Source organism: Astatotilapia calliptera, chromosome 2 (genome assembly GCF_964374335.1).
Source record: "Astatotilapia calliptera chromosome 2, fAstCal68.1, whole genome shotgun sequence".
Classification (NCBI taxonomy): domain Eukaryota; kingdom Metazoa; phylum Chordata; class Actinopteri; order Cichliformes; family Cichlidae; genus Astatotilapia; species Astatotilapia calliptera.
In genome coordinates this window covers 5,913,507-5,985,595 of record NC_137423.1, presented here as the reverse complement: position 1 = coordinate 5,985,595, position 72,089 = coordinate 5,913,507, and the positions used below count along the sequence as shown (strand labels likewise).

Genomic DNA, 72,089 nt, shown 5'->3' with positions numbered 1-72,089 from the left:
GCAAATAAGATATGAAAGCCAGCGCTGCATCTAATTCTTACAGATCATACAATGGCTTTTGCATTTCTAAACTCCGTTTTGTATGACATGAAGCAGCAAGAACAGGTTTTGCCCTCGAATTATAATGTTGTATTTTGTCAATGAGTGATGACAATTTGGGCTGAACAGCTTTGCTCCATTTGGCTGCATAATGTCACTGCCACAATGATAAGACCATAATGGGAAAAAAAACACATTAAAATGCACAACATAAAGACAAAGATAATGTTTTGTATTCAAAAAATAAATTGATATTTTAAGAAAGTGTGTATTTTCTTGCTTTGGTGTGTTCTGTAAGATCAGTACACAGCAAGTACTTGGTAAGAAAAACAACACAGCCACAAGTAGTTCTCTGGCAACTTCATGGTGACAACAATACTCAAGTTATTGTACTGTGCTGGCAAAAAGGGAAAAAAACCCCCCCTTTTTTTTTTCTTGTGTAGATTAAATATGATATAGTGACTTGATTATGACAGATTAGCAGTGCAGGTACGTTGATTTATTGACTTTCAAAGAGCTTAAGTAGCCAGTTTCACATTTTTCTGGCTGCAAACTTGTGGTTTTGATCTTTTTTGTGCCAAATTTTGTTTGTTTTTCATGGTACAATATTTGCAGGATACAGAAAAGTATGACCAATTGAGTAATTTTTTATCAATAAGAATATCAAGAACAGTTTGTGGAATGTTTAAACTTACCTGTTACACCCCGGCCTAGGCAACCGGCGTGCAACGTATGAAAATAAAAATAAGAAAAAAAACACACGAGAAACAAACTAAAGCTCTCCACCAAAATCCCAAAACGAAGGTGTCTCAAACGAAAATATTAACAAACCCATTCACAGCTATTTACTAGTGATGGGACGTTCTGTATCGAGGCTTCGGAGCGTGTGTCGAGTAATGGAGGGGGCGTTTCCGCGAAGCGCGTATCGAGGCTTGCTTCATTTATGGGAGGAGCTGAAAATGATGACGTCCGAAGCCTCGCTGCCCGGCTGTACCACGTGACTGGTTCATGAAGTGGTTCGAACTTTGCCGCGAGATATGACAGCGATATAAACCCCTCAGACTTCATTCAAAATGTGGGTGTTTGATGGAGAGTTGCGGTTAGAGAGAGTTTGGAGACCGTTTGGAGGTTTATGAGAGTGAGGAGAGAAAGTCAGGAGAGAATGGAGCCAGCTAAGAAGAGGAGGATGTCCTCCCCTGTGTGGGAACATTTTGATTTTATTCCTCCCAACAAGGTATGTAAATTTCTACAGAAGATGTATTTTCATGATACTGATGGTGCAATACAATTTATGTTGAGCTGTCTTGACTTTTGTACAAGGTGAAGTGTTTGCTATGTGCCAGGGAGCTGGGATATAACAACAACATCCATGCTTAGGCACTACAGAGCTTTGCATGAGAATAAGAGGAACACCGATTGTGGAGCAAGACCAGGTGAGCCATCAAATGTCATGATAATATAGCATGCAGTAATGTTACTAAATGATATAACAATATTATACAACTGTTATAAGTTACGTGTGTGATATTTATATTTGTGCTTTGTCTTTATTGTCTTTCCTCAGGAGAACAATCTCAAATAGATGAAGACCTGGTCAGCATGGTGATTGAGGACTCCCAGCCATTTAGCATTGTGGAGGACAAAGGATTCAAAAGATTTGTTAAATCATTAAATCCTAGCTATGTTCTCCCCACTAAAGGTTATAAAAGCAGTGAAAATTTAGTTTTTACAGAATAAAATGTGAACAGGCAGGACTGAGGCTCAAAGCCTCAGTGTGTAGCTGTCCATACCTCAACGTTACAAAAGCACAACTACTGTCCACACCCCAACCACACCTCACCTCACAGTAAATGATCATTTCCATTTCAAGCATTTCCAAATAATCATTTCTCATACTGCCACTATAAATATACACAGTATACTGCCATCACTACAATATACATGTTTTACACACTCCTTTTTAGTGATGGGATTTCCGGCTCTTTTTAGAGAGCCGGCTCTTTCGGCTCGGCTCACTAAAAAGAGCCGGCTCTTTCGGCTCCGAACCGGCTCTTCAGGTTGTTTTGTTGCTTTAATTAATTTATTATTCACAATAATATAAAATTATGCACAAAAGGAATTACTAACGTAAAAAAGTGGTTTTATTTATATATGTTTATATATAAATATATGCGGTGGCCCCTAGAGACAAAATCCTCTATGCTGTTGCATGCTGGGGGAGCAGGCTGAGGGTCGCAGATGCCAACAGACTTAATAAACTAATCCGTAAGGCCAGCAATGTTGTGGGGATGGAGCTGGACACCCTCAAGGTGGTGTCGGAGAGGCGGATGCTGTCCAAGATAAAGACAATGTTGGATAACACCTCCCACCCTCTCCATGACATGTTGGTCAGTCACAGGAGCACGTTCAGTGAGAGACTGAGATTACCGAAAAGCACCACTGAACGACACAGGAAATCTTTCCTGCCTGTGGCCATCTCCCTGTACAACGCATCCACTTAACACACTGTTTACTGCTACAACTACACATGTTTCTTTTCCGACTATTTATTTATGAGTGACTTATGTATGTATGTATATATATGTATATATTGTACTATTCTTAGTGTATTGTCTGTCTTGTCTTAATGTTGGTTTAAAATGGAGCACTGTAACAAAAAATAATTTCCCCCAGGGATCAATAAAGTATTCTGATTCTGATTGATTCTGAAAACACGTACAAACTCCAAAACACATTTCTAGCATGAACTGAACTTCCAAAGCAGAGCTACTAGATCACTTAAATTACACAATTGAAAGCATGTGTGTATTGTTTGTGTATTTATACACAGGCACTCAAATATATTCAAATAATTTAAAAAAAAGTTCATCTACCTGTTACTATCACACACCAAATCCGGTCGTTGGGTACTTGCTGGATTGTGTAGCCACAAGATAACAAAAGCTAAACACTGCGCCCAGCATCCTGGAGCACTTCTGTTGTCTTTTGTAAGTGTTTTGAGTTTTTACGTGCTTCGGAGTTTGTACGTGTTTTTACGTGTTTTGGAGTTTTTACGTGTTTTGGAGTTTGTACATGCTTCAGAGTTCGTACGTGATTTGAAGTTTGTATGTGCTTTGTCTCTAGGGACCACTGTAAATATACTTTTATTTATTCACGCCACATAAAATGTAATAAATAAATCATATAATACAAAAATCAACTATTCACATTTCAACTTTTAACTATTTAAATTTTCAGCTGTTTCCTTTTACAAATTTAAAGTGAAAACAACACAAAACACTGCAAAACACAATTAAATATAAATTATAATATGAAAACAAAAAGAACATGCACATTCTGTCATATGGGCCCGCATGAATCCGCACTTTCTGAATCCTTTATCATCTGCAACCGAAAATAGTTGTGGATGATTACTATACCTTTCTAATGTGACGTTGTTGTCCCTGGCTCTCTTTCTCTCTCTCTGGCTCTGTTCCTGTGCTACTGAGTGTAACTACCGCCCCTCCCCCCTCTGCCCAGCGTAAAGCACAAGGCTCGCGTGCAGAGTGAAGCGGAAAAAAGTGCGAGACAGAGGCTGAGAGAAAAAAAAAAAAAACCCACGAGCCGTCACGGCTCGCGATAAGGAGCCGGCTCTCGTCGTTCACGTCAAAGAGTCGGCTCTAAGAGCCATTTCGTTCGCGAACGACCCATCACTACTCCTTTTGTTGTTGACATTTACAGGCTGTGTGCAAAATGCCACACTCTTCAAATTCATGCCAGCTATTATTTTTACGTCCAGTAGGTGTCCTGCTAGAGCAAATGAAGCTTCATGAAGCTTCGCGTTGGGGTGAACCAATTGGATGAAAAGCTTCAGTGCTTCATGGGGCTTCATCTGCCCATCACTATTATTTACATCAAAACACCAAACTATTTACAACACGGGGGAGATCGCGACCATGACCAACTGACACACAGGGCTTAAATACATAGAAGGAGCAATCAGGGAATGGACCACAGGAGGGAAACACAGCTGGGGCAAATTAGACCTGACGAGACAAGGAAACGTAAACTGAAAACACTAAGATAACACAGACTTTCAAAGTAAAACAGGAAACACATAACAGTCACACCAAAACAAAACACTGACAACACCGAAACGTAACATTTCCCCCCACCCAAAAATCAAACATGTAACCCCAAGTGAAATGTTTGATCAAAAGCGGATGAAGGCTGGTGGAGGCTGGAGCGGTCCCACGGACCCTCCAGCAGACGACGAAGGCTGGAGCGGTCCCCCGGACCCTCCAGCAGAGGCGGATGAAGGCTGGAGCGGTCCCTCGGACCCTCCAGCGAACCCTCCAGCGACCCTCCAGCGAAGGCAAAATGCATTTTGATTTTAATAAAGTATTATTTACCTTGTGTGAGTACAAGAAAACAATTATTAGAATACAATGTGTTAAATTTGCTTAGATAAGAGGTAGGGCTGCTCGATTATGGCGAAAATGATAATCACGATTATGTAATTGAGATCTCGATTATTTCACGATATTTATTTAACAATAACAATGTATTGAATAATTGCTTTAAAGATTGTCAAAAATAATATAAAATGGTGTGCAAATACTGATAACTGTGCAAATGTTTGCAATATAAAAAATAAATAAAAAATGTAAACATTAATGTTTAGTGAACTTCAAACTACTGCATAATATTTATGCATACAAATAACCAAACATCAAGGCAAGCTGTGTAGCCACAAAATGCACAATTGCATCAAACTGACATTGAGGTATGTCAACTAAAGTTGCTGCCTGAACAAAAATAAAATTAAACACTGAAAGTAGTACCTTTTATAAGAAATAAATAAAAACTAGTAGGCCCGAGTCCCATACAATCTCAAAATGGCTCAACAAAACATGGTTCCTGCAACCTTTCAAAGGTTTTTAGCCAAAAACACCAGCCTATTGACATGATCAGGCTTCAGGGATGCTCGCAGGCAGTTGACAACATTTCCACCAGTGCTGAAGGCCCTTTCTGATGAGGCACTTGTGGCTGGGATGCAAAGATATTTCTTTGCCAGGATGGAGAGTCGTGGGAAGAGGTTCTGTGATAGCTTCCACCACCCCAGTGGGTCTTCCTCTGTGTCCAGGGTCCCTGCCTGGAGGTAGGCCTGAAGCTCAAAAGCTATGGCCTGGTCCAGTTGAAGAGCATGTTCTGCACCTGGAGCTGTGCTGTGAGGGGCCTTAAAGAAGCTGCTTAGGCCCTTTTCCCTCTTCTTTTGGTTTGATGCACCATCATCAGCAACCTCCGTGTTACCAACGGGTGTCCCCATCACTGCAGCCTCCTTTAATGGGACAAACATAAAATGACAGCAACACAGAATGAGGAACCAGTTTTATCTGTCTCAGGTTTGGCATTCTAAAATACAATCCTTAAATAATTACTATAAATAATGATAGATAGACAGACAGACAGACAGATAGATGTTTAGTATCTTTATAAATATGGGCAATGGACTTCATTTCCATTGTTAGTCTGGCTTTTATTGTCTCTTGGCTGACCTCGCTTACATATCTCAGTTTGAACCCTGGGTCCAGGACAGTGGCCATGTCAAGCAACTCTTGTGTTGGTGAGTCACCATACTTTTCATTTAGGTACTCCAGTATTCTCCTCTTGATGCATTTTGAGAGGTCTGTGTCATCATCTTGCTCAGCCAAGATTGAGTTGTTAATAGGTGGAGTGTTGGTTTTATAAAAGACACACTCACATATTTCTCTCCAGAAAGTGCATCAGTGAATTCAACCAAAGGTCCCAGGGTCTTGTTGATGGCCTCAAGGACATCAATGTCCTGCCATGAGGGGATGAGGTGCCTGGTTCCTTTGTCTTGGGAGAGGACATGGGCAATGGCCTTCTGCTGCTCAAGGACTCTGGAAACCATGGCCTGCCTAGATCCCAATCTGGTTGGACATTCAGTCTCTAAGGAGTGGTCTGGCAGTTTGAGGTCTATCTGTGCCTTTTTCAGCTCTCTTTTTTTTCCAACTGAATGAAAAGGTGCTGACCATTTTTTTGCAGACCCCCACTGCACGCTCAATCCTGTGATCTTTCATGGCTCTTTCTATAAAAACATAAAAAATATAAACAAGCATTATCAGGATGATGATTATCATTTCCTTGAGTGTGAATGAATAAGAAAAAGTGATGGTAGCTTATTTATGTGTTTGTATAATTCATAGAAAATGTGTATGACTGTGAGAATGAATAAAAGTATCTCTGAATTTAAATCGTTTTTTATATATTATATTCATTTGAAGCATTATGTTGTATACTTATTGAAAGAAAATCACATTATGCATCATATTCAGTAGGAATTAGGCCTACTCACCTATGGCCAAATGTAATCTGTGCCCAAAGCACTGGAGCCTCATCCAGCCATTCAGTTCTGCAGCCAGTATGACATTTGCAGCGTTGTCTGTGGTTATACAGACGAATTTACTCTCCTCCAGATCCCACGAAGCCAGTGCTTGTTTCAGACCTGCAGCTATGTTCTGCCCTGTGTGGTCTTCTGGGAAAAATGATGTCTGGAGACATTTCGTTTTCATGTTGAAATCCATGTCAATGAAATGTACCGTGAGGCTCAAATACGGCTCCATGGTGCGGCTTGACCACAAGTCCGTTGTGGTGGCAAAATATTGGGCTGTAGCCACTTCCTTTGCGACACCATCATGACACTCATCATATAAAGCGGGAATCGCCACTCGACTAAAATGGTGACGAGATGGCAAGTTATACCGTTTGTCCAAAGTGTGGATTCGTTTCTTAAAACCGGGGTTGTTCACTGTGTTAATTGAGCAGTGGTCTTATGTTACCGCGTTTGTTATCTCCTTGTGTCTCTGGGAGCTGGTGGGATATTTAGTCGCGTTGTACAGGGTAGCGTGAATGGAGGTCTGTGAGGATGAAGCAGGTGTTGTTGAGAGTTTTTCTCTATGCTCCTTCATTGTTTGATCGTATGTCACTTTGTGAGCGGTCTTCAAATGATTGAATAAATTTGTAGTGTTGCTCTGTGGTGCAGCTACAACACTTTAGCAAAGTTTACACACTATATCGACTTGATCCACGTCTGACTCCGCGAACCCATAATGTTTCCACACCACTGAAGTAGTTTTACCTCGCTTTTCAACCAAAGGCATTCTTTCTTTAGCAGCCATTATCCTGTCCTCTCCAAATAACATCTGCTTAGCTTTCCTCGGGTACTCTTAATTGATGTGATGCGTGTTCGAAACGCAGAGAGGTGCGCTCGATTTGCCACCTCGCGAGAGTAAAGCACGAGGGAGGTGCTAATAATCGGCTCAGTCATTTTTAATGATCGTTGAAAGTCCAGATCGTAATTGAGATTAAAATTCGATTAATTGAGCAGCCCTAATAAGAGGGTCCAGCAGTAGATTGTTGATGTTGTGTAGTGGAATTTGGTGTAGCTTGGGTGAGGAGATTACTTTTATGACCGACAGGAAGTCACGTACACAGAGACACACACACACAGTGCTTTAACTGTTAAAGTTACACCCACATGCACAGTGAAGATATGCGTAGCCTATTTTAGAGTTTAGAATTGTGTTAGATAGGATGTAGAATTATTGTAGAGACACTGACCTGGATGTAAATAAGGCCTGAGTGTGTCATAAACTTAGGAGTAGATTTCTAGGAGACCCTCCCCTAGTTTGAACTGTGAAAGTGAGACAAAGAGAGGTTAATGTTGAGTGGAAGTTCCTCAGGGCATGCCTGGGTGGGAGTCTCAAAGTTTGTAACTGAATAACTTTGGTTTGGAAGGGAGATGGACTTTTATGACCCTCAGGAAGGCACGTACATAGAGATATACGCACATAGTGCTTTAACTGTTACGCACACACATCCACACGCACGCTCACTCATGTGCACTCACACACACAGGTGCGCGCATACACTCACTCACGTGCACTCACACATACACACAGGTACGCGCATACACTCACTCACGTGCACTCACATAGACATACGGGTATGCACACACACAGGCACTCACGTGCTCGTGCACATAGACACAGACACAGAGTTTGCAGCACACTGTGGGGGTTTTATGATGGGGTCGCTCCTACAAAACTGTGTTTCACAGACAAAGGAGTGAAAGATTTTGCAGAGGGACACCGGCCTGGCAAGTCTTCCCTTCTAGAAGAATGCATGCTTAAATGAAGATGAATAAAGATGAATAAAGGTTTTGTGAAATGACTACTGAGTCCGCATCTCTGGAGGCCCGAGGAATAAAAAGAACCGGGGTGAAACTGATTTCGTAACACTTGTTAAGAGATCTTTACTGTGTTATCACATACTCTACAAACTCTGTGTGTGGAAATGGAAGTGCCTTAACAATCTGACAAAGCATTTTACTGTGTAGCCTATCCAAGATTTACAACACCAAAGGGATAGGATTCTCTCTGTGTGATAATCCTATTTACGAGCATAACAGTATTGTGACAAATTTCTTTTCAACCTAAAGCTCTTTGCTTAAAACATGGAGCCTAAAAAATAATGTTCAAGTTTTGACAAAAGTCTCCTTCAATTACATGCCTCGGTGTCCAGGAGGAGCACAATTTTTCTTTAGTTAAATGCACCCTAAAAGCTTTTTGTTCACTGTGAGCTACCAACTGCCACATATCATGACTAAATTCTCCATCTTAAGGAAATTAAGCTGTATTCTTGTCTGCTAGAATTTAAGCCCAGCAAGCATTGATCAGAGAGGGCTGGAGGGTGTTTGAGGCCATTGTAAGACAGAGGTACGTAAATTTGCAAATGTACAGCAGTGGGAAAAAGTGTTTGCCCCCTTACGGATTTCCTATTTTCTTTGTATGTTCGTCAATTTAATTGTTTCAGATCTTCAAACAAATTGAGATATTATATATAGGTAACACAAAATATACACTGGTTGGCTTTCACAAACAATATAAAAGATGGAAGTTGCCCATTTGTTTTTCACTTTGCATTTTGATGAACCAGACGTCACCTTATATCGATAGATGGATGAGTGCTAATTTATCAGTTAACACTAGCTATGTAGAAAGTATAAAAATGGATGTAGCTATCATGACATCACCAACTGGTTTCTGAAGGCCTATTTGAAAGCCACAAGCAAGTAGGTCTAACTGTGAAACTGCACTGACTTGAGACTTATAAATAATTAGCCAATGAATGACCTGGATAACCTAAATTTACAAAAAGTAATTTAAACGATTTTAAACTGAAAACGATTGAGAAACTGTTTAGTGAGATCAAGATAGAAAGCTGTTTTCCCAAAGACTTCAAGAGTCCCAAAAGTATTTTTTTTAAACCAGTTATTGCAATCAGGTTGTCTTCTGCCAAGTTAAGAATGGACTAACAAAAAAGTAGAAATTTACGTTGAAGCACAAACTTCTAGGTAGTGATGGTAAATTTGATTCTTTTTACTGAATCGAGTTTTAATGTGTCACTCACCAAAGTGAATTGGGTTTTTTGAGTCATTTGATTCACTGAGTCAGTTGACCAGAGAGTCCAAAAAATGTACATTTTCACTCAAACTTAATTTGTTTCTCTTTTCATGTAAATCCTACTGCTAAGATGAATGATTCTAAAATAAAACAACTATTTTATAGAGCAAAAAAGAGCAAAAACATTTCTAAAATTAAGCAATTTCCTATCAAAATTGCCTAATAAACATTTATTTTGTTTATTTTTATTTTATTAGTATTTTCCTTAAATGTGTCAAATATATATTTTCTCATCTAAATGTCCACTGAGATGTGAGCCAGGGGGCAGTAATGCGCCTTAACATTGGTTGCCAACCAAGAAGAAGAAGAAGCTGTGAGCCAGGAGGGAGGGGGTGAGTGAGTGATTCATTCGCTCTGTGATTCAGCACAGGAGGGAGGGGGTGAGTAGCTCAAATGTGCTGTTAGCATGTTAGCAGAGCGATGCTACTGTGAACAGAGGAGCAATTGTCTTGATGTGAGCTTCTACTCAGGGTTTTTTCTTCCACTTCAGAGCAGAAATTTTTTTGTTAAGATACTGGATGTTTTGTTTTTTTCCACAATTTTAATTATAAGCTAGATTTATTGCTGCTAACAGCAACAGGGATTAGTCAGTTGGGCTTGTGAATCATGATTCATGAATCAGTAAAGTGATTCTCGAGTATTGAACGATTCGTTTATGATTCGCACATCACTACTTCTAGGATGCTCTGTACCACAGAGCAAGCCGTAATATTACATTCCAGACAAACAAACAGTTCTCCAAAAAATACCAACTGGACAAACACAGTGAAAAGGTCCAGTTCAGTTCAGTTTAGTTTAGGGAAACAGTGGAGATGAGCCCTAGCAGCTGTTGGGTCACCTGTTAATCAGTGTTGCCGTAGCCAAACACCCTTTTCCAGGTGAATGAGTTCTGAAAACCCATTCACAGTTGCTGATGGGAAACTATCAGTAGATGCAATGCTTTTTGGGGGCTAGGTTGTAAATGTCATTGTGATTTTAACATGGGAGCCTGTCGGGGCTTTGTTTTACAGCTATAGAGGCTGCCACTTGCTCTCTTCAGCCTCCAGTCAAGAAATTGCAGTTTTTGAGATTTCTGCTCTGGCTGCATTTTATTAGACCTGGAAAAAAATACTTGATAAAAAAATCACAAGTTTCAACTAAACTGTTCATTAAAATCTAAGACACCAGAATTAAACTTAACACGGTTTGGTTGTTCACAGATGTGATTTATTAAACAGTATCTGAACTCAGTTTCACCAATTCAGTGATTTGATTATTTATTACTTCAGCAAACACAGACTGAAGAGTGGGTTTCAAATTAAAAGTCCATGTCACAAATACACATTTGTTCAAACCCAAAGTACTTTAAACTCGTGTTGAATCTTATGTGCCGTGCTACACTTTGTGGGAATCTGTACTAAAAATGTCAACATTTACATTTTATCCATCTTATCAGCAGCTCATGAGCAGACTAGCAATGTCTGATACTATGAAATAAAAAATGTGAAATACAAAATCATAATGTTTGGGTAGAATATTCCAGTCAAATGTCATCTATCTCAGTGAGAACCTGTCTCATCCAGGGGACCTGTGTCATCTGTCATTTCTATTATGTCTTTCTCTTTTCACCGTGACCTGTTAACTGAAGCATAAATGCCAAACACTAGTCTACAAAAAGAGCAGATCTCGGGCAAAACCTAATTTATTTTGGTCAAAGGTCAAAAGAAACTTTATCTTCAGTCAAGAAGTCAGCTGTAGTCATACAAATTATGATTACATAAAACGCATAACTAATTGCAACAAAGAATATATTTCAAAGTTCATTTATACACATTAAAAAACTAAATTATGAATACAATGTGTATATCTTGACACAAAAATCTCATTTTGGAATATTGTTCAATAGGGACTCCAACCGTTTTCAAACTAACCGCACTAAGGGAAAGTTCATGGTTTGGCTTCACGTTAGGGCTGGGCGATATGACCCAAAATTCATATCTCGATATTTTTTAGCTGGATGGCGATATAAGATATATATCTCGATATATATTTTTTAAAGCCATAAAGTAAGAACAAAAAGAGAGTTCTTAGTCAAAGCTGTGTCCCAGATGTCACACAGGCACTTTTATTAACATAGAGCAGATGTACATAAAATTTACTCAATAAATTATGAGCATTTATTAAATAATAATGCTCCATAAATAAAAGAAAACAATGTTGTTTTTGTGCATAACAAAAAGCTCACAATTGTGCAGTCAAAATGTAAACTAAAAGACGCTGAGCACAGTAACAAAGACAGATTTCACAGCTGCTCTGTTCCCAACTTGTACTGCGTGACTGACAGCCTGGAGTTTGTAATCCGCTTCGCAACCACGTCTCTTAACAGGTGCCATTTATGGTCCTTATACACAGTAGGGTAATATTACGTTGAAGCACAGTACGTATCACTCCGCGAGGCTCAGCCGTAATGCTCCGACAATCCATCAAGCGGTGCAGCTCCGTAGCTTACCAAAGTCGTACTCAAACATTTGTGACAGATTGCTGAGCGCCGTGTTCCACATAAAATCGGTTCGCGGCCATCAAGCACAACCAGAATTCATACATAAGGCGCGCTGTCAACTTTTGAGAAAATGAAAGGATTTTAGTCCGTGCAGCACCTCTGGGCTGCATGGCGTTAGCGTGGTTAGCTCGTTAGCGTGGTTAGCTAGCTAACACGTTGACGCCGTCCAGCCCCACGCACGGGGCGATGCGCAGTAACTCGTTAACGGAGATTTGCCGTGTCCATCTTGTCGCTTCCTGCAGGTGAAGCGATGGGGGAGGAGGGGGAGTTGTGTTCAGTGAAAGAGAGGCGAGGCCGAGTAACGTTGCGTAAAGACGAAAGTGGACGAAAGAGAGGCAAACTTGCGGCTCCACAAGTATAATTATAACGTAACATAGACTATATCGATATAAAGGATATTGTCACATCTTATATCTCGTATAAAAATATATCGATATTTTTTAAAAACTCGATATATCGCCCAGCTCTACTTCACGTAGAAAAAAAAAATCTCTCACCACAAAACCGATACTGGATACAAACCCAGTCTCCAGTGTTAGAGTCATGCACCCTGCAGCCCTGCATCAACCCCAACCACCTGGCGATTCTACAATATTATATGTGGTGTTTCATTAACGTAAAAGAAAAAGTTGCCTTTTGCTGAACTGCTCTGGTCCACCTTTACTCTTGCAGCTGAGCAGAAACCGACCCAGTCACATCAGTAACGGCAAAAAATCAATGTTATTCATGTTATGAATTTAATTTCAAGGAAAGATAGTTATACAATCTATAATAAAAACAAATATATAAAATGAACAAGGGTAATACATATCAGCATCGCATATACACTATATAAAAATATGAGAATGATTTAGTACTAGTAGCAGTAGTATTTGACTGCTGTTTCCCATTCTCTGTATGTAAGAACCAGGGTCAACAGGCTATTCCAGAATCAGCAAATTTGATATCTTTGTTCTTGACAGACCCAAGAGAATTACCTGTATTCAGTCATTGGGGCTCTGAGCTTCTGGTCACTGTATCAAGAAATTACATCAGTACTTGAAACCACATATGAATGAAACAGATCAAAAAAACCAATTTCATTTTAACAAGAGCTTCTGTGAGATGGCTAGCAGAATTTTACATAGATGGATCACACTAAAGGCAATATCAAGAAAGAAGCTCTTTGTCAGAGCCCTAGGCAGGAATGAGAAATTATATCATTTTAAGTCATTTTGGCACAATGGACATTGCCTTTGTTTCTGATAGCCCTTATTGTTTAATTTATTTATTTTGGTCATGATTTTCTATCCAGGCAGCACGGTGGCACAGTGGTTAGCGCTGTTGCTTCACTAGAAGGTCCTGAATTCAATTCCACCATTAGGTCAGGGTCTTTCTGTGTGGATTTTGCATGTTCTCCCCTGTGTTTACGGGGGTTCTCTGGCTTCCTCCCACAGTCCAAAGACATGGAGTTAGAGGGGACAGGTTAATCTGAAACACTAAATTGCCCACAGGTGTGAATGTGAGTGTGAATGGTTGTCTGTGTCAATGGTTAGCCCTGTGACAGACTGGTGACCTGTCCAGGGTGTACCCTGCCTCTCGCCCTAAGACAGCCGGGATAGGCTCCAGGGCACCCCGCGAACCTGAAAAGGATAAGCGAATGGATGGATGGATTTTCTAATCCTAATAAATCAGAATGTTATGATCATGGCATTTCCATTCTTTCCATTTCCCATTGTGTGTGTTTAAAAATAATATATATATATATATATATATATATATATATATATATATATATATATATAATTTTTATTGTTATCCTTGCCAATGTTGTTTATACTAAATGACTAGGTTTGACTTGAATATGTAACTGAAGCTGGAACTCTAAATAATATTTTGAACCAGTTAAAATGCTAATCCATTTGTGGAGTATTGGGGCATTTGAATGATATGATGAGAATGACACTTATTGATGTGTGAATGACCAAAGCACAGCAGGATTCAACACAACACTTTTTGAAAAACAGCAGCTGCTGATGTTGTTTCCTATAGCTCACTGGGATTCCCATTCAAAAGGTGTTCTTCCCACTTCCAGATTACATTTGATAGTGCTCAAAGGCTCACAAAGATTCAGGTATTTTTGTTTAGACAACAAAGGGACAGAGGTTTTATTCTGTATATAGCCTTGTGTTTATTTTGTGGATATTTTCACATTGTTAAGTAAAATTGTGATGAAAAGCTTAATACAGTCATTTAACAATATATACTATATCTTTGTGACATGACAACACGATTTTTATTAGAGATGGACGATCCAATATTAGTATGGATATGGGTCCAATACTGACCTAAATTACTGGATTGGATATTGGAGAGAAATAAAAAATGTAATCGATCCGAAGTATCACAAAATCACCTCACAAAACGCGCTACTTGGCGTAACCCAGCTCGGCGCATCGGCGCAGTATGTGTGAAGTGATAGAGCGGCTGTTGTTTGCGAGACCTTTCAGCGGTCTGTTGGAGCATTTGGAGCCTCGCTACATGCTTCCTAACCACAGCATTTCATCTCGGCGAAAACTATCCCAGAGAAGTAAAGCAAGTGTGTAAGTTCATCCCTGGATGTTTGCATAGTATTTCCACGTTAAGCTTAACAACTGAGATATTGAGCCACAGCTGGACTGGGCATCGGAGTTCCATATTGAGGTGAAAAGGAAGCGATTTGTCCCATACTTCAGCTAGAATTAAAAAATAGACACAAAGCTGGAGTTATTCTGTCTTTGCTGTGCAGTTGCATCTACTTCTCTCATTCTCTCCCCCTTCCTCTCCTGTTATTACTTCAAACATGAAACTGATCAATGATCAGCTGATTGGCTTTTCTGCCGCAAGTCCCGTCTTTCTTGTTTGTTTATTGCCCACTTTGCGCTAGAAAGAGGAGACCAGCGGATAAACAACAGCAGCACGTTTAAGCGTGATAAGCTGTTGTTAGAATTTATTTAATATTACTTTCTAGTATCAGCTGATGTTTGCTGGAGCCACGGCTGTAAAAGCTGCTGGTCATGATATCTGTTTGGATATGTGGTGAGATGGAAACATGAAGATGAAACCAGGAGATGTCCTTACTGAATCATCAGAGCTGAGCAGGTGATGGAGAAACAGGTTTACCTTTTAGGTGACATGAATGAGTTGAAGGGAAGTTATGATCTGTTTCTGAGAGACAAATAACACCAGGATCCTTTTCTACATAGCTGACGGCAGGTAACTGTGCAGGGGCGGGTCTAGCAAAGTTTTGCCAGGGGGGCAGGTAGGGCATTAGCAGGGAAAGGGGTTACGTCATTTTAAAACTGAATAAATAATTATCTGAATCTTACAACAAAAGTGGTCATCTGATTAAATGTATAGAAATCCATTATTGTATATAGTAACTAAAAAGTCTAATATACACCCCAGTAAGCTATAGTACTTTTTCCTTTGGGAAGGTACTATCTGTGCAGTCTGCAATTAAGTTGAAGAAAGATGTTGTTTAATTGTTGTGGAAAAATAATTGATTTCTGTGCATTTGTTTTACACTTGCATTAAATTAAAGTTGATTACATCGATTAAGGGCGGGGGGTTGTTTCCTAATATTTTTGCTGGGAGTTGGCAACCCTATTAGTTAGGTAGGTAAGTACTCTTTAAAATACCAGAATAGGGAGGATGGTGTAGGTTCAAATTTATTAGATTGATCAGTGTTGCTGAACTATAAAATGTTTTGGGTGCAGTGTATTTTTTGCATACAGGTATAACAGAATAGCTTCTGTCTCTTGTTTTTTAAAACTTGAGTATGAACTTTAAATTAAAAAGTGGTATCGTGCCATCTCTAATTTTTATTATGACTTTTTCCTGACCTCATTTTTTGCAGACTGCATGCAGCTGTATTCCATACAATTGGATTTTCTCTGCTGATTGGTGTTTGCACCTAACGAATTTCTATGTAAAGCCATGTAATTTTTTCTTCCGTCATCTGGAATGTGCTGATGACTGATCATAACTGAGATTTAAAAAATGAAATAGAAGTTTAATCATTAACCTAGAGCTGATTAACTCAGAGAAAAGCTAATTAGAGTAAGTCCACCAAACTGTGAGCATGTTCACCTTGAGTTAAGCTTTCGTGAGTAGAGAAAGAAAGCCATCATCAATGGAGCTCACTTGGTAACAGGCAATGGCGTGTCCAGCGGGGTGGCCTGGGGGGGCACAGGCCACCCCCCAAACCAGACTGGCCACCCCAGGTGCCACCCCGAAGCTAAAACAATAAAATTCAATTAAATATCAAATGTACGATTACGTTTTCGTAGTGAAGCTCAGATATCCGAGTGTAAGTGAATGCAGCATCGGCAAAGGAAGGAGAAAGACAGCACCACAGAAAGCTATTTTCCGGCGAAAGAAAATGATGAGAGAATAAATGTCCTGGTAAGTAATATTAAGTTTGTTGAGTTTAGTAAACTTCAGTGAAATTAGAATACCAAGGAAAAAATAACACTTAAAAAATATTCGGCAACTGCCGAATATTTCAGTAGGCTACTGGGGGGAGCTAGCATAAGAGTTATTAGTTATAAGATATAATCCAAGTCGTAACATTGCTGTGTGGAGCTGCAGATTTGGTTGCAGGTTAATACTGGCAGTGTCGCCATGCCACCTGACTGTACTTCATCATCAGCCAGTGTTGTTCTTTATACATCAATATTACCAAAGTTTGTGCCATGTTCAATGCAGGGATGTGCAGTTCTGGTCCTCCTGGTTTCAGATGTTTCCATACTTCAACACAGCTGATTTAAAGAATCATTTACAGACTTGTGCACAACTAGGTGTTTGGGGATTATTTGATTTGGATTGGCTATGTTGGTATAGGTAACATCTAAAACATGCATGATAGGGTCCATAAGGGCAAGAATTTGACATCCCTGACTTCCAGTCAAGGTCATACATCAGGAAAGTTGTTGTTTGTGACTTAAGTTTTTGCTTTATTACTTCAGGGCCAACCAGTATAGATAGAAGAATAGGAGTGGAGAATGAAAAGATCTCAAAATATTGAGAATTTCTTCCTTAAGAAGGCTAAAATAACACCAGAAGGACAGAGCAATGTCAGGGAAAGGTGGACTGAGCAGCAGTCATCATTGTCACCTGTGATTTCTACAAATGAAGGTATGTGAGAATGAATAAGGAAAATGCAAGGAAGGGATGTTTATATTGTCAGGTGTTCAACCGATCCATAGGGGACAAATCCTAATATTTGGGAATAAATAATTAAATAAGTAAATATATGTATTGTGGTACATAATTGGAAATGAAAACAAAATCCTGCTTTAAATAACATGTTTTTTTTATTTAATGAAATGTAATATTTTTATATTATCCCACGCACTTCTTCACCTGTTCATGATCCACCAGATAACCAGGATGTGGTGCCTTTTGAAACATCTTCTCCTACAACATCATGTACGACACCGGGCCATCCACATGGTATTTAACCTCCAATCTTACTTTATAGATTAATATTGAAAGCCTTTAATTGTGCATTAAATATTTTATAATATTGATACTGTCACTTTTGCAAGAGATGTTGTTCTAGATTAAAAACAATTCTTCATTGATTTTTAAATTGAATCCTCCCATACTTAGATATATCTCAAAATCCAGCGGAGGGACCTAGACAGCCACACTTGAAGATATTTCCTCGAACAGTACATGGTGAAAAGAGGAGGGCCTTCAGCAAGACATGGTATTCACAACACAAATGGCTGGAATATTCTCAAAGTCGGGACTCTGTCTATTGTTTTGCATGTAGACACTTTTCCCTTCCAAATGCTTCTGAAACTCCTTTTACATCACATGAAGGGTACTCAAACTGGAAGAAGGCAATGTATAAAGATGGAGGTTTTAAGGGGCATGAGAAATCTGAAGGTCATACGAATGCCATGTATGCTTGGAGTGAACATAAGAAAAACATTTTGACAGATTCATCTGTGCATGATGCTTTGGACAAGGCATATAAAAAAAAAGTAGAGGAAAATCGCATATATATCAAAACTGTTGCTGAAGTACTTTTCCTTACAGCTATGCAAAACCTCTCCCAAAGGGGGCATCTTGAGACAGATACATCACAAAACAAGGGGGACTTTTTAGAGTTAATGGAACTTCTTTCTAAGCATAATCCACTGATTGCAAAAAAAATGAAAGCTGCAGGAAATGCAAAATATACCAGTAACACCATTCAGAATGAAGTAATCGAATGTCTGTCAGAGATGGTACGTGAAGACATTATCAGAGAAGTAAAGGAGAGTGAGTACTTCTCTGTGATTGCAGATGAAACAAAAGACCTAAAGAAAACAGAGCAACTGACATTAGTACTAAGGTATTACTACAATGGGGCTGTTCAAGAGAGTTTTTTAGAGTTCCAGAGAGCAAGTCAGCTAGATGCGGCAGGGCTCACTCAAAATATCATACAGTGTCTGGAAAGGTATGGCCTTGAATATAGATCCAATCTTGTAGGCCAAGGATATGATGGGGCGTCAGTAATGGCAGGGAAATGCAGGGGTGTTGCAGCCAGGATCAAAACAGAGGCAAAACATGCATTTTATGTACATTGCAATGCACATTGCCTTAACCTTGTTATCGTTGATGCAGTGAAAGCAGTCCCTGAAGCACACTGCTTTTTTTCATTGTTGCAGAAATTGTATGTCTACATGTCAGGTTCATATGTTCACCAAAAATGGATCACAGTTAAAAAAGACATGTATCCAGAGGCTCCTAGAGAGCTTCAGAGACTCAGTGATACCAGGTGGGCATGTCGTTACAGTGCATGCAAAACTGTAATGGACAGATTACCAGCTATATTAAGAGTGCTACATGAGATAGATTTAGAGAACAGCGGTGACAGATCAGTGGAGGCACGGGGTCTGTTGGCACAAATTGACCTCACATTTATTGGCAATTTATCCACATTTAGAAAAATTCTAGGGGAAATTAAGTTGCTTTCTGATGTACTTCAGTCTCCATCTCTTGATCTAGCAAAGGCTGTAGACCTAATTCATGCACTTCAAGACACCTTGGACCAATATAGAAGTGAATCCTGTTTTGATGAGCTGTGGCAAGACGCAATGGATATTGCAGAAAAGTGTACTGTTGCCTCTGAGACAGTTAAGAGAAGGGTGCAGAGAGAGAGCCTCAGGCTAAAGGGTTATTTTGTAGATTCTCCAATCGGGCAACACAGGTGTAAGGAGGATGACAAGGACAAGTTTAAGAGGGAAGTATTTTACCCCATTCTTGACCATGTACATGCAGAGATGGAGAAGCGCTTCAACAAGACCAATTGTGATATTATGAGGGGTATACAGGCACTAAACCCCAAGAGTAAGAGCTTTTTGTCAGAGGAAATAGTTGTAAGCTTGGCTGGTCTGTATGACTGTGATATTGAAGACCTCAAACATGAGCTGTATCAAGCTAGAAAGGTTGTTCAAAGGAGAGCGGGGTGTGGGAATGAACTCTCCAGTATTTTGGGGTTTACTACCTTCCTAGAGCCTTACAAAGAGGTGTTTCATCAGCTTTTTCGTTTATGTCGAATAGCTTTAGCTTTACCTGTCAGCAGTGCTACTTGTGAACGTAGCTTTTCAGTGCTAAAGCTTATAAAAAAATCATCTACGAACAACTATGACTGAATACTGGAGTTTTGAGTATTGAGAGGAAAAGGGCAATATCATTAAGCCTGGATGACTTTGTAACACGTTTTGCCACCCGTCACCATAACAGGCGGATCTACCTATTCTAAGTCATTGATAATATTTAATGAAGCATAGAGTAGGTACTTGAGTAAATGTTCTCTTTCAAAACATAAATATTTTGCAACTACAAGTGCTGCTGTTCACAAATGTTTTTGTACTTCTTGTCCTCTTAACATGTAACAGAGTCTTATCAAAAGTTCAGTATATTTTAATAAGTTTAAATAAGTTTTGCATTGCATTGGCTAATTTACCAATTGTATGTTAAAAATGTTTGTAGTTTAATGTTCAAAAATGTTTTAGCCCAAAACATATGTGCACTATTTGTCAGTAAAAATACTTGTCCTTGAATGCTGAATAAACTGACAAAGCACTGATTGTTCTCTTGTACTTTATCAACACAGTATCTAAACACTTTTCACTGTAGTGGTGAAAATCTCATTCTAATAAAAGTTAAATGCGCATCCGGTTATTAGGTTTATAGGATTATTGAATTATGGTTAACGGTTGGTAGAATTTTTTTTAACATTATCTGTCAATTACATCTGCCACCCTTCTCCAAATCTGTGCCCCTACCTGCCCCCCCCCCAAAAAAAAAAAAAAATAATAATAATTTTCTAGACACGCCACTGGTAACAGGCAAATAAAGAACAAAGCCTTAATTTTCAAATCAGTGGACTAAGAAATATGAGTGTGTGTCAGTGTGGACATTGATGTTTATCTTTAAAAAAAAAAAAGTAATTGTAATCAAGATTGGGCCACTCTGTCATCACCATAGACTGTAGACAAATTTGATAAGATTGATAGAAAATCTATATTTTTTTGTGTGAGTTTATCATTCACTCAACTTAAATTTCATCAAATTAACCTGAAAATTCTAATTTTACATTTGAGTTTTGTTGACAGAAGATTAAGATAAAACCACAGACACCTATACTAATCTTACCCAATTTTCTTTTCCATGTTTAACCATTTACAATTTGATGAAATGTCATCTTTGACTGATAGTCGTTCTCTTAAGAGAGATGTTTTGGCAAATTACTCCTCATTGGAGTAGCAGTGTAGTGTTTAACTTGTAGCTAAAATCCAGGTTTTTAATGAAGATAAACTTTTAACGTTAAAAGCCAACGTAACTTTTATAGAACTGTCTACATGTTACTGCTACATTTAATAATTCAATAACAAACTGAAGTGGTGAGCTATTTCATAATGAGGACTGGATCCCAGTTTGATCCAAGCCTGATACTGTTTTGCTTTGGATTTGTCCAAGGTGGACTCCGATTTAGACCGAGATTGATGATCCATGGTCTATGAGCATCTTTAAGCATGAAATGTTCAGCTCACAGCACATACATATATGAAAAAAAAATTTGCTTTAAAAAACAATTCAGTTTCACAATCTCATTTCAATCACATCATCGCTCACATATTCACATTATTACAATATGAGAGCTGCATTACTATTCACAGAGGCAGAAAGATGTAGATTATATTCTAAGCTGCAACATAATTGTGCCATTTAGTACACCGACTACAGATTCAATATAAAAGAGATCAAGTTGCATTTAAAACATTAAGCTAAAACTGGGATTTCATTGTTTTATTGTAGAAACCTAAAACTCTATACATTAATTCACGCTGCTCTGAGTAAGGAAATGAACTTGTGTCAGTCAGATGAGGCCTATACTATGAATCAATGTTCCCACTAAGCTGCCCGCGTGCGCAATTGCGCACTGCTGGCACAGTCTCTGCGCACAGAAAATCTGCGTTGCACACATAAAAAAAATCGAACCTGAATTGAAACTAAAATGAATACTTTAACAATTCTGTTTTGCAGTGTTAGTAAGTGTGTGGCTGCTCCCGTATGAGATTAGAATGATGTCACCTTATCCCATAGTCCAGCCAAAAATGCGATTCGTATATACGCAGCTAATCAATGTCGTTGACAGGCTATGACAGCACCTTATGTGTCGACACCGGTGTTTTAGCTAGCAGTCGTGATGTGCAATACCACTGATTTACTTTCCGATCCAATACCAAGTAAAATTCAGGGTGGTATCGACGATACTGATCCGATACTGATACTTTGTACAAAAACTTTCATTGTATTTCATATATTTTTGTATTATGTAATTGTAAAAATAATATAATAATATAGCTTCATAATGATTACAGGACATCAGACTACTTGTTCTTATTGCCTAATAACGCAGAATTATCATATAGAAATAAAACTTGAAGTTGTGCGCTATTTGAAAACGTTGCCTGCCTGCAGCACTAAAGGACCCCGTGAGAGATGTCTGTCTCGCCCTAGCAAAACCTGTCCTCTCCTCCTCTTCAGTTCGCCTGAACATACACTTGTCATATTCTGTGATAAGATTTACTCTGAGGTGTTTGACGAGGTTAGTAGTGTTGCCACAACACCTCACTGTCTTGCCGCATGTATAGCAAACCGCGCCTTGGCTGTTTGTGGAGGTAAAATACGTCCACAGATTACTCCGTTTACGCTCAGCCATTGTTGCGAGTGCGCACGCCAGGTTGCAACACATTGCGGCCTGACGTCAACTCCAAAGCCCTATACAGCCATATTTTGCACATGACTATGAAAGGCGGAAGAGGAAGTAGTTCCTTTGAATGTAGACAATCAGAATGTTATAGTTTCTTCACTGTGTTCCTGTTAATGATAAACTACAAATTTACCCTAAATTACTAAAATATCGATATTTTAATGTGAGAATCGATTCTAGAACATAAATGATTGGTATCGGAGGAATCGATATTTCAGGATCGATCCACACATCACTAGGGTCTAGTCCTCGTATCTTGATACAGCCCTGATTTTGTTCTGCCTTGCTGCTTAATTAAAAGCAATCCCATGTGCATACTACCTTTTAGGGCTAAGCCCTGTATCAAATGTCTGCCTCTGCTTTCAAGGACTGCGATTTTGATCGCTGGTGTCACCAGATGTTTGTCTAGACAGAGTTCTAAAATCTGGTGTTATAAGTAATATAGTAACATTTTAATCATTAAAATAAAAGGTCAGCATTAGTGTGGCATGTTAAAGCCAGTATCAATCTCTACAAATCATGTTTATTGTTTAGTTTAATCTAGCACTTTCAGAAAGACATTTTCTGGGCGCTGGTTTAGCTCAGTGGAAAAAGGAGGCAGCCATATGGCTAAAAGCTAGCCCGGATTTGAGTCTGATCTGCGGCCCTTTGATGCAGGTCTTCTTCCCTCTTCCTTGGCCTCTGCTTTCATGTCAGTCTTCACTGTACCTGTCCAATGAAGCCATAAAAGCACTTCTATGAAGTATGCATGTTCTGACCCCCCCCAACCCCAAGCTATTCCATCCCAGAAAAAGCTATTCCATCCCAGAAATCAAGCACATCATGTTGACCATCTTTTTCTGCATACAAACCCCAGGAAATGTGAGAGATGCTATTGGTGGAATTTCAAGTGTTTTAATAGCAATTTTGCAGTATTCAGTCTAGCATTAACCATCTTTTTCTTACATCTGTAAAGTAGACCTCAGTGGCATATATACACAACCTCTGCAATGCTGGAAAAGCCAGTCCCGATTAGTGAAAACAGCAGCTGCTGTGTGATGCATTAAATGTGACATTTGTGCTATTTATTTGTTAGTAACAAACCAAATAGATTTTCAAAGTCCAGACGCAAATCCACTTTAAATATTTTCCTAACAGTTAACTGCAGAGCATAAGGTTTCTGCTATGCAACTAAAAAGGTTTATAATTATATTTCAATTTTTCTAAACATGATTTAATGCATTTATAAAAAGCAAACACTGCCTTTTCTCCTCACTGATACAGAAAACAAAAATGGAGAAAATTAGATGTTTGACTGTTCTGCATTATTAGAGATTTGATATGGCAGTCAGCACAGATCCGGTCAGCACAACACATGAGGCCAATGAGAAGATCAGGCAGTTCGCCAAGCCCTGCGGAAAGAAAGTGGGAGAAGTTAATCATCTGAGGATGATTTTTCTCAGAAACATTTAATTAAAAATTCCTCCTTTTGGGATGGTAAATGCCTTCCTGATCAACTGCAGTTTAACTTGATATTGTTTAGAATCTCCCCTTTGTAAACGGCACACTTACATGCAAGCCTTTGAGCTACTGTACAGTCAAGAAACAAGACTAGCTAATATTTTGATCGTTACCTTAATCTCTTTAAACACCAGGCACCCCCACAGAGCAGCAACCAGACCATAGCCCTGAAGAAAGGAAACCAAACAAGCTGTTTGAGCTTAGACCATTGACTTGATGAAACTAAAGTACCAGCTTAAAAGAACAGGATATAAATGGGTTAGCCATTTGTTCCAACAGTGTCTGATCCGTTTAGCACTTTATGCTGTGCATACACATCGAACATTCACTAAAGGTTCAATGCAATAGACAATCTAGATTATGATATTTAAGCCCTAATGGCTTTTTCCATGTATGAAGGATACACTTAATTGATCTTGTTGCAACATGCTTTACCCCAGCTACATTGCTTCTGGGGAAATGCAATTTGGTAAGAAAGCTGCAAATCGTAGCTCAATAGCTTATGTCTTCTGTGTTGTGAGATGTCATGATCCATGTGCTCAGGTGTTTTTTTTTTTCCCTGTTGTCAAACTGATCTCCCTGTTGGAGTTCATTCTGGGGGGAGTTTTTTTTTTCTTTCTTTTTTTTCTTCCCCCCCTCTTCTTTCCTCATGTTGTGCATTTTCCATTGTTTCAGTTTGGGTCGCTGCTCGTGCTAACGACCGGTCAGTGAAACCTAGCCTGACCTGTCTCCCCAATGTGATGTTTTTGTATTGTATACAAAACAAGGTCGACAAGGTATCATCTTAATTGCCCTTGGGGATAAATTAAGTCTCTCTGACACACCCTTAAAATGCTGTCAGTATTTTAGATCCAACTTCTTTTGAAAATATTCATGTAATGCAGAACAATGTGAAAACCTTCAATATCAATCTGCAGTCCAAGTAGTTTCAGAATGTTCATTGTTTTACTTATTAATTGAATCCTCCCAGCTGTCAGAATATGTTGCACTTACCACTGTGACAATTGGAAATGTAATGACAGAATTCAGGTAGTTATTGGCCAGGAACCAGCAGTATGTCCCAATTGCCCACATCAGTCCAGACAACAGACCTGAAGAGCAAGAGGAGACCGTAAGGTACTTATGTTTGAGTAAAAATGCATTAAAAACAAACAAACAACATTCCTATGATTCCTTTGATCTAGAAAGGAAAAAACAAAACAAAACCAAAAACCAAAATAAGAGATTAGCAATATGAACAAAGTGTGTGTCTATGAGTCGCCACAGGACAAGTGACATGCCGTTATATGATCTCCCTATCGGAAGATTGTTGGCAGGAGGTCTTACCTAATTCAGTATAAAATTGTACACAGGTTACATTACTCAAGGGAAAGAATTCACAAAATGTATCCAGACTGCTCTCCCTTCTGTGAGAAATGTATGACACATTATAGAAATCTGTTAGTTTTGTACTTTGTCCAAGGCTTCAGGGTTTTTTGTTTGACATTTTCACCATTTTCACTCTAATATTCTTAACCCCCACATTTTTTACTCTCTATGTACCTTTGGAACTAGCTTGGTTCTAAAAAGGTACACATCTCAGGGTGTCATAAAATATGCTATTTAACCAAAAAAAAAAAAACCCAAAAAAAACCAAAAACCTGCCATACCAAAACCACACAGGAAGAGGTTAAAATTAGCTTTAAAAGATTTTTTTCCCACAAGATTGACCTGCTGTGTATTTTTGGGTAAAGTCTTACCTTTTGTGTCTAGTCCATCTGACAACCCTGACCATTGAAAAAGTGACAGTAAAGGGCAACCTGGCACAATAAGTAGTAATAACAGGGTGACGCTGATCGACTGCCAGTATACAAGTAGGGTGTGAACCTGAACTCAGAGAAAGTAAACAAAACTATGGAAGCTTGTTTCCACTTTTTTGCCATACATACATCACATAATCGCAAAATTGTAACTATTCAAAATTGGAACGCTGAGAAAACAATTAAAAAAAACAACACACACACACACACACACACACACACACACACACACACACACACACACACACACACACACACACACACACACACACACACACACACACACACACACACACACACACACACACACACACACAAACTTTAAACTTCATGTCACTGAATATACATTTTAGAAAAATTTGGACTGACATTCCCCCCTCCAGTCATGGGAAAGGAAAAAAAAAAAAAAAAAAAAAAAAAAAAAACGGCTACTGAAAGCTTTCATACAAAGTGCATGTTCATAAACACTGGAGGAAAAAAAAAAAAAAAGGCTAGAGTAATTTAAAAATATAAATTCAGTCTCTTCAAGGAAACACATTGATTGCTTGTTCACAATAAATCATCACTCAGTAACCTGAGTAGAATTCCAAATTTGTTCCAAGCAGCCCAATCATTAATTACTAAAGATCACGGTCATACAATAGGCTTTGGAAGAGTGCCTTTTCAGAAATAATGTTCTACCTGGAAGTACAGCTCTGGAGTAAAGCTTCGGCTTTGTATTCATGGCAGCGCAGTAGATGGCAAAGTACACAGTGCTTGCAATGAAAATACCACAGCAGTGTGCATGAACATAGTCGAGATCTGTGATAGAAAGATAGAAACGGGAATTAAGTTGGAAATATTACACCTGGTTCTCAGGAGGGACTAGTATTTCATCAAGCAGCAACTGGATCATCCTTATATCTATGATAAATGTATTTTCTTCAATACTTCCTTCAAGCCAGCTTTGCAAAAAAAAAAAAAAAAAAAAGTGCAGCATAAAGTGGTACCTGAGTAGAAAACATACCATAGACACTGGATTCATAGAACATGCTGTCATGGTGCACAGAATTGCTCTTAATGTACAGGAACGGTATGATGGAGAAAGCATACATGAGGCCCGCCACAACAGCAAGGAGAAAACCACTGGTGAAAAGGAGGCAGAATACATTGAGGAACTGGATGAAGAATGCATTTTAAATCTCCACTGATACATCATTCAATTTCTATGGTTAATTCCAAGATATTGCAAAGAGCCGATAAAAACTGACAGTGCTTGGGTAAATGGGTATGCAGGAAAACACTGCACAAAAGTGATGTTATTTTTGCACTCTGTTTTTTTTTTACATTTATTGAATATCGGCTGTGACTGCTACATTTACAGCCTGGTGCTCACATTTTAAGTCTTTTTCTGCTGCTAAAACAAAAACTCACAGTAAGAGCAAGGTTGTCATGTGTGAAACTGTTTTTAGTCATGACTTAAAACTTGTTACACCTAAAAACCACACTGGCAGGCAGCTTCTAAACAAATAACTAAGACCTTCATTTAAAAGATGCAATGTAAATGAATTGTTTTACTTTTTATTACTTTTTCAATAATTAAAAAGCGTAAAATTGTATTCATTCATCTATGATTTAAAATCCATGACAGAGTGGCTGCTGTAGCCATTGTTTGTCAGCAATGAAAAATGCTAATAGTAATAATGCACACATCTGAGAGGCTCCTATTGAGATGAGCTCACATGAATCGTTTGCTCTTTGGTCCAATAGTGTCGATCCAGGATTCAGAGGAATTTTGTCCATAGCTTCCTGAATTTGTTCTCTGCAAAGAGAATCATCGACCCAATTTGTATGTACACCACACAAAATACATGATAAAGTGATGACAGGCTTTAAGACAAAGTAGTTTTTGCCTTGAGTGAATAGGAAGAAAATAAAAAGAAAGTATTTTCTAAAATCAACCTACTTCGACAAGCTGATAAAAATAAGTCAGTGACACACTCACTCTGTCAATCAGTAATGGAATTGTTTCTGAACTGTGAAGTAGCTCTACATCCGCTTTCACAAAGAAAAAGATCAGCCCACTGAATCAAAGGAGGGAAAAAAAGTGTCATGTACATCCAGCTGATATGGTTTGAAAAATGACAGCAGCAGACAGTAGCCATCACTGTTTTTGGGTTGGGGGTAAATAAACAACACAGGCTGGGTCATTACAATTCCAAACGCGGTTTACCTTAGCAGACACAACCCAGCTCCACAATAATTTAATATTGGATGTGAAACGTTCTGTGCAGCAATCCCAAACCAGCCAAATCTAGGACAGACACAATCAGTGACCAATTCAGTTATTTTTCATTCAATCCAAGTCATGCAAAGACAGGATTATTTTATTTACAATCCAGAGTGTACATTCCATTAACTCAACTCACCTTGAACTGGCCCAGCCCATCAACAAATTAGAGGATCCTGAAATTAAGATGCCAAGACCAAGGCCAATAGCTTTAACAAATGGAACAACTGCTACATTTCCTGTAGACCATATGGATAGATGGAAGAAGTTAACATGTAACTGTTACTGACAAAGTTAGGGTTGCACCATTTCCATTGCTATATCTGAATGCAAAAATATATTTTATTTATTCACTTCTCATTAGTACATGGAGTCTAACTGACCCAGGAGCCATTCCCAGTCCCCTCTGAAGTCTTCCCCAAACCCCAGCCTCAATTCATACTCAAGCCATCTACCCTCATCGACTATCAAATGCTATCAAACCTGAATGAGGATCTAGTGAATATCTGATATTTAGAGATATTCATGAAACAAACAGTCTGTGTCCATCTGTGGCACTTGATTCTGTCTAGTAAGGTATGGCAAAGATTATGATGAAGCAGCTTTCAATTCAATTCATTTTAAATTCATTTTTTTAAAAAACGTTTTGATCTGGCAAATTTGAAAACCCTGGAGAACTGCAATGTCCCAGTTCTTGCCTCAGCAACTATGTCACACTATTCCCTGAACAGTTTGTTGTTTAACAACATGACTAATGAATACTCGCCACTACAAAAGTTTTAGGGACATTTTGTATTGCACTCTAAATACCCATTGATCTGTTCAACGTTAAGCACATAGCATTATGAATTTAAAGCATGAAATTGGGTCACACTGATTTCACCCCTAAAACTGTTCACATGTCCAACAAGGGACTATCAATAACCTAATTTTAGAACAACATCCTGCTGGACACCAGAGTCCAGTTTCCGGAACCTTTGGCATTAAACTATTTGTTGTTAAATTAGAAAAAACAAACAAACAACAACAACCCCCCCCTCAACTTCCACAATACCTGTGGCCCAAAGCACACCTCCAAGCATTGCAAATGGGCAGAACTTGGGTGACTGAAGCATCAAGTCTCCAAACATAGATACAACCCATATTGCTGCACAGGTAACCCACTGAAAAAACATACCTGTAAATAAAACACAAAGATAAATGGTCTCAAAACTTTGCAAAATAGTGTAGATTTTCCTCACTTGGAAAGTAAACATTTAAAATGGAGCTTTTGTCCAAAAATAACACAAATAAGAATATCCAAACTCTCAGAAAAATAAACAATTATATGCTCACCATCGCCAGTCTCTACTCTTTTGACAGGAACGAAGTTGCTTCCATACAAAAATACAGCAGCCATATTTGCAGTAATTCCATAGGCAAAATGTGAGATAGCCCTAGATGAGTTAAAAGTAATGTTAAATGATTCCAGTTCACCGGTTCCATCATTTTTGTAGCCATCTTCTGCACCTGTAAAGTTTTTACAGCAAGAGGTTAAAGAACAAATCTGACTTCAAACAAAAACTAACCTAATGCAACCACACGCAGCCCCTATTCATCACAGACCAATTATACTTTACAAACCTTCAGCGATATGACAGCTCGCAATCAATAAGGCAGAGACGAATAAAAGAAAAAGTAAGGATTTTGCTTGGAGCATGTTAAAACAGAATATTTGTTTTGCTTTTGATAATTCAGGTCTACAACATTAAAAACTGCTGGAGGCTGTCTGTGTCTGCAGTGGTAAGTCAGTCAGGTGCTGCCAGTTATCTAATCACTTTGTAACACAACAGCTGCAGAGGATGTAGCGCATATATGCATATACTTACAGACAAGAAAACACACAACCATGAGGGCTTGTTATCATGTCTGTTTTCTGGAGTAATTTATCTTATGACATTTAAAATAATGCTGTTTATAGTATTTGCTTATATATAGCCGACAGTGTATATATATATATATATATATATATATATATATATACACACATTTATTTTAACTATACATCGTCTAGTTTAGGCCTACTCTTTGTCGGCCATGAATGACAAGGAAAACAGCACTTGTAGTTATATTGACGAGCTCTGGTCACAACTATTGTAATTCAGAAAAGGAAATCCTGTAGGCTAAGTGGACTGGTGCGCCCACCCCACATTCTCCCAACACCTAAGGAAATTTTTTACTGCTATTGTGTCTCCACAACGTAAACAGCTTTGGGAGTTGCCATGAAGAATTAGGACAGTATACCACCAGATGTCGCCTGAAACGCATACAAATAATATGTAGCGATCAAATATTTAGTTTTAAACTATTTCATTTTCAACCTAGTTAATATGTTGTGTAGTGCTTAACTTCCTTATTTCAGTTTTTGTAAAATATGTCTATATCTCGCGTAAGTTCAAAAACACGTTTACATTACCCCTTATAAACCTTCATAAGGAGTTGTGGTGTACCCTAATGGGCTTCGATGTGGATTTTAATAGCGTGACATAGAAATATCAAAGGTTAATTTAGGGATATTGCAGTGCACTTGATGAAGTTTGAATATCACATGGCCTGTGTGTGTTTTATTTTCGGGGCTGAATTATTAATTAAAAAACAAAAACTTGATAATTTAGGCTCTCATTGGCCAAGTCTGTACCTGAAGAGAAGGAGAGAAAAAACTATAAGGTTTAAATTGCTTCTCATTTCCGAGAAGGGTGGTATCCAAGCATGACCCTCCATTCACTGCGCAGTTGTGCCCTCCATTCTACTCACAGAAATCCTCGGAAGTTTTGCGCTCCTCCCCAGTAAGAGTTTGTCGCAAAAAGGACAAAGTCGTGATAATGACATAAATTCTAATGGGGAAGTCTGACTTTTGTTGGCTAAGTTTCCCTATTCTAAAACTGACCGGCAACTTTCGCAGGTGCCCTCTTTCAAAAAGAAGTTTGATAATTGCGTCTGTCTGTGTAATCTATCTGCTTTTTGTGTTTTCACAAGTTGGATACTCGCAACTGCACCGGAGCCGAAGGATTGATGAGAAGTACCGGCACACCCGTGGATTGTATAATTTGGAGATCAACGATGGCCAGCCACACTCTCTAGACTTGCAGAACGATTCGAGCTTCATAGTCCCGACTCGCTACAACGTGGTGTACATAACCTTAAAAACTAAGCGTCGAAAACCAGCACATATAAGAGGTACAATCCGACCCAAAGTGAGGAGAAAAGGGAGAAAAAATAAGTCTTCCAATCTGTCTTTTACCCAGGACAAACGTCGCACTTTGGAGGGGGATGCGTTACAAATTAAGCGCAACTTTGCACCCATAACTTCACGGAAGGAAGCCATGGATGTTGACTATAAATCACTGGATATAAGCCATAAAATTTATAAACATGAAGAAGCAGACTCTCAGATTAGTTCAATTCGAATATACAGTCAAAGGCCGCCACCATGGTTCAGCGCACAGGATGTGAAAACCATGCGCTTTCTTGCGGATGCCAAAGTTTTGCGCATGAAAGAAGTCTCTCATGGATACGCTCTTTCGCTTCTGATATTTGAGGGTGAGACAAACGTTCAACAGGCGAACCAACAACACGCAAAAACGAGCACTGTATGCGGAGGGCAATGTGGAGTCATCCACAGCCCGGTGGATACCACAGAGGTTTTTGCTTTTCATTTGGACAGAGTGCTGGGGCTTAATAGGACGTTGCCAGCTGTAAGCAGAAAGTTTCGCTTTTTATACGGTAGGTCATCAAGCACATGGACAAAGTTTTCTTTTTTGACACTTGTTAAAAATATACGGTTTTGTTTATGGTTATTCTAACTACATTGCCTGGTTTCATCAGAATACTGTGCAAATGTCACTACAGTGTCTATTGATATAGCGACAGAAACTGCAACCTACAGATTAGCCATACCATAAAAACTGTTTATTTGTTACCTTAACCCACTAATGGGGTCTATGTGAAATACAGATTCATTCAGGCTTGGAATCAAGAAGAACCTTGTTCTTTGGGGGTGGACACCAAAACGTCACCTGCACATTGTGTCCTCGTGGATGTGATATTTTTATTTTTTTATTTATTTTTCTTTAGGTCTTTGAGCAAGACTACCTAATCCTAATTCATATTCAATGGAAAAACATTATTCACATTGCTCATTGTCATTTTATAACATTAATAGTAAAGAAGGAACAAAAACTGAGGGAATACACATTTTATACACATATTCAGGGGAAGAGAGGACCAAAAAGTACTAACATCCTCCTTTTTCATAAATAGCGCAAATAATGTATTTTACATGATGACGTCACAAAGTGTCAGCCCAAGGGTTTAAACAGATTTCGGGGCCATATTCAGCTAGTGACAGGATACCTCTGCCCTCTTTCCTCATTTTCTTGCATAACCATTTTTTTTCCATCTATGGGAAATGTCTGTCTCTTTTTATTTTTAGCATAATACATTTAGAAATATTTTTACATGTCTATGAGTTAGTTCATTATTTGGTCTTGGGGTGCAAATATGATAATCGGTGTGTGGACAGTCTTCATCATTGCAGGGAATAAGTTCTGGTAACATGAGTGTAAAAAGTGTTTATAGACTTTTTCTGGTTAATAACAGAAACAGCTGCTAAAATCTAAGCATGTAATTATTCTTTCCTCCCTCTTTAGATGGGCAGTCCTGTCCAGTTGTGTCATGGGATGCATCTCTATACCCAGCAGGCCTTGCTGCAGGTTTGACCAGTTTGAAGTTAACATGGGGGGAGTACCAGAACTCCCTTAAACAGAGATGTTGGCAACAAAACATCAGCCCAAAGTCTGATTCTGGCTGCTCTGCAATTCATCACTATGAATGGAGCAAACTTGCTCTGTTTGACTTTTTGTTACAGGTAACTGTTAAAGAAAATGTGCTCCAATATCTGATTAAGAAAAACAATTCTCAGTGGTATTGTCATTTGGCTGAAGAGAGCTCTTGCTTCCTGTATGGGAGGCCTCAGTAAATCACATTTTATGAGAACTACTCATTTTACCCCATCATCATGACAGAGAAACCAAAGTAGACAGACGAATCTTAAAATACTTATTCGGAAACACTGACAATCTTTATAAGTTAAATTGTCTGTTGAGGTCATGGTGGCACAACTTTGATCATTCACATATATTTCCTCATTGTTACAAAACATCTTGTCAAAGACATTAGTGAACTGAAAAGAAACTCCTCTCTTATCACAAAAGTACTTTTTTTAAAATTCTGACTTAGCCTCTCGTTTTGTAGATCAAAATGCCTGCACACTAAAGTTAATGTAACTCATACAGTTCCTCTAACAACAACTAGCATGACATGAAGGAAACTGAGAATGTCTATATATATATATATATTTGCCTTGTTTTATATTTCAAATAAAATAAATTTTAAAACCAATAATAACTTCCAATGAGTTTTAGTCTAACTTTATTATTATTAATATTATTGTTATTATTATGGCAATTGAGTTTTCTGTTAAATGTAACACACCAGCACCCTACAGTGTTAAGGCAGACGATCGTCTTAGATATTTGAATAACTAATAAATTCTAATTTTTCATCAAGTCAAGCTACAAATAACATTTGTATTTCTGTGACAGCTCTGGAAAAGCTCTGTTTTATTACTATTAGCTGCATGGATGCTTGTTTGCAAGGTAATAAGGATCTATTTCATTTTTGTCCAATTCAAAGCCTTACAAATGCTTATTCATCCAGGTTACCCTAAACCTCAGGCCTTAGAAAACCACGCCTGTGAGCAGCATTTAGTCCCATCTAAATCTATGTGTGACATTTCAGCTTGTCTTACTCTGACAGCACTGTCTGAAACCTCCACAACTCAAGTGATTTCACATAACGGATTAAGAATGGATGAGGGCTGTAGCTAAATATAGGGTTGTCATTCCCTGTGGAGAAGCCTGATATACTTAAGTGAGTTTCCTGTACAGTCATGTGACTCAGCAGTCTACATGACTAGTTGATGTTGATGTCCAGTAAACTAGTGGTACAATAGAGTCAGTGCAATTGCCAGCCCTCTCTAGGTTTGTATTCTTTCACTGCCAGCTGAATGTTATCTATTCATGAAATTATTATTTAGATCATGATAAAGAGAGATCATCAGAAATGCAAAGTAAGCCCATTCAGAGTAAAACTGTGCTTACCTTTGTCATTAAAAATATAAAAACGCAAAAGAAAACCCATTGAATAAGAAAACTCTGTGAATGCCACTCTGAACTGCACTCTTAGTCTCAAAATATCATCTCCAAACATTTAATGAAGAAATGTGTGAACTGTATTTTTAGATTAACAACCGCCTGGACCAGGGTTGCTGTGGGTTCAGGCCTCGGCAGCAGGATGTGTGCATTGAACTGGGTTACCATGCTAAATGTCAAGATGCTAACCACATACAGCTAGAAAACATCATCTACAGGAGCCACAACCCCAGACACCTGGTCTTCACCAACAACAAGGGATTCTTTGACCGTAATGAGGACAACTTGGACTTCAGGCTGTTGGCGGGAATCAAAGAGTAAGTTTGGAGCATTAACATGAATTAATAATTAATTAACCTGTTTAAATATATAATGTTTTAAAAAAACATTATATATTCCTACTACTATATATTCCTAGCCTAAAATACAGCTTTAATCCCTTGGCCATGCAGTGTTGAATAATGAAATAGATTATATGATTTGTTTATTATGAGGTATAGATCAAATTAATTTCAATCAGATGTTTACAAATAATTATATATCAGAAAAAGGCCAGAGGCTGAAACATGTCCTTCAAGTGATAAAGCTGCTGTTTATACTACAAGTGTTGTTTGAGCTTCAATGTCTTTAAAACGATTACACACTGAAAACTGTGCAAGCAACAAGTAATTGTGTAAATCCAGTTTGCTGTTTACATATAGATCAACTTGTTTAAAAGTAATAATTTGTCAGACAGTCTTCTACATTTGTAAAAAAAAGAAAAAAATCTGCACAACATTCAAAACAATGACCCTGAGTTGTGTATTGGTACTTATTTTTTGAGATAAAAAAAATGTCCACACAGAGTAGGAACATCTGTGGACAGTCTGGATTTAGCTGCTTTCAGCAGCTGTTTTTCTCATTTCCGCCCTTGACAACATATTTGAAAATTTCCAGCACACTCAACAAGCATATTTAAATCTCCATCTGGGATCTATGCCAAATCTGCTCGGAAACTCTGAATTTGGTTCACAGTAATTGGCCAACCCACACACAAATCAGTGACTGCAGGTTGTGAATTTTTAAACTTTAAAGTTAAAAGTGTACTTTATGATTTAAAATTTTCAATTCTAACTTATAATGTTACAATACTTTAAATGTTAAAAAAAAAATGGTAGTTTGCAGGTCGAGTGTGCAGTTTGTGAAGAAACACGTGCCAAAAGACATCTTCTGCATTATTAGACATCCCATGATGAGAACACATCGCTTTATGCACCACAGGTCTATGTGGATTTGTAAACGTACACTTCACAGGCATCCCTTTCATTTTATCCATCCTTTTGATCAATAAATCAGGGACTCGCTAAGGAGACAGCAGAGAATCTGTGGTATGGCAAGAACATGTTTATGAATGTGACACATAATGTGAATCCTTGTTTTCACCAGCAAAAATGTACCTTCCATTCTGGAATTCATGTAAGATAAAGCCATAAAAGCTAAATTCTAAATAAAAGACGATGAAAGATCATAGGATACAATAAATATCTATTTTTCCCATTGTAGTGTACATTTCAGTGGTTTTCTGTAATGCAACCGTTCTCTGACTTGTATCCCCATGTGATGTCTGTGTTGTGTGTGTAAGGTTGGGGGCTGGTTCATTCCACTGCAGGGCAACCTGCATGTGGTAAATAAAATTTGAACTTGAACTTTAATTTCATGTAGATCAGAAGAGGTGTTATCTCGCTGACTTTTCTCAAAGCCAAAATAACCAATGTTTGACATTTTATTCTAAGCAAATTCTGAGCAGTAATGATACAAAGTTTATCTGAAAAATATAAATGCGTAAAAATCTAAACTCATTTAATAAATAGCAACCTGTTCATGGCTCTGGTGAATCTTGATTCTAGACAGGCAAAAACTGCACCTTAAAGTCAAATCACAAAACACTATCTCTAAGTAAGAGCACCACTTTAACTTTTACCATTGTTCATTCACAGTCATCTCGTACAGAGTAGGACAGGCTTTGTCCAATTGCTTCACATGATATACGGTTCTCACTTTTCATTTAATTTGTATGAAGGGAGCTTTTACCCACTCAAAAGCTATTAAAATGTCAAAAAAACCCATCAATGTGCTAAAAGTATGAGTAACCCGTCATTTGATTCAAGTGATGTTTTAGTTACACAAACCTCCAGTTATGTGATTGTATAAATGCAGTTTTTACTGCCAAGAAGAAAAAAGCAAAAACATTTCAGATTTCAAGGTTGCTGATGTACAAAGACAACATGTCATAACCACTTGGTATAAAATACAGACATTTAATTTTGCCATCTCTTAATTATTTTTTATGGGTTTGGCACTTCCACAAATTTATTTAATAGTCGACTTTAGTGAAACATTCTGTTATCATTGGCATCTTCAGACCAGAGGAACTGCAGGAACTGTTTAGCTAAATCACAATGTCACCACCTATGTTTACCATATCTATGAAGAATTACATTTTGGACATGCCTAATTCCATTCTGCAAAAATGAAAGTCAGATGTGATGAAACTTGTTGGGGAGTTTGGGCTTAGAAATAACCTATAAATAGCTACATGGTTAGAGTTTGCATGTTCTCCCCATGTTTGCGTGGGTTCTCCCCAGGTACTCCGGCTTCCTCCCACAGTCCTGTGTGGATAGGTTAATTAAAAAATCTAAATTGCCCATAGGTGTGAATGCAGGAGTGAATGTGAGTGTGAGTGGTTGTCTGTCTCTGTGTGTTGGCCCTGCGACAGACTGGCGACCTGTCCAGGGTGTACCCCGCCTCTCGCCCTATGACTGCTGGGATAGGCACCAGCACCCCCCGCGACCCTGAAAAGGAAAAGCGGAAGCGAATGGATGTTTAATGTATAGAATCTGCACAGTATTACAGTGTGACTACACTTCCTCCTGTTTCCTCTTATGCCTTTCTAGGTTTCCAGAGCAAGCTGTGTCTGTGCTGAAAACCAGAAAACTGAGGGAAAAACTTCTCCAATCTCTGTTCCTTGACGAGACATACTGGGAAAGCCAAGGGGGTCGTCAGGGCATTGACAAGCTAATTGATGTTATCGAGAGGCGAGCAAAGGTCCTCCTCACCTACATCAATGCCCATGGGATTAAAGTGATATCAATGAATGTGTGATGAAGATAAATCTTTCATAAATCTTTTAAATCTTTTAGAAGACATTGGGGCTTTATGCTCGAACATTTTATAGGTTGGTTGGGATAAGAATAATAGCAGATGTGTGATATTTTTTTAAATTTATATCACAATAGCTTGGTCATAGTTCCAATGAGGGACTTGCTAACGCTTCTTTGAGTAGCTGGAAGCTCAATTAGGGTCACACAACCCACACTGCACTGATAACAATGACTTTAATGAGTTTTTTTTTTTAAACTTTGTGTACCTTGAATACAATCTTATTTTGTTTTTTGTTAGGTTTTTTTTAAAAAAAATATCTTTATTATTATTATTTCTTTTACAAAAGTTAAGAAGCTTTGCCTTGCCTATAATTTCCAGTTATTTAGGCACTTATAGTCACAATTAGAGCATGGACACAGTGACTATAAATTATCAAGTGAAAATTAGAAGTCATAAAATGATAATGATGATGAAAAAAGTTTTTACAGGATTCCATGCACTCCTGTGAAAAACCAAGAACACCCTATAGTTCACCTTGTAGAAAGTTGCAGCAAAAATCTTGGACTAATGCTTTCTGATATATACGACATTAATTCCAGAAAAGTTGGAAGCTCTTTAAATGTAAATAAAAAAGAATGCAATAAGTTTTAGATCTAAAAAACAAAACAAAACAGATTTTATTCACAATAGAACATCGAAAGCATCGAAACTGGTGAAATGCCTGAACTGCAGGGAGGCCAGTTCAGGTCCCAGTCTCTTCTAATACAAAACCATTCTGTTGTAATATATGCATTATGCAGTTTAGCTTATACATTCAAGGCCTTCTATGCAAAAATGGGTCCCCTGAATGGGACTTTTCAGATGTGCAAGCTGCCAGTTCTACAGACAGTGATCAGGGCCACTCAGTGATTTCAGGTTGCATCCAAAATCCTGTAGATCAGCAGTCCATAACTTTTTTGCGCCACGAACCATTTTATGTCTGACAATATTTTCACGGACCGGCCTGTAAGGTGACGCCGATAAATACAACAAAAAAACAGCACCAGTGTAAAAAAAAAAAAAGATTTATTCATAACACATGGGGAAAGACCCAGGGGAACTGAGTTAACGATAAAAGCGATAAAAAAAAAAATGCTAAAAAAACGATAAAAACTATAAATTTCACACCCAAGCCTCAACTCTTGCGGCCCCGTACCAAAGGACTCATCGACCGGTACCAGTCCGTGGCCCGGCAGTTGGGGATCGCTGCTATAGATGCAAAACAAGCCCAAACCATAACCCCTCCATCACCATGACAGTTGGTAGTTCATGGTTGGTATGAAATGCTTCTCCTGATGTTTTTTTACTTAGTGCAGATGTTCCACATGTCCTGTAATTCGTTCAGATGTAACTTTGCAAACCTCAGCTGTGCTGATGTGCTCTTTTTAGAAGAAAAAGGCTTTTTTCCTGCCAATCGTTCTAAACAGGTCATGAACATACAAGATTATGGCATTGTGCTTATACAAATCTGAATGCTCCAGACTAGGGACTTCTGCCTTTATAATGGTGGTGACACTTGGTGATGATCATTTAATCAAGTGCATTTGATTAGCAGCACCTGGAGGCTGCTTACCATCTTAATTCCTCGGGAAGCAGTAAGGGTGTACTCAGTTTTTCATAGTCCTGAGAAAGCTTTCTTTTTCACATGAGTGTATATGCACTATTATTTTAAATGTGCTTTCTTTTTGTATTTGGTAGTGCAATTCGAACATGGGATACATCAATAAAAGTAACTACTGCTGATAGAGTTATATTTCTTGAGTGAGTTATGCATAAACATAATTATGTTTTACTGTGATTATAGAAATGGTTTGAAAATGATTTTGTCTTAGATAACAAAGCCACAATCAAAGAGTTATCATAATAAAATTTTATCTATAACATTTATCAGCAAATACATTTTTCCTACCTATTTCTACTTGATATCAATCAGGCCCAGACAGAAATAGTCTGTGGCTCAGAAATCCGATCCAGAGTGCGGAGTGTGCTTTTCAAGCTGTTGTAAACGCTATTCTTTGTGCTCTCAGAAATAGAGTCGATAGGGCTTTGTGGGCTATTTTCTCCTGTTCGTGCCTCGCATTCACTGTGCTGTTGTTTTAACCCTTTGCACCTGCATTAGTTTGTCAGTGGGTTTTATGCCTCTGGATGTTTGTCCAAGAAAAACCCCTCCAGCAAGAGCTGGAACAGTTTGCTCCTGTACCTACATTTGGTAATATAAGTGTACAAAACAAAAACATGTTTATAGTAATACAGATCAAGCCTTTACAGGTAGCTTCTTAAGTTAAAGTCTCTTCAAGTAGGCAAAAAGCATATACGTTTCTTTTTCACAGTAACAAACACATGGAGAAACAGTTTGTGCTTTAAATTAGCTAATAAAGAGGATCATTTGTGCAGAGGTTTAGGAAAGCTTATAAGGCTTATCTTCAGGAATGACTTGTTGAATGTATAACGTTATTCTGTCAGGTTCACACTTGTTTACACTGTGTGAACCAACCTTTTTGCTCTGTTTATGTTAAAGTTGCATTTTCTGTCTTCACCTCCTCTCCTTATCACAAGTTCTCTTCGTCTTGTTTCCATGGGGGCATGGAATTTGAGAATAATTTGAAATGGTTCTTCGAAGCTATGCCCAGCTGGCTGCTGGCAGGCCAGGCTAAAAACAAGATCCCAACAGAAGACTTCTTTATTGTTGCGACCTTGGATCAACCCTGATGACATCACTTTTCTCATTTCTAGCACTTGCTGTCCTCTGACTGTGTCAAAAATAAATAAATAAAATTAAAAAATGTAAATACAAATTCAGTGCCCACTAGCAATTGTGATATGACTGAATTTAAACAAACAAAATAAACAAAAAAAACCCTAAACTAAATATAAAACAAACCATTGCCATCCCGCCAGATCATCTCATAATATGAAGTCTGACTTTAACCTCCTAAGACCCGAACTCTTCCACAGCATGCATTTTTAATTTCTCTTTGATATTTGGACATATTGGGGCCCGATGAATGTAAAAACAAAGAATTACCAGATTTTTTTACCTTATTTTTGTTTTTAAGAAAAATAAGAGCCACATATGAGGATATTTGTTTAAAATTTTGATAGAACAGTAGCAGAATAATGTCCTCGTAAGTGGATATCAGGCCGTTGTAGAGCAACATTGAGTATTTTGGTCTAAATAACCCAAAATGTGATGTCCACATATGTGGACGGCAGGTCCTAGGAGGTTAAATATTTCATATTTATCCAATATTTAGTTTCCAATAGCTTACACCTTGTAATTTAGAATAATAAGCCATTTGTACCAGGTTAACAGTTTTTCCTGAGTTACTTGACATTTTATGGGCAGACATATATCCTCTTTTCCCCATGACATTTTGGGGAACATTTATACCAAGCCTATTGTTCCTAATACCATGTTTCCAAGCAAAATGAATAAAGTAATTTAAGGCTTACAAATCTTATTATCTATTGCAAGCTTTTTAATAACCCCTTTATGTCTTCTGTATCCCAAAAAATCTTTAGCATTACACTGCACTTCATTGTGCAAAGAGACAGCACCTGGGAGGTTACTGTGGGAACACTAAAGAGGTAGATTACATGGGGCGTTAACAAGAAAACTCAACAGATTGTCTCACTTTTGTCTACCTCAACACAAAAGCCAATAGACACAACAAAATGCTCCTGCCATGTTGACTCTACCACTGGTGAAGGACATTCTCCTTATGCTGATAAAGGAATTAAGAAAAAAGTTTGAATAGATGCCAACATATCTCAGATAAAGTCATGCCAACACTTGCTTCCTTCACCAAAAATACTTACAATCTGCCGCTTGGAGATTCATGGTTCATACACAAAGCGTGACAAAGAACCACCGTCTTTTCTGATTACTTTACCAGCATGTACAAACTTCTTTTACAGGACTGGCGTGCTGCCAAGATCTTCTAATCACATTCTGTTCTTGGTAAAAAAAAAAAAGTTCAAGAGGATTTAACTCAGCTGTCCTGACTGGAAATATCTCATCCCACAAGTCTTACACTCTCACACTGAGTGTTTAAATTTCCCATCACTTGTCAGCCAATAAAACATCCATCTCCTTTCATAAATTCTTTTTCAGCTTCAGCACAGTACAGACAATTACTCTATATTATTCATTTTAAAGCAGACCAAACAATATAGTTTTTCCTGTTGTTATGTCTGCAGCTTTTGTGCAAAGCTAATTATTAAAATGCCAAACTTGTTATCCTGTGTCAGTCAGTGCATTAGTGGTCACTTATGCCATTTAGTTTTAAGAAATAAATAGTGTAATTCGATAACCCTCTGGCACAAATAAGTCAGTGAGCAAAACAAATCTTCCTTTTGAGTTATCACTGTTGCTCAAATATAAATATGTAAACTTAGATGGGTCTCTGTCAGGTAAGAATGAAACCAAATGAAATAGTTTAATTAGTGGTGATTGGATATTTGTCAACGATCCCTTTACACATTTAACAAAGAGAAAAATGGCTGAGAAACTTCCAATTCCATTTGGTGAATTTGGACATTTTTCTTTTCCTGTAATAGGCCAAAGAGGAAAAAAAACAAGTGAGCAGCTTCCTATTGTGCAATAAGGTTTATCTTTGATAACATCCAGATAGGATTATATGGAATAGAATCACAGTGCTGCCAGCCCCAGGAAAAAGAAATCAGCTCTGGCATGCATATATAAGCTCTACATTTCCTGTTTACTTTTTATCTTCCTAATTTTCAAGGAGGTTTGCAGGTCAGGAGCAGTGCAGTGACAGATCAGTTTCCCATGGCGTTGATTTAAATTCAGTTTGTTGCTCAAGGTCATTTGAGCAGGACATCTGAGGTCATGGGGAATCAATCCAAGTGTCAGTCACATGAGAGCCTCTGCAGCCATTTGCCTGCCCCGATTTTATTTTGCAACTGTAATGGGAGCTTTTTTTTCTGTACACCTAATGCTGGTATTAGCTTATCCTGACCCTGGGAAGAAGAAAGATTTACTGAATTATTGCTTCGATACAGTCAGTTACTTGTAGGCAAGGCTGACATGGTTTTATAGAAAAAGAATCACAAAAAGTCTTGATCTTTCAATACAAATCATTGTGTGTTGGTTAGATGAATGCAGAAACTGAATGATGTGATGGTAGTTTTTGAGAGGGTTTTTTTTGCACCTGTGTTGAAGTCCTGTAGTATCTTAACACCTCTCTGCAAAAAGTGCAGTAAAGGCTTTAATCTTCCTTTATTGTGCATTGTCTTTGGTCTTTAAAATGTGACATTTTTAGTGACACAGTGGTACAGGGATTAGTGCAAACATGCATGCTGTGTTAAACTGTTGGGTGCAAGTGTGACTTGTCTGTCTCTCTATGTTCCCTGTCCAAGGTGTACCCTGCTCCTTGCCAAATGTCACCTGAGATTTATATAGTCTTCCTGATTCTTTTTAGACTGTCAATTACAGACAGTTAGGTTAAGTAGCTGACAGACGGATTAGTCTACAATTAATGAATACACTATTGGTGCAGATTTTATAAACTGTAGCTGGAAATGAAAAGTCATCATGCTGGTTGAAGTGTAAACCTGAGCAGAGAAATCTGAAGCTCTGGAACCAGATTAAAGGGATGAACGCACATGCTAGAGAATTGGGGTGAGGCATCCCCATGGACTGGCATCTCAAACATCTGCTCTCAGAGATATATGGGGCAGTCATGGGCTGGATATGTCACATTCTATATTTAGGCAGCTTGTGATGAGAGAGGTGTGGCATGTAGAGCATGTAATAAAGTCTGAATGAGATCACTATGATTGATTACTCATGCTATTTAAGATTTCTGACACTTGATGGGATTTATTTATTTCTTTTTTTTTACATTTTAGGCCCCCAATTAAGAAGGGAAGATAATGTAGGACCATCAAAGCCACATGCATTTAGCATCAGATCTATTAATGAGTCACTTGCTGATTATGAAAAACATGCACACAGTAAAGGTTTTTATAAGACTCCATGAACTTGGTGGTTGGTGTTACACTGCTACTTAGCGTTTCCTCTTTACGTCCTGTGCTCAGTTTGGCAACACATCACAGTGGTGTTCACTTTTCTAAAATATTTGCAACTGGCAAAAAGAACCTTCATTTCAAACCAAAATAACATGTTTCACGCCAGAGAATATCTTCAGCTACCATTTTTCTCAATAGCTACCTTCAAAGTCAGACAATCTTAGCAGTAAGGTTCATATATATGCATCTACAATCAGTACAAAAAGAAAAAAAATATGCAAAAAAGCAGCCTGTCATTACTTGTGCTTTAGTGTTCCCGATTTGAGAAGTGTCCCATTTTTAAACCCAGAAACCATCTCCCAGTGACCAAAACTCAACCCACCATCTCTGATGGAAAACATCCAGACAAGTGGGAGTAAAAGAAACAACTTGGATAGTCTAAAGCAGGCTCACAAAAGCTGCTTCGTAAAACTGACAACAGTATTTTTCTCTGAAGCTGATGCAAACATTTGTAGGCACTGATTGAAGATGTGAACAGCCTAAAGAAAAAAGCACCAAATATCCCTCACCTACTCCAATGGTCCCAGCAGCAGCACTTTGAACTCGGTTCGCCCTCCTTCACAACCTATTGAATGATCTGAAGCTTTGCAGGGAGAGGTGATTACTGTATATTCTTATCGTATACCATATGTTCTATACTATATATTTATATATTGATATATTTACATCAAAGCATTCTGCAATAGCGAAAAGGACCAACAAACAAACCAAATACCCCCCCCCCCCCCCACTAAAAAAGAAAAGGAAAAAAACAAACAATGAGGGTTTTTTTCTTGAAGTGTATTTACATTTCTAAAATATTCACTTCATGCTTAAAAATTACAGACAACAGAAGGTTCACTGAGATTTCAACTATTTCATGTTCTTCTGTTCTCATCACTCTTTATGATGAGAACATCTTTAACCCGTTTGGTAGATTTACAAACCTTTAACTTGTCCTGTATTTTCCCTCCTGCATGTTAATGCTGGCATTTTATTGAGAAAAATAAAACCCAGTATTTTTTGGTAGCAATTTAATTCCACTCCACTGCCATTTTCACACATTGCAAGGCCAAACTGGACCACTTGGAAGGCCACTTCTCCCCCCTGGCTGCATCTTTGACACCTTTGATTTTCTTTGGCTTTTTGGCTTCCTGATGCATACAACTGCTTATGCTTTCAAACTTCATATTCATATTCACAAACTACAGAGAAACAGTTTCTCCAGAAAACTCTAGGTCAGAGTCTGATGTTTTATCTTTCATTTTTCTTATCGTTTGTCATTGCTTAATTAATTGATTTTTTTTAACACGTTTGGTAACAAAAAGTCAATTTATAATGTTATAAGAGCAGCAGACTATAATATTTACTAATAACTTTGCCTTAACTTTTTTTTTTTCCCACCAGCATATCTAATTTGAGATGTGCAGTTCAACATTGCATGAGACATTGCAGTTAAACTTGGTAAGTTCCACTTTAGTCTGAAAAATTTAGTGACAATAATGGGCTTGTGATTTACTGGGGATCATTCTGTGACAGCGAGGCAGCTAGAGTGATAAAACTCTTTTCCAAGTTGAGTCATTCCATTGCTTCATTTTGACGAGTCATTAAATAAAAGGGGGGCTCAGATAAAACTGCGGATCACTTCTTTATAACTGTTTTCAGCTGTATTTCCTTTATGTTATTTGACCAAAAATCCACTGTACTGACTTTTATCTATCAGTAAACCTTTCTACGCATTTCATTTTCTGAGTTGTTGTTTTTCTTCATTAGTCGAGTGATAACAATTAAGAAACACCAGCTTTCGAGAAACAGTGTGCTAAGTACATAAGCAGGAGTTTATTTAAAATCCATAACAGAGGTCTTGTTTCAACTCATTAATCTGAAAGACAACAGCTAACACAATAAAGTCCTGGGATGTTAATCCTTATGAAGGAGATGCTATTCTGGCAGAGAGCTAAATAGGAACAGGACCATGCATAAAATGGACACTGTGAATCCTTGGCCTGGGTCACTGCACATGTCTTTTAGACATAAAGAGGCCACAAATCTAAACTCGCCAGTTGCTAATAGCTTCTTGCAAAATGTTTTCAAAGAAAATGGGAGTGACAGAATAATTTAATGACTTAATAATCATATGCAGCGGAGATAAAGAGCATGTTTTATCACAGAAAGGGGAATGAAATCCTTTTTTTTCCTCCACAATTTTGACTGTTTTCAAAGAAATAAATTAAGTTTAGTCTGAGAGAAAGAAATAAAACATTAATGCTTCTATTCTTTAGGTCACTGTCTTTGAGTTCTATGAGTCAGCTTGATTAAAGCTGTTATCCTTCCTTAAAGCTTGTTTTAAACTTAGAAATTAGGTACTTGTATTATAATTGCAGTCAAAGGACTACTTCACTCAAAACCAGATGGAAGTCATAGGAATAGCTTTGTGAGATGCATAGAAAATTCACTAAAATACATGCATTTACAGAGAAATAATAATTATAATAATTACAAGTGCAAATTAAAATCTAAATGTACTTGTTTTTAGACACCTCTTGGACATCTCTATTGAGTGAAGATGGGTTGTATTTATATTAACTTATAACTCCAAATACAAACTACCACAAATACACCTTAACAGTGAGCAAGATTGTTGACATCTGGTAAAAGAAAACTGTTGTTGACAACTATTCACTTCTTTTACTGAGACTTTTTGGTATGATCCAGGGCTGTTTGAAAACCCCTTTCATTCCACAGCACTGGAAATGCTTCAGAGACCAGATGGACACTTTTGAAACATGATGAAATACGGTTTCACCAGCATATTTGACTTCCTATCATAAATAACAGCTTTCATTTCATAGTCCACACAAGCTGGGTCCACGGAAACAGGCATCACCTCATAAGCCCGCATGAAGAAGGAAGAGGAAAAAATGTGGCACCACTGTGGCCGAGGCAACGCTCCAAAAAAAATCTTCCATGGTGAATGTTACCCAATGCTGTGGAATCCAAACAGGAACAGCCTGGCCTTGAGTTGAGCAGACTCATAGAACAGGACAAGGAAATGACTGAGCTCAGCCTCAGGGCGGGGCAGGTTCAGACTAGAGGTCATGTAGTCTGGCTCACTGACATCATGAGGCAAGACAAACATAAAAAGATAAATGCTTAGTATTTCAGAAGTTGTTTAACCATAAACAGACTGGCCAATGTAAGTTTGCTGGTTCAAATGAATCAAATGCAACGACTTTAAATACATCAGAGAGATTTAAAACACACACACATACTCTCTAAGCTGACCTGTGCTAATCTATCCCAGTGGCATTTGTTATTTTCTTTTTCTCTGAGATTTGTGAGTCTGGTGATTCCTTATTGCTTTGCTGTTTTTTAAATACAGAATTGGTTTCAGGTGCATTTCAGAGATCTATTATTTTGGAGGTCTATTTTTAAACTTGCATGGCTTCTTGACTTCTATCAGAACTATCATCTCTGCGTCTCATTTTCTCCCCAGGCACCCCCCCCCCCCCCCCCCCCCCCCGTTTGTCTCAATCTGCCTCTCTCCCCCTGCCTCTCTCCTCCAAGTAAATGAGCGTTGATTGGGTTACTCTTTGATTCACATATACAAACACAACACTCATTATTGATGGACTGACTACATATCTAACTTTCTTTGTTCTTAATTAAATGTATTTTTGATTACACACCTGTATGTTGTTCTCTACCGATTTATTCTACTCTTTTAAAACAGAAATGTCCTGTCATCAGTCAGCTGATACATTTCAGTAAGCAGCTAATTCAAAAACATGATGGCAAGTTTGTATGACTTCAGTCCCCCCGCTGAACAGAGTCTGACATTTAGGGAAAGAAACGTGTGCTCCATATAGTTGAGCATTAAGCAATGCCAAAAATACATTTTTATTTAACAGTGAGACCAACAGCAACAATGTTATACAGTTGTTCTACAGTCTAAAAACAGTCCTTTCCAGTATGAACATGCATAACTGCCTTGAGCACAGGAAAACAGTGCCACCTAGGGAAAGTTACAAGCACCACAGAAATGAAAAATTGTAGTTGAACTGTCTCAGAAGAGGTTTGAGTTTTCCACCCAAAAGATTCATACAGGCTCTGCATTTAGAGCTGCAGATGACCTGTCCCTAATACTGTGGCTACATGTAATTTAATAAATGCTCCAATGTCATTACATGGATAAGAAGCCATCATAATGACCATGTTATTAAAGTAGGCTATTAGGTGCTAAAGTGATTCTCAAAGGTCACTAATTACAGGAATGTTCACTTGAGCAGATGCGTGGATTTATGAATGAGGTGATTACAGTCACAATTGTGAAGCGTTGAGAAGAGTGTCAGGTCATTTAAAAGCGCTAATCTGCTACCCTCTAGTGGTTGGATGCGTGTAATGTAAGTTTTCTCATACTGTAGGAAAATCAACTCAAATTATAAAGGTTTAAATCAACAAAATGAAATTGGTGTAGAATTATATGAGCCAAGTTCTTATTGATGATAATTTAGCAATTTTTGCTAAATATTCACAGGTTTACAGGAAAGCTAAACGTGAAAATAGGAAAACAATAGGAAACAATAAACTTCAGGTGTCATCCACTGCTGCTCCTCTCAGAGTGTAAACCATTGTCTGAGAAATTACTTCAAGTTTCTTGTGTTAAGATTTTTAGCATTTCACAGTATATGCAGTATAAGCAGGGGCAGGTAAAAAGATTTTTTAAAAATGAATATAGGAAAGAAAGAAAACTACTCAGTGCAGTAAAGTTGGGGCACTTGAAACACCTGGGGAATTTTTAAAAGTAATCTAGGACAATGACAAAAGGAAGATAAAATAAACACAAGATATGAGACAATGGACTGTCAAAATAAAACAAGCAGCACTTAAACAGGGAGACACCTTACATGGGGATGATTTAAACAAAAGACAAGAAGACACTAGGGAGATTAAACCAATAAACACCAAAACACTGTCACAGGCTGGGTCAGACCCAACGTTTTGAGTTTTATTCTGTATTTTTGAGGTTCTCATGTTAGGTTGGTGATTATAAGTTTGTGTGTTATTCTTATTTAGGTTTTAGTGGAGGTTAAGGTTAGCTATTATTTATCATATGTTTCCTTAGTTTCTGTGTTTGGTTTCTTGTCTAGTCTGTCATGTGATTCAGGTCTGTTAAGCTTATGTTGTCATGTCTAAGCCTCCATGTTTCCTGTTTTGTTTTGAAAAAGCTCTGTGTTCATTGTTTTAGTTTCACTTTGGTGTCGAAACACTAATCTGTATCAGGTGTGTCCCCATGTGTTTCCCGTCCCCTCGTCACCTCTTGTGTATTTAGTCTGTGTGTCACTTTGTCTGTGCTACCTACTCCATGTCACGTCACCGTTATCCTAGTCGTTATCCCAGTTATTCTCGTAGTTAAAGCCTTAGTTATAAGTTATAGTTAGTGAGAGTTGCAGTTTTTTCAGTTTTCTCATAGTCGTCACACTTTAGTCTTCCCAGCATGTGTTTCGGTTTTGCTCATTCTGCCTTGTTTCATACTTGTGACTATTAGCGCCAAAAGAAAGTCTCACCTTGTGTTCATGTTTAGTTTTGTCTTCTCGCCTGTGTCCGCACCTGGGTCCTCCACACACACCCACACGGTCTGCCCTGCAGACTGTGACAAACACAATAATTAAAAGCAATCAAAAAGTTGTCAGACTGGAGCCTTGACACTAAATGTTTTCTTCATACAGTTAACAGTATAAAGGAGACTGAGATCAGAAACTGAGATCATGTAGGCTGTATACCAGGAAAAATACATTTTTCCTGGGCTTCTAATTTTTAGATTAGATGATTTAAGAAAACAAAAACAAAAAAAGAAAAATCCTTCTCCATTTAAACCATGTCATACCAGCAATAAATTATTTCTTGCATGTCAAACATTGTTTCCATAGCAGCACTGGATGTGAGAAGTTGTTTCTAAGACACTTGTGTACATGAGTGCTGTGTATGCTTCTTTAGGTAAATTTTTTCTCTATATATCTTGTAAATTCTTCCTCTTCAGTGTTTCATCTTTTTTCATCTAATCTCTTGAGGAGAAACGCTTACCCTCTCCAAGTCTTTGTGATAGAGATACAGCTGTGTCCGACTAATGATCTACCAAGACCTGTCAACACCCGAAAAACGCTTCTAATGTGGTAGAAGCACAAATACCTGGACCTGTGTTAAGAGTAAGAGTTAAGAGTAAAAGTGAAAAACAGGCTCTGAAATGTACGCAGAGTAAAAAAGTTTTTTAAAAAAGTAAATAGTAGCTCCTTGAAAGTCATTTCTATCAGCTATTTTTATATAATAATATACAGTAATAATATTAGTAGAAGAGAATACTTAAAAAAAAATAAAACTCAGATCCAAAATTTGGACATCAAACCATGACCCAGCTTGGATGTCAATATGACTTTCAACATTTGAACTTTGATCATTTTTTGGACATCATGTGGACGTCTATGACAGGTGCAGGCAATTTACCTGATTAATATTTGTAATATGTTTTTATTTACAGATATCAATGTTGTTGTTATCAACATAATACATATGTATATGGACTATTTATTAAAAAAATGTTAAAAAAGGTTAAAATGTAAAGTAATGTTTAAAATATTTAGAAAAAACTTGGAATTCCTTTTAATATGAGTTAAAAGCATTTGTGTTATATACAGTCACGTTCATAAATATTGGGACATCGACACAATTCTAACATCTTGGCTCTATGCACCACCACAATGGATTCCAAATGAAACGAACAAGATGTGCTTTAACTGCAGACTGACAGCTTTTATTTGAGGGTATTTACATCCAAATCAGGTGAACGGTGTAGGACTTACAATAATTTGCATATGTGCCTCCCACTTGTTAAGAGACCAAAAGTAATGGGACAATTGAAGAACCCTTTCCCTAGTGAGGAAAAAACCCTTCACAACAGTTGGCCAGATGAATAACACTCTCCAAGAGGTAAGTGTATGTGTGTCAAAGTCAACAATCAAGAGAAGACTCCACCAGTGTGAATACAGAGGGTTCACCACAAGATGTAAACCATTGGTGAGCCCCAAAAACAGGAAGGCCAGTTTAGAGTTTGCCAAACGACATCTAAAAAAGCCTTCACAGATCTGGAACAACATCCTATGGACAGATGAGACCAAGATCAACTTGTATCAGAGTGATGGGAAGAGAAGAGCATGGAGAAGGAAAGGAACTGCTCATGATCCTAAGCATACCTCCTCATCAGTGAAGCATTGTGGTGGAAGTGTCATAGCGTGTGCATGTATGGCTGCCAGTGGAACGGGTTCTCTTGTATTTATTGATGATGTGACTGCTGACAAAAGCAGCACAATGAATTCTGAAGTGTTTCAGGCAATATTATCTGCTCATACTCAGCCAAATGCTTCAGAACTCATTGGATGGTGCTTCACAGTGCAGATGGACAATGGGCCAAAGCATACTGCAAAAGCAACCGAAGAGTTTTTGAAGGGAAATAAGTGGACTGTTTTGCAATGGCCAAGTCAATCATCTGACCTGAATCCAATTGAGCATGCACTTCACTTGCTGAAGACAAAACTGAAGGAAAAAAATGCCCCAAGAACAAGCAGGAACTGAAGATGGTTGCAGTAGAGGCCTGGCAGAGCATCACCAGGGATGATACCCAACATCTGGTGATGTCTATGTGTTCCAGACTTCAGACTGTAATTGACTGCGAAGGATTTGCAACCAAGTATTAAAAAGTGAAAGTTTGATTTATGGTTCTTATTCTGTCCCATTACTTTTGGTCCCTTGACAAGTGGGAGGCACATATGCAAACTGTTGTAATTCCTACACCGTTCACCTGATTTGGATGTAAATACCCTCAAATAAAAGCTGCCAGTCTGCAGTTAAAGCACATCTTGTTCGTTTCATTTGGAATCCATTGTGGTGGTGTATAGAGCCAAAATGTTAGAATTGTGTCGATGTCCCAATATTTATGGACCTGACTGTATGGTTTATTTTTTACAAATATCCTGTTTTATTGTGAGGGCCTTTTTATGAGGAAGCTAATGTGGTTGTGACTGAGAGCAGGACTGAGAGAAGTTTTGACAGGAGGTAAGAGTTTGTGCATGTTTGCGTATAAACTGGACTATCTACTTGACACTCTTTGTTGATGCACACATTTTACAAACTGCCTGTGAGAAGCTTGAGACATTTCTACTCGAAATCCACCGTGCAGCTCTTCACTTTTGTTTTAGCATCAAGAGCCCAAGCCACCTTGAAGGTGTCCGCTGATCCACTGTCCACAGAATTTTTGAGATAAACGGAAGGTTGGAGATTGACCTATAATTAGCTAAGACCTTAGGTAAGATCTTCTAAATTAGTGAGTGACCATTTCCTCTCCAGCTTATGAGCTGTCTGCTTTAAGGTGAACACCACAGCCACCGTGCACTGTCCAACACAGTGTTCTGCACTTTAAATCCACCACAGTGTGGAAAACTAACCTTTCTATCTTGCACTAAACTGCAGAGTATTTTCATGCAACATTTGAATAACACAAAGTTAGTATACCTGAGTTCATGTTTCACTATGTTACCACAATATGAAAATATATAATTTAACTGTATGCACAAAATGCAAAGATTACAAAAACTCTCACTGTTTGTACCAAGACAGCAGGGAGAAGAACCCATTAGCAAATTAGACAAAGCAGGCAGAAAGAGTTTTATGATGGTTTACTTGCAGAGAAGCTTACAGGCAGAATGCCAGCAAAGCAAACACAACAAATAGCAAAGCAAAGATCATGTTAGAAAGAGCAAAATATGTCAAATAGATTATCCAGCAAACTGGTGGAAAAATCACAACTAGAGAAACCAAGCAACTAAACATAAAACCTAGCAGAGAGCTGGATGTGGAAACTATTACAGGGGCTGGATGGCAAACTGGAAACAAGCGTAATGCATGAAACAGACAAATGACTGAGAGCAAAATGTAAAAGGGCATTCAGTGTGAGACAGTGGCAAACATTAAAGAATGATCTTAGGGCAATCACTCATTTGTTACTGTTTATACACCTCACAATCAATATTTTACACCGTAGGAAGGGTTGCATCCATATTTTGATGCATATCTCAATTTTGTGTAATTACTAAGGAAAATAAGGGTTTTAAGGGTGCTATATACTGCCAGGCATAAATTTACACTTGCTATAACTGGGAACATCCAAGACAGATAAAAGTATGTCTTACTGATTTCAGGTGTTTCTTGTTAGTTAATTTATGACAATTTTGGGGTAGAGATCATATTAGACTAGTGCACATGATTCGTTAGGTTTCAGGTTCATCGTTCCTTCAACATAAAACCTACAAAAGCACATGATATTCATATTCAGATAGACCTAATAATATAAAGGGACACGGGGAGGGTATATATTTCAGAATGCAGTTATGCATTTCAGTGAAAAGAGAAAAGTTTGTGAAAACTTACATACAAGCATGAAATGTCAACTATACAGTAATGTTCCACAATAAATCAACAAAATAATCTCTCAGTGTATTATAGTGCTATATTTAGTGGCAATAATCTGTCTTACCAGATCAGAGCACATTTACATACCAGAATTAGCATACAGTAGATATTTTTTTTATCCATATTACCTAATGAATCCAGATAATTGTGTACACAGTATCTAGTGGCCAAGCGCAGTCTCAACTGCTTCCAGTGTCATGTTCTACATACCAAACTAAACAGGGCCACCACGAACACCGTGTGATGAAAAATGCATCATTTACACCCACAGAGTGTTGCCTTTCTTGTCTCGCTGCTCATGCAGTTTTCTGACATGATGCCTCCTCTTTTGGGAGATGAGAAACTAGAAATACTTCGACCTCCTTGTGTCAAACTCCTTCCTCACAGGGTGAAGCTCTCTGGTGGCACAGCTGACAGTGACAAACTGACAATGGCTGAATGCTTCACTTCACATTTCTAACCTTTCTCTGAAAATGCTTACCCCCCCCCTTCTTTGCTGAGTTGGAGAGAAACAAAGCAAAAAGGTTGAGCATGGAAAGAAAAAAACATATATCCCTCCAAGGACTTTTTCATGAAGATGCATATCTTGAAATGATGTTACAGGTTAGTTTACAGCATGTTGCTCAAGGACACATCATATATGATCCTACTGGCTAAAAATCAACAGCCTTGGAAACTTGATGCCTAAGGACTTCATTAAATTCTTATGATTCTTGGCTAGCTGCCCAGCTTGATAGATTTTCATGATGGCTAGTCTCCCTCTTTGGTCCATCTTGAAGAATCTTAAGTGCTGGAATGAAAATCTTTTAAAGATTTGAGTTCATGGATACTAGCAGAAGAAGTCGACTGACTCTGAGGATCTCTTGCCTTTGTTGTAAGGCAAGGCAAGTTTATTTATATAGCACAATTCAACAACAAGGTGATTCAAAGTGCTTTACAGAGACATTAAAAACAAAAACAAATAAAAAGCATGATTAGAATTGATTAAAAAAACAAAAACAAAAAAACCAGTAGATAAAATCAGTAGTAAAAATTTACGTTTTGAAATTTAAGCTTAAAAGTGTGGATTTGGTGTTTTATTCAAATGCAGCTGAGAATAGGTGAGTCTTGTAGAGCACAGCCAGTTGGTAAACATTATTGACCTGTAAATTTTAGCTTGTTTTGGTAAGGTACTCAAACTACATTATGAGTACCATATGATAACAAATAATAGTCCATCAGCTCCAGCTTTGTCTTTAAACTAATGAGCAAAGGTCAGTATGCTAGTAGCTTTTAGTCTCAGAAAACATGGGTAAACATATGGGACAATTATGGCTTTGGTAATTCTAAAAGTACCTATGCACAGAATGCAGATTTTACTACTACGTAATTTATACACATACATGCACAGAGGAAAGAAGACAGATGAGAGAAAGAAATATGTCATAGCTGTGGGGACTAAACATGGCACAGGGAGGGGCTTTAACCTTGGATTTGTTGGGGGAGCATCCATCATGTCAGTCAGAAGGAGATTGCTTCTTCCCACCTGCAGCACAGCAAACAAGATGTTTCATTTACATGTCTTAGCTCTTCAGCAATCCTGTGCTTCTCCCTTGCATGATAGTGACAGTATCATCTATCATTTTCTGTGATATTGCTGTTAGTAGGCAGCTTTTCTGATTAAGCTGTAAAATATTCTCTGTTACTTTTGAGTATGAATTGATAAGATCAGTTTTGAGTTGTTACTCAGACAAATATGTATTAAACAAAACAGTTTTCTCAAGAGAAAACTTCCAATAGAAAGTAATTTGTTACAATACTTGTTTACATTACTTTGAATTTCTCTGTATAATTCATTGAAATGCATTGTTTCATAATTTATATTTGATAATATAAACCTGTAGGCTAAAGTCCCACACATTAACACAAATGAATATCCTAATGAGGACGCCTATATGATCTTTCTCTTAGTATTTCAGTATGAACACGAAGCTGACATGTCTGTGAAGGTTCTCAGTCATTGAGGTCATGGCAATCCAAGGATCTGATTTGATGAAAGCCCAAATGGGATAACTACATGTTTTAAGAGCTTTCTTTACACGTGTTTACTGCTTTTCTTTCCCTTCTGGCCTGGAGGGAACGTCTTTTGCCCAGTGTTTCAGGGTCCTGATTGCTCCAAGTTTGTGTTACAGATGGTGGTGGGAATCAAAGAGCAAGTATCTGTGTCTGTATGTGGGGGGCTTCTGGTAAACTTCATTCCTGAGGTTTCCATTCTCCTCAATGCACAGAGCACAGTCCAGAAATGGCAAACTGTTATCCTTTGTGTTTTCCCTGGTGAACTTTATGTTTCTATCCACTGAGTTGATGTGAGCTGGTTGCTGGGGTGAAGCTGGTTTTGCTGGTTCAGCCAAGTTGTCTTGTTGTAGTCGTTTTCTGACAGTTTACACTGCCTCAGGTGTAGGAATGCAAGTGACGACCTAGACCACATCAAAGGACACTATGGTTTCATCTGGATCAAATTTCTGGACCTTGTTGGTGAAGTCAATGGAGTTTTTGATATGATGATATGATTTGATATGATGGGGTGTGCTCCGCAAGGGGGGCACTAGGTCCCAGATCCTAGCATTTAGGGTTGGTTACAGACTTGTCATCATCCCAGCTTCTGGGGACAGAGTCACATTATTTAGTGGAAATGAATGTAAAACAATGAACTAACAAAAGTAATGTAAAAGGGTTCAAAAACATAAGCATATAATACCAATATTTTGGCCTATTTTTCACTGAAAACATTCCCTCACCAAACATCCCATTTACTGAGTAATGTTTGCTTAAAAGTATAGAACAGGTGTTTTCTTGAAATGGTTTAGCCATAGATCTTAAAAATTTAGCTGCATTTGTAAGCCATTTTAAAATATTTATGTCTTCAAGAGGGTTTGTGACTAAATGCGTGAAGTATGGAAGTCAGAAAGCACTGAAACATCAGCAAACACACTGCTGGCTTTGGTCTTTTTATGTATTCTTTGACAAAATATTCCAAATAATATTTGAAACATTTTGTCTAAGAATAATTACATTTTTTTATGTTTATCTTAATGGAGTTTAATCCATTCAAAAATGAATGCAGTTATAAATTTTTGACAACCATATTTACCCACAATTAAAATAATTTCTACTTTTGTTCAATTTTGAAACATGACACAGTGTCTTCCATAATGTTTGGAACAAAGAGTAATTTTTTTTTAAGTTTTTGGTTCTGCACCACAGCAGTGAATTGTAAACTGAACAGTCAAGATGTGATTGAAGTGCAGTCTTTCAGCTTTAATTCATGGGATTTTACAAACATTTTGCATGAACTGTTTAATAATTTTAGACTATTTTATTCACAATCCTCTATTTTCAAGGTTCAAAATTAATTGGAGAAACGAACATAAATTTAAATATAAAGTCTTGGATGAAAAAACTTTGCAGTCAGTGTCTGCCTGAAATCCAGAACAAGGACGTCACCAAATGTTTTGATTGCTCCCTAGAAATTTACAGCCACCTTCTCTTGCTGCTTGTTTGTGGGTCTTTCTGCATTCAGTTTCGTATTTAAAAAAACATCTCTGTCCAACTGAGATCAGGCAACCGACTTGTCCAGTCTCTTAGATTACTATTGCAGTATCTTTTCAGTAACTATCCGAAAGTGCTGTCTGATCAGTTTTGCGATATTTGGCTGAATCTCAGCAGAGGGTATAATGCTGTACCCTGGAGCTAATGGATTATTATCAGAAATCATACCTCTATCATTTTCATATGATCAATAAGCACCACTGGCCCACTGTCAGCCTTACATGCTGCCTATAATGTGGTATGCTTTGGAGCCGTTTCCTTCATACTTTTCTCTTCAAGTCATTCTGGTACTAGCAAATTTTGGTTTCATCTGCTCTTTCTTTCTTTCTTTCTTGCTTTGTGTGTGTGTGTGTGTGTGTGTGTGTGTGTGTGTGTGTGTGGGTGTGTGTGTGTGTGTGTGTGTGTGTGTGTGTGTGTGTGTTCTGGCTCTATTAGATGTTTTCTGGAAAAATATAATTTGAATTTCCTGGTGTTCCTGGAGTGTAATGAGTGCTTTGCACCTTTGCACCAAATTCAACAATCAAGGTTTATGGACACGAGTATGCTGCAGTGCTGAATGATGCCACAAGGTGGTGCCTCCTCCTTCTTATGACACACTGGACTGAAGACCGCTCCAAGGTACCATGCATGTCCTCTGACCAGAGCTGAGAGTGGAATCTGTCTTGTAACAAGTTCATGCTGACTATTATCTACATTTTACTGCCATGTTTGACAACTTAATGAAGTGCCGTGGAGACCTGGTATTGCATTGGATTGTATTATATACTCCCAAATTCTCTCAAATAAATGCACCCTGTTCAGATCCTGTCTGTAGCGTCTCTGAGCTTAGCTGGAAATACCCGCGCTAAAGGCTAACATCGCCGGCCTCTCCACCCTCAGGCGCTCATGCATTTCTATTCATAAAGACTGATTCTGGACTCTTACAGCGGTACATCTGCCTCCTCAAGTGTTTTTGACTTCCTTAGATACTGTGAAGTTGTTTTTCTTAACCACTGAAATAGTTCTTTCATCATGCACTCTAGTTGTCTGCAGTGGTCTTTCAGACCTTTTGCTGTTGCAGAGCTGGTCAGTGTATTGAATATTTTTTATTCATTGGCACCACATTAGTAATTTGGCTACTTCTAAACAAATGGCTGTAATTTCTAAACGGTTAATGCAAAACTTTTGTAAAATCTCTTGAATTAAAGCTGAACTCCATCTTAATGATTTGATTTGCAAACAACTGTATTGATATACAGAGGCAAAACTTCAAATATTATATAATTGTTCCAAAGATTATGGAGGGCACTTTACACAAGCTTTCTATACGTTTTCAGCCTTTGGTATATCATAGATAACACTGCCTTCTTATTTTGTTTGTAGGCAATTGCATTTGTATTTATGTTCATTTCCTGTCAGTTCATTTCACTAAATTATTTATTTATACAGTGCCATGGCACTTTATATTGCGTACTGATGCTTTCTGGTATTTTTGGTGAGCAATTAAAACTCACATTGGTGCTGTGATGGAGAGGTGACTTCTTAAGGGTGTGTCCTGCCTATTGCACAATACCAGCTTGGATAGTTTTCGGTCCCAAGCTCTTTAAACAATGAGAAAAATGGGTGAATGCATGGTGAAAATAAGGGTCAATATTGTATTTACTTCCACAGCATGCCTTTTATCCTGTCTTCCTTCTCTCACCACAACTGATCGTGGCAGATGGCTGCACCTCACTGAGCCTAGTTCTGCCTGAGGTTTCCTATTAAAAGGGAGTTTTTCCTTCCCACTGTCACCAGAGTGTTTGCTCATAGGGGGTCATATGATTGTTGGGTTTTTCTCTGTATGTTGTAGGGTCTACATTGCACGATGAATGAATTTATTTTGATCAGGTCAAAAACCTGTAATAAAAATCACACAATCCTATTCCCTTCTTATTTATTGTTCTTCTTCCCAAAGCTGTAGTTTTACTGATTCTCCATTACAGCATGTATCGCATCATCATAAGAAAAAAAAATCCTGATAATGAGTCATCTGCCAAATCTGAGGAACAGTTTGTGCTGCCTCAAGCACAGTGTGCCAGCTACCAGCTGTTAGTGCATTAAATATCACCCACTCAAGAAGCCTATATAATGTGTGAAAGGTGGAAGGAGATAAGAAAAAGAAAAGAAGAGAGCTGCAAGGGATCGTGGACTAATAGATGATCTGATTATAAATTGAAAAATGGCAAAATGGAATTGGATGGGTGGGTTAAATGTGCAGGCATAAAAAAAAGAAAATAAAGACAAATCAAATCAAGAAATTTAGAGAATTATACAAAACAACCATAAATAACAGGACAGAGAACAAGGAAGACTTTGAATTACCATTTCCTCTCAACTGTAACTAATAAAGTTTTAACCACAAGGTTGTGCTGTTGCACTTCAGTCCTATTCAGGCAGGTTTGACCCCACTGAGGGAGAAGTGGAGGGTGGAGTAATTCATGGTGCAATTTTCAACAATTTACGCTACATAGCCAATGAATCTGAAAAATACATGTTAGAAGAGAGGATACAGACATGACTGCAAATAAAAAGAGACAGCACTCAGCAGAAAAATAGATTGATCTGAATAGATCTGAATCAACAGGCCACAGCAACAACACAGGATTAAGATGGACAAATGCTGACAAAGCAATGAATGTGTGAAGAGTGGTAGTATTTCTGGATATTATATTATGCTAAATTCAAATGTAGCACATGGAGCTTGTAAAGGTCAGTCCAAATAAACTAAAAAAAAAAAGATGCTTAAAAGCATATATAGCTCTCAGAAGGCTCAACATGAAAAGTTAGCTTACATTTATGTTGAACACTGGGAATAAATTTCAAATATTAAACTTTCAAAACAAAAAAATCCAGTGACATCATACTTTTATACACGCAAAGCTTGGATCACCTATTAATTACATGTAAACATGCTAGCTCCATCTACTTTTTGTCGGCACCTTGCGTGTATATTTGTGAACATAATGTGACACCAAATGTTGTGCTTTTAATTTGAGAACATGGACCCAAAAATGCAATATGTACCTTAATGTGCAGGCTTAAGACTTCAAAATCAGATGTTTAGGATCTGGCATACAAAATGGCAAGATAGTCCTAAATACAGCTGACAGATTTATAGATAAATAAGCTTCTGTCCAGATTCATAGTTCATAATGACATTTGAGATTCATAAAGAAAGCAATTTACCTGAAAACAATCAGTTGCCTTGCTCACCTTACTCTCTTCTCAAGCAGAAACTCTATCTCTCATTCCTGCTCTTCCTGCTCCTACACACATATTCTGCAGTAACTGAATACATGGATAGTGTATTTTCTGGGGGTGGTTAAAAGCATTGTGGGAGATGTAGGAAATCTGTGGATGACACAGGTTTTTTAGAATAGATGGATCTGGGTAGTTTCATAAATACAATGCCATCTCACAATGAAAACAAGCATAACAATCTCACTGTTTGGATATTTTTCCTGATAATGCCACAAGGTTCTGTGAAAGCAGCTGTATGTTGGATGTATGTTATCATCATTTTCCATTCAAAAAATAATCCAAATATGTACAGCTGGATAGATAAACTATTGATGTCATTCCACTTATGCTTATGCCATGTTCATTTAGTCTGAACCATTCAGACTGACTCGCCTGTCAGTCTGAATGGTAAGCAGTAAGCATTTTTCTCCTCTTTGCACTCAAAGCATTTTATACAACGTGCTGCATTCATCTATTCATACAAGCCCCTTTATGCTTTCTATGTAACATTCATACACATTCACACAATGGATGCATTAGAGAGCATCTTTGGGTTAGTATCTCTCTGAGGATATTTGGCATGCAGACCGGTCCAGCCAGGGATTGAACCACCAACCTCCCAACTAGTCAATGACCTCTAAATCCTGAACTACAGCCCCCCCCCCCCCGAATACAGCTGAACAGGAATGATGGCACTTTTCTTTCACCATCATGGTAAATGGCTTTATAATAAGCACTTACGAATACAAGGTGTGAATCAGCCAGTGGATTTGTCTGTCTTTAATTGGTGTGTTTTCATTAACACATAAACTCCTGGGATGTACACTCTAGGGCCGCTTTGTCCTTTCTACTTGACTTGTTATTCTGAACTAATCTCTTTTGTTTTTAGCTAACAGTGATATGAGGTTTATTTTTGCTTTCACACATGTACTTTGTATATCCCCATTTTCTTTTAACCTCTTGTTTGGATAAAACTTGCCAAAATTAAACCTCTGCAGGGAGAGAAACACACAGATCTAAGGATTTGTCAAAATGACCTCTTTTTGCCCAAAAAGAAAAGGTCCCATAGCAACATTGAGCAGAACTAGACCTTTAACCCCAGAGAGATGTCTATGTTTGACATGAAATAAAGATTAATAGCAGGATACTGGGACTTCCTAATGAGCCATCCTGCTGTGGGCTGTAAAAAGAGTAAATTGCACAAAAGAAGACTTGAGTTTTCCCATGTTACAAACATGTTTCATTTGAGGAGAGTAAAACAGATTACATCAGAACAGATGTATCACCAAAATTAAAACATGAACTTTGGGCCCCCAGTGAAATGTTTTGCTTCCACTATGATTAATGAATAACAGACGTGAGAGTGGTATGTAAAGCCAAATTTATAGTCCATTGCCAATTTGCATAGCTATAAGTCAACAGATTGTTGCCAGTGCCACGAATGCTGATTCATTAAGAGGTTGACCTGAACAGGAAAGAGTGCAATCACTGCGTAGAAGAGGGAAAAAATGCAAGAAGAGAAATAAATTACATAACTAAACAGCTCACACAAAAGTACAAACAGTGGCTGCCCTGTACAGTTTTAATTGTTGGCTTTACTCCAATTCAAATAAGATCTTTGTGTACTGGTTGTCCTTTTTTTGACACTGCCCCCAATTGGAAGTTGACAACCACAACATACTGGCACACAAATTAATGCTTGATGACTATAAAAAAATCCACTGACTTTAGGCAGCACAGTGTCACGGTGCATGGTGGTTGCCTCAGTGCCTTTCTGTGCGGAGTTTACATGTTCGCCTCATGTTTGTGTGGGGTCTCTCCAGGTACTCTGGCTTCCTCCCACAGTCCAAAGACATGCAATTAGTGGGGTTAGGTGAATAGGTGGCTCTGAATTGCCTATAGCTGTGAATGTAAGATTGAATGAGAGAGTCTATCTGTGTTATCCCTGCAACAGGCTGGCGACCTGTCCAGCGTGTACCCTGCCTCTGGTTCAGCTGGAATGGGCTCCAATTCCCCCGTGACTCTAAAAGCAGAAGAGAATGGATGGATGAATATTAAATGACCATAGTGTTCAGAGAGTACATGGCCTAACTGACAGATATGTGGAACAAGTATATTTTGTCACTAGTTTATGATTCTCTCTGTCCAACTATTTTGCCAGTCTATTGCTTAAAGGCCTTTGATGCTGTTCCACTATCATATAAACTACATACATTTCTAATTTCCATGTCATGTCTGAATTCACCTTTCTGATGGAAAATACACAAAAGTTGTTCATTTAAAATATTACTTTTATTTGAAATTTTTTTCAGCTGAAATCACCATAGTAATTATTAGGTATTTGAAAACATTTAAATACTTTGAATCCCTTTATACAGTTTCATGCAGTGCTACCACTTATCTCTGATTATAATTCTTCGTGCTGTTTAAACTACTTAAATCAGTCAATCCGAAAGGCAGTTTAATGGTAAAACAAAATCCTGTGGTGTAGTGTGTCACAGATGAACATGGATCACAATCTGCTGGCTAACCTCAAACTCACACAGTGCGCTGGAGAAGATGCTATATAAGACAGCAACCATACCTGGCATCCCTCTGATGCGTATTTGCGCTCACACACACACACACACACACACACATGCACACACAAACACACACAGAAGCCTACACAAATACATGACAGTGGACACACTCTCTCACTGATGTCTTGGCAGCTATGCTTGCTTATGTCCAGAACACAAGCAAGTAAATCAAGGTGAACAAAGAATAGAAAGTTATTGTCTCAAATGAACAGCAAGTCACAATCAAGTCCTCTTGTCAATCCACACACACACACACACACACACACACACACACACACACACACACACACACACACACACACACACACACACACACACACACACACACACACATGCACTATGAGTGAGGTCAGTGACTGGCTTGGAAACAACTGCCTTACCCAAGCATGATGCTGATTAATTTGATTCCCACTGGTACACACTCCCTCCCACAAGACATGTCACTCCTGCTGCAAAGAAAATTACACCCAAGAGACAGAGAAAAAGAGAGAGACACTGAGGAAGAGAGAGAGCGATGATGATGAAACAGAACTGAAGATGAAGACAGACACAAGCTTAATCATTTTAAGCACACACGATCAGTGTTTTCAGCTACATTCTCTCCAGCTGAATTTCAATCAGTCAGCAGAACTGGCCAGTCACTCTGGGATCACTAAGCGCAAACTTGTTCTTTAAATGATTTAATTACAGATGGCACTGTTTTTTGAAGTAGGAAATGTTGTATGTCACCTCAAGTGTTATGAGCAATTTAAGTTTCACAAATAGAACATACTGACAACAATTCATTGGTCTGTTAGTAATTTATGGAATGCTAATGGGATAAATGTGGCAAAACTTTTAGTGCAGTTGAAATGAACATGTTCCAAGTAGAACATTCTAATCACTGCTCATTAGAACATGGATTTTTGGGGTTGGATTTTTCCTTCATGAGCTGTTGCGAAACCATCCTGTACTTGGCAAAGAGAAGTAAAAGGAATTAAAGCAAAGTAAAGTAGAAATTAATGTAAATTATATAGATCAATACCACAAAGTGCTTGGCAACCAAAATGTTAAAAATATAAAGATGAGTTTTGAACAGTTTACAGTTATTAAGGGATTCTCAAAAAGTTCTCAGGGAGTTCTCAAGACTGCCAGGTGGAAATGTGGGACTGATGAGAGAGTGCAATTGGAGTGTGCGGAGTCCGGTGGAGAATAGGTGAGTTGTTTCTTTGGCTGAGAATGAGAGAAGCAGATTAGCTTTGACCAGAGGTTCTTGCAAGACTTCTCAGGTAAGTGGAAATACAAATGAACAGATTTTTCAGGTCAAGATCAAAGTGGAGAACTAGGAACGAAATGGATAGGCAAGGTTATAGAGCCAGACCTTACTCTGCCATTACCTTAACAAAACCACAACCTATAGCAGACTTAGTCTGAAGTCTCACCGAAGCAATCTGAACAACTCTCAGACTTTACAAGGCGGTTTTGTTAAGACAAGTGAAAAAATAACTTAAATTATCCACACAATGGACCTCAATTTTACAATACTTCTTAAATGATGCAATAAGCACAAATCACAGATTTACATTAGAATCCAAAGTGAAAGTTGAATAAAAAGTCACTTCAAGGTTCCTGATAGAAGATCAGGCAAAACTGTCAAGGGGACCTAGAATTTTCATTACCTTAGGCACAAATATGTAGGTGGCACAAACAAGGATTGCCGTTTTCTCATTAAGCTAGAGTCTAAGCACTTCTGCAAGTTCTGTAACTTAGAAACGTCTTGTGGCTTAAAAGAGATATAAAACTGAATGTCATCAGTGTGGCCCTAACAGAAAATGTCCTTAAAAGTGTCGAAAATGTCCTGAAGAGAAAACACATATAAAAGAAATAATTAAAGTCCAGAAAAGAACCTTGTGTCACATACTAGGCAAGAAAGATGGAAGAAGACCTGGGCAGATGGAAGAAACCAGCAATTCTCTCAGCCTATCAAGCATAACGTGTGCGTTAAATAGAGAGGATGGAGACGACATAATCATCAACAACAGCAGAATGAAAGATTGAGTTTACCAATGACAGAATGAGTCTCCCTGTTGGAAAGCCGGTAGCAAAAGATGAAAAGATCAGAATCACTAAGGTAACCACAATGTGTTGCCTAAGATTGTCCCACTGCTTTGAAATATGCATTATTGTCCACGTTTGGCTGACTATGAGACAATTTGATGAGATAATGAGATCAGGCTTGCAGGCACAATCGTCTCTGAAATCACTGCTGTTCCAAGTTGTAGATTTTTCATCCTGTTAATCTGTCTTGTTTTTTAACTGCTGTTTTTGGCATTTGGACATATTTATGTAACTAGATCTTCTTGGTCTATCAGCGGCCCTATATGCACTTTAGTTTTGTGCATGCTGATTTTCCAAATCAAAAGGATTTCGCGAAAAAAAAAGTTTGTATCACAGTTATAAAAGTGCAGCTTCCTCCCACTTCCAAAGATCATAACATAGACCAAATCTGTCAAGGGGTGGCATTTCGCTTTAAGAAGGCTAAATACATGATTCATTTTCTACTGAGAACATTTATTCAAATATTCAATAGAGTGGGTGCCAGCAAATCAGTTAAAGTCGTAATTATATGCTGGGATTTCTGTCTCCCCAACCCACTCAATTCTTACAGCTCCAGCAGTGAGAAATACTGCAGCTGGGAAGTGAGAGGAAATCAGTGAGCAACATTTAGGTTGCCAGTTTTTAATATTTTATACAGAAATGCATTTAGGCATTGTATATGGCTTAGAATTATTTTGTACCTGTGGGGCTCTGCTCTGCTGCTGCTTTCTGTATATGAGGTCAAGTCATTAGTGTGTCACATTTACCAGCATGCACTTTCTAATTGAGAGCTGATTTATGACACATTTTTCTCTGTAATTATCAAAAGAACAATGATCAGCAGCACATTTCAGTTGTGGGCTGGTTGGTAGGTCCTGGTCCTGAGGTAGCTCTGCCAAAGCTTTCTGAGTGAATCCTCTATAATTAAAAGCAAGACAAGCCCCCCCCCCCCCCCCCCTTTTTTTTTTTTTTTTACAGGAGGCCTTCAATGCAGTGACATTAAACACCACAACCCACTCTCGACACGGTAAATACTGAATGTCCCTTCTTGCTTGGCAGTCTCTCGTGAACCCTTATTTCTTCATCTTTTAAAACAAGTGCTCTCTCTTCTGTGCTGCAACAAAGGCTGCTTTCTCTCTTATAACATTCCCTCTTGCTGCACTTTGGCTCATCTTATCTTGCAAAGCCTCGAAGCTACATTTTGCTGTTTTGTTTTGTAAATTTTGTATTTGTTTGAATGTCGGCATTACAAGTGTTGGATATTTCAACCATTTTATGAGATGCTGTTGACACAAATAGTGTTTTTTTAAGTATTTGCTTTATTTTTCCTGCACAGTATTATTCCTATAGCATCCATGCCCATGTTACTAAGTAATACCTCCTGTCCATGCATGTCATTAATTTTTATTAAAAATAATATACAAGCTGTTGATAAGGGGAAAAAGATAAAATAAATAATAATAACCATGACAATCACTGACTCCCAGGGCAAAGTTTGTGACAGCTGGTGTAACAGCAGTTTCTTTGCATCCCACCTGCCATGAAATGATGCCAAGTCAGAGATCATATTTCTACTGTTGCTCCTGTGCTTCTAGCAGAGAATGAGATTCAATTAAAACTTAATAGTGGCCCTGAGAGAAACACCTAACAGGTGTACACAACAGACGAGTGCTTTAGCCAGTTAATGTCACCTTGCACATACACACACACTCATATTGTATCACCTATAACTCAAATTAAAAATAAAGAAATTTAACTGGTGATTTTGTGCAAAGTGGGCAGATTCCAGACCCCCAAAGAGTTCTGAAATAGAAAAAGAACAAGAACAAGGACAATCGCTGCTCAGGAAGACATTGTCATGCCTCTTTGGGTAACACTTGAACCAAGGCGAGTCACAGATGAAGTGGAGAATTGCTGACAGTTAGCTGTGTTTCTGGGAGTTGTTCAGTGTTACGGAGGTCTTATCTTCTATCTCTTGTTTAAATGTGACAATGGCAGACAGTGACAGATTATGAGTGAATGCTTGGCTGGGTAATATGCCCGGATGGAACAACTTTAAATGTCAGTTTGGATCAGCACCTTTGTGCCCTTTTTTGTTGAATAGCACCAAGGCACATGGCATTGCACTGTTATATGCAAAGATAGAGATGTTATCCTGGAGAATGAATGCTGAACCCAGGCACTAATCTGTCGTGTAATGTGAATGATGGGAAGTGTTAAGGGATAACTCGTTTTCGGAGAAATTACCAAGAAATAACTCTTGTAGTTTATGGATATTACTGAAATTAGCCTCCTTTAACTCTAACAGTGCCTTAATTCAGGCACTGAGGAATACTATACCCCTAAAAGACTCAAAATGGCATTACAAGTACTTTCAAATACCAAGAATCCCACTATTGTGGCATATGATATGTGTTTGCTGATAGTGAACTTTAAACTCATTCTAACTTAATGATGCATAGAAAACTGTTCATTTTGCCAGCGTTGAAAAGTTGCTTAAAGTTGCTTAAGTAAAATAAATCTTCGTGTTAATGTTATGGGAAAATTATGGCTATGAGACTGACCGAGACTGAATGCTATCTTATTTTACTAGAAGGACAAAACATTCTCTCTCAGGGGGAAATAGCATGCAAATAGCAACTTGGTGTATAAAAGATACATGGCTGCAAACACAGGGTAACATGGTAAATGGTAAATGGCCTGTATTTATATAGCGCTTTACTAGTCCCTAAGGACCCCAAAGCGCTTTACATATCCAGTCATCCACCCATTCACACACACATTCACACACTGGTGATGGCAAGCTACATTGTAGCCACAGCCACCCTGGGGCGCACTGACAGAGGCGAGGCTGCCGGACACTGGCGCCATCGGGCCCTCTGACCACCACCAGTAGGCAACGGGTGAAGTGTCTTGCCCAAGGACACAACGACCGAGACTGTCCCACTCAATAGTATCAAACCTCATTAAATTTGTACAAAGGAATAGATTTTAGCTGTTGCTTTGACTATTAACCGAAGGCTAATGAGTGAGAAACTGTGATCAAGACACGTTTCAGACCCTTAGATGTTTTGTCCAACTGCTGCAGCGCAGTATGCTGTAAAGAGAACGGCAGGCTCATCCACATCTTTGGAGCATTTTGGTATAAAGATATAACAAATTATACTAACAAAAACCCATGGTGTGTGCAGCTAACACAAGATCACAGAAGTAGAAAAATGTGGTTTGATAAAATTAATGTTAGGTTTGTAGCTTGAATCAACAATACAAATCTAACAATTACATTGATCGAACAATGAGAATTGTGTATGGTCACACACAAAAAATATAATATTAGAAATTATTTTCCCTGTTATGAACATTGAACATTTTCTTATCTGCACTACTACATTCATGAAGGCATCTCGTGCTATTATGGATAGAGCTCACTGTCTAATGCTGCAGCTTTTTATGTTAGATGCAGTGCTCACATAAGACAGTACTGCCATGGGCAGATCTTCCTTTAAGGGTGTATACAAATCATGCCCTCTTTGATAGAAAAACAAAAGCTCAGCTGCAACATTAACCTTAACTTTCACCAGCTATAACTATACATCTTTTGATTGGTGCAGGTTGTCAGGGGCAAACACATGCCCGGGAGACATGAAACAAAGCAACACCAACAACAACGCATTCCAAATATGGAATATCTGTGTTCAGTAAAAAGATATGAAATTCAATTAACAAATCAATCACTTTAATGATGACAGTAGATGTCACTATAGTCACAAAATGATTTAATATTGCTTATTCAAAGGCAATGATACCTGTCCATCTGTCTTTGACCACATCGGTGTTTCAGCCTTCTGAGCCTCAAACTGTTCCCACAAACAGAAAAACAGGCTTTTTCTTTCAGCCAAATTAATCAAAAAAGTCCTTGCATTTTAAAAAATCTCATCTTCTTTTCACTGCTTCCCACTGAGGGCACACAATGAATCTGAGATGAAACCACACAGAAAGATCAGTAGAAGCTAATTCTGCCTCTGTATTGGACAACTCCATTAACCATAATCCCTTTTGGTGCGCTAGAGGTGAGGCCAACACATGGCTGCTATTGAGGAGGAATTAGGCTTCATACTGAGGGTTTGCAGCCTGATGCCAGGAGACGGGGCAGTAAAGGCGTTGGTGCAGAAGAAGGTGGAGGATATTAGATGGATGTTAGCTTAAGTGAAATGATTCATGAATGAAAAAGTGACTTAGCACCCTCATGAAATTAAGTCTTTACAAGATACATGGTTAATAAAGCCCAATACAGAACTTGGTGAGCTGTGTAAATTTAGGCTGATTCATCCAGATGCGAAAGAGTTTAAGATGAAGAAGAAAAATTATGCATGAAAGCATAATGTCAGCTTAATGTTTCCAGAGTTACTTTGAAGAATATTTGAAGTGGGGGCAGAATTCAGAAAAGGTTGAAACACTAAGAGAATACTTCTATTTTTATTTATTTATTTTTCCTGCCTAGATCTGAGAGATGTCAAAGGCTGTTTTTTCTCTATTCTATACGTTTTTTGCCCACAGAAATCTGTGAACCTGCAACTAATATTGATTCTTGGGTAAACATGAGTCAACAGGAGTTGCTGATTTATGATTCAGCAATGTAAATAAACAAATAAAAATATATTTTTAAAAATCTATAGTCTTTCTATTGGTCAAAGTAAGCAAATACAGCCCCAGCAAATAAAAGCTTTTCTTAGTTTTTGTTATGATATTAGTGTTTACTACCAGCTTTCTGAACAATTTATTAATTTCCTAGTGATTCATCAGTATGTCACCATAACAACCATAGTATTTATGTTACTGTTCAGTGTAAACAGGCGTTTTGTGATTTGATATTGATGCCTGAGTATATTTCTTTGAAACTGGGACATCTTTCTTATTTTTAACTTTTAGGCATTTAGGCAGAATCTCATTCAGCTGTTTTCTCTACAAAGGGTAACTGGTCTGCCTACTCCAAAAATGGGCTTGAGGAAATCAATCAATAGTTTGATGATGTAAAAGCTGTCACATAAAAGCAGATGTCTACCTTTGCTGATGCTAATATTCCTGTGAAAGTAGGCACTGCACTTGTAAAAAGGAAATAAGATTAAGCTACGACAGTATTGCAAGTGATTAGTGACTTTCCAAAGTCATAATTTCCTCAACAACAATGTGACATGTACCTAATAGGAAGTAACATATATCACAAACATTTATCTTCAGATATTGTTCTCATTAAAAGGTGAAATTAGCTATATGACTCAAAAGCTTATTTTATGCTTGAATGAGGGCATTTTAACAAGAGAGACTAAAGGGACTGATGTCCTTTTTGAGCCAGCCTCAAGTGTCCATTCACCAAACTACAATTGTTTTTGTTGTTGTTGTTGTTGTTGGTGGTGGTGGTGGTGGTTTTTTTGTTTGTTTGTTTGTTTTTTACATAATGGCACTGGATTAGTTTTTGAATCATAGTTGCATTAATGAATGACTGATTTGTATCAATAAAGTAAATTATTCAGTGTCAATGTAAAAAATAATGATTTAATTAAACAGAAATGTTCAGTAACAATGAATTACTGTGCGTTTCTTCTTCTTGCATAACTCTGCATTAATTTACATTCTACCTTTACTGTGACTCATTTAGCTGATCCCATGAGATGGCTTTGGAACGTGTTTATTATTGGCTTTGAGTTTTATAAGGAAAAAGCAATAGTGATAGGATTGTGGGTCTGGGTCTTTCTTTTGGGAGATTAAAGCTGCATTGAGTTTTGGATAATTGAAGCTGCTGTCAGTGAGGAAATGAACATCTTTATTTGTATTAAATTTTGATGGATGTCTCACTGTATTGTTGTTGAATACCATAATAAGGTTATAAGACAAAAGTAGAATCTTCTTTGTCTTTAAGAAGAAGCTGTTAACCTATATGTGAACATGATCTAAAAAAGAATGACGGATGACATAAATGCTTTTTCTTTATTAAAATCTAAGCAGAAATGTAACAAAGTTCATGCTGGATTGTGCTTTGTGTTACTGTAAAATGGTATTATATATGCATCTTAAAAGCAGTGCTAAGCACTCAGTATGTTTACTTGCTATGCACATTACATGCAAGGATACTCCAATTGTGCAGTTGCTGACAGGGCTCCACGGTGTGTTAAATAAGGGAAACCTAGCGCTGCGTGATAACATCGGCCTGCAGAAAAGCCTTATTGTCGCCTCTAACAGGAAGGCCGCATTGATTTGTAGTAGCAACCACACACGCAGCCCTTTCCACCCCTACCTCCACTGTGTTCCATGAACGGCTTTATCTCATAGTGAGTGCAAAAGCTGATTAAACATTTTCACCTGCGGTTCAACCCTCTTCCCCTCCCCGCAAGAAAGAAAAAAGTCTCATCTCAGCACACAGAAGGGTAATTGAAGTTTCACCTTAGTTTCTTATGGTTGAGAATCACAGAATAATATACTGGAAATGGAAAGTCACTGTTTCTGGCACCTTGCATTTTTTTGGATTTCTGGATTGACACTGAAGATGATGATATGTTGCTTTGTTCATTCCCTGTGAAGAAATGTCCTATTAAAGTGGAAACGTTTTTGCTTGAAAAGACACAACAGGGTCTTTCACACTTCTTAGGAGGGCAAAACTTTCCAAAATGAGCAATTCATCTTTGAACCTGAGACCATTCTGGTGGAGAGCCTTTTCCAAAGTGACTAGGCTGTGCAAAATGACTTTAAAACCAGTCAGCAAAGCGACATACTTAACCTTATATTGATAAACCTATTTTGCATCTACGCAAACTCAGACAAATGCTCTTCCTATTAGAGAGAATGTAGTCAATTCATGTTCTACAGTCATAATGCTAAAGCAATGTGGCATTTTAAAAATAACAACAACAATGACTTGATCAAATTGCATGTACAGCAGAATCTTATTTGTCTTAATTATAGATTTCGACTCTACTTGTGTAATAGTCTCTCTGGTTCAAAATCTGAAACATAGGATGGTTGTCATGCTTCTACAATGCTTTTTGTGTGTGCTGTGAATGCTAATTGAAGTGGAATGTTGCTGCTCTGTTGAGATGGTGACAAAAATATCCACACAAAAGCTCAACTAATCCTTAAGCTTTTTCATTTATCTGCCAAAAGAGGCCGAGGTGACACAATGCTTCCCGTAGCAGGGTGACAACCGGAGAAGGACCTGTTCTAATAGAAAGGCAACTTCATCTAGAATGTGAACCCCATCTATTGCACCTAATAATAATATTAATTATATGTGTTAATAACTTTTTATTTTGAGCCATGGCATTCACAAGCACATTTTAACCCATGTTTAAATGGGTGAAATAAATAAGAGTGGGTAGAAAAAAACTCTTGTTCCCCTATTACATGTAAACAATATTTAAATGCAAACGTGATCACAGTTACAGTTAGCAATTGTACTGCCAAAGGTAGTAAAAGACTTTTCACGTTTTTTTTTATGTAAATGCTATTGAATCCTAAAACTGTAACAGCTTTTAATTAATAGATTTGAAAACTAATTTTGAAAGATTTAAAGAGTTTGAGAGAATTTTCTTATTTTTTGTATTACAAATTAGTGTATTTATAATCTATAATTTTATT

General features: G+C 38.0%; 2 protein-coding genes and 1 long non-coding RNA gene across 3 annotated transcripts; 2 read left to right on the top strand and 1 right to left on the bottom strand.

Annotated features, from left to right (window-relative positions):
* Nucleotides 1-1,034: 1,034 nt before the first annotated feature.
* LOC145430160 (uncharacterized) lies at nucleotides 1,035-1,798 on the top strand. Its single transcript, XR_013910600.1, has 3 exons — nucleotides 1,035-1,273; nucleotides 1,360-1,472; nucleotides 1,604-1,798. It is a non-coding gene; the product is annotated as an uncharacterized LOC145430160 (long non-coding RNA).
* A 21,482-nt stretch (nucleotides 1,799-23,280) lies between these two features.
* On the bottom strand, nucleotides 23,281-29,800 carry tmem144b (transmembrane protein 144b). The gene is made up of 12 exons (XM_026182750.2): nucleotides 29,594-29,800; nucleotides 29,306-29,479; nucleotides 29,025-29,147; nucleotides 28,110-28,209; nucleotides 27,914-27,994; nucleotides 27,686-27,764; nucleotides 27,423-27,502; nucleotides 26,708-26,826; nucleotides 26,383-26,502; nucleotides 24,896-24,993; nucleotides 24,016-24,069; nucleotides 23,281-23,793 (listed from the first exon to the last, which is right to left on the bottom strand). The coding sequence occupies exons 1-12, from the start codon at nucleotides 29,667-29,669 to the stop codon at nucleotides 23,710-23,712; spliced, it is 1,188 nt and encodes a 395-aa protein (XP_026038535.2). The 5' UTR covers nucleotides 29,670-29,800; the 3' UTR covers nucleotides 23,281-23,709.
* Nucleotides 29,801-30,707: 907 nt separating this feature from the next.
* Nucleotides 30,708-38,449, top strand: gask1b (golgi associated kinase 1B). The gene is made up of 4 exons (XM_026182742.2): nucleotides 30,708-31,732; nucleotides 32,659-32,876; nucleotides 34,312-34,538; nucleotides 37,155-38,449. The coding sequence occupies exons 1-4, from the start codon at nucleotides 30,847-30,849 to the stop codon at nucleotides 37,360-37,362; spliced, it is 1,539 nt and encodes a 512-aa protein (XP_026038527.1). The 5' UTR covers nucleotides 30,708-30,846; the 3' UTR covers nucleotides 37,363-38,449.
* Nucleotides 38,450-72,089: the final 33,640 nt, after the last annotated feature.

Bases quoted from the DNA above. Each gene is read 5' to 3' on its own strand.
- tmem144b (XM_026182750.2), bottom strand. From the start codon at position 29,669: ATGCTCCAAGCAAAATCCTTACTTTTTCTTTTATTCGTCTCTGCCTTA. The intron at 27,503-27,685 runs GTGAGTGTGTCA...TTCTCTTTGCAG, and splicing joins TTCCATTACTGATTGACAGA to AGAACAAATTCAGGAAGCTA. The intron at 26,503-26,707 runs GTATGTTTTCTA...TTTCTATCACAG, and splicing joins CTATGAATCCAGTGTCTATG to ATCTCGACTATGTTCATGCA.
- gask1b (XM_026182742.2), top strand. From the start codon at position 30,847: ATGGGGAAGTCTGACTTTTGTTGGCTAAGTTTCCCTATTCTAAAACTG. The intron at 31,733-32,658 runs GTAGGTCATCAA...CTCCCTCTTTAG, and splicing joins AAAGTTTCGCTTTTTATACG to ATGGGCAGTCCTGTCCAGTT. The intron at 32,877-34,311 runs GTAACTGTTAAA...CTGTATTTTTAG, and splicing joins TGTTTGACTTTTTGTTACAG to ATTAACAACCGCCTGGACCA.